The sequence below is a fragment of the Durio zibethinus genome, chromosome 12 (genome assembly GCF_047325235.1).
Source record: "Durio zibethinus cultivar Kanyao isolate XHJ-2024 chromosome 12, ASM4732523v1, whole genome shotgun sequence".
Lineage (NCBI taxonomy): Eukaryota > Viridiplantae > Streptophyta > Magnoliopsida > Malvales > Malvaceae > Durio > Durio zibethinus.
In genome coordinates this window covers 20,386,973-20,454,386 of record NC_143173.1, presented here as the reverse complement: position 1 = coordinate 20,454,386, position 67,414 = coordinate 20,386,973, and the positions used below count along the sequence as shown (strand labels likewise).

Sequence of the window (67,414 nt, the reverse complement as noted above, 5' to 3'; positions counted from 1 at the left end):
CTCTTCATTTTGTAGATAAATATGGTTGAATGTTTATTAATTGCTGGTCAGATGATGCAAATGTGATAGAAGAGGAACTGAATCAAGAGAGCCTAGGCACTTTACGTTTCCTCCTTCCATCCTCTTGTTCATTGTAGGTATGCCTCCTAAACCATCTTCTCCATTATTATAATTAATCAGTTCTAAGATTCAACCTTTCTCAAAGAAGTGGAATCCTGCACCCTCTATGAGCCCTTTGAGCAATGACTCTGCTCAAACACCTTCCATTGATGACTTTCAAATAGTGATGTTGCATGTTTGGATGTAATCTTTTCTACACGAGATAGGTATAATGCTGCCCAACTTTTGTTCACCTGTTTTTGAAAGTTATGGTTTCTTCAATTTGTTGCTAAATATTGATGACTGTCCCCTGCGATCAATTGATCAGGAATCAGATAGCTTGGTCCACTTGTGTGAACATTGATGACAGATTCATTTGTTACCCCTACAAAAAGGAGCATGAATTTTCAATTGGAAGCCAGGTATCTAGATATTGACATCTTGCTTCGTAGAAATTTTAATTAAAATAAAGATCACCATAATAATAATCATGTATTCATTGAACTAAAACAGGCAATTGCAGAATTTCTCTGTTATGGAGCTGGCGATTGATGGCATGCTACTGTGTGTAATAAGTCAGGTATTTCAGTTTTAATTATTTTCTTTTAAGGAAATTTAAAGATTGCTGGACCTTTGGACTCTTACTACTATGGTACTTACTTGCCTGATTTTAAAGTCAACTGCATACTAAATGAGGTGAAAGTGAAAAGAAAGAAATAAACATAGTATGTTTTTACAAAGCTAGTTGTATTTCATTGTTAATCATTCTCTTTGGTTGCCAGTGCTGCTTATTTTTTATAATTGACTTCTACATCTAATTTCAGATTATGGATTTGAATAGATTTTTTTTACAATACTAATTTATAACATTGCAGCTTTTATTTACATCAGTTCTTTTCTCACCAATCTCCAATTTTACTTTTTCTTTGCAAGCAACCAGATGCAGTGAAGCTTAATACAAGAATTAAACCAAACATCGATCCCAGTGCACAAGAAGACATAAGGTTCTCGGCATTAGAGCATGAGCAGGCTCGAAATCCATCCCTTTTCTTATTTGTAAAACGGTCATTGCTTTCACTTGACTATACGTGTCCTTTAAACTACTGTAGGTGAGAACATTTAGAGTTTTCTGGTTTGTTTCTGTTGTTTATATAGATAATCAGTGCTCATTTCGTATCACCAACTATTTTGGCTCTTCAGGAGGTATTTGTTTCTGCCATCATTGATTGGATATGGACCAAGAGCAGTATGGCAGTCTTTTGTCTCTGTTGTTGCCTAACTCCTTATGCCGTGTAAGCATCAAAGATTTTTAGAGAATTTACTATGTTCAGTTTTCGATAGTTACTCCCACACAGTTAACAGAATGCTCTTGACCTATTATGACAGGATGAGTGAAACCCACTCGTTATAATGCTCTCAAGATTCAGTGGTGGGAAGTTGTCTAGGCTGCATTTCCTCTTCTAAAAAGGATACTTCCCAACTGGTTTCATGGTGAAGACTCATAGGAGTGTACTCGAATCTTACACGGAAGAAAAAGAATAAGCTTTTGGGTTCAATCATAATTCTAAATTGCATGATTGGCATTGTTGGATCTCTTAATCCTTTCTTCCAAAACGAGTGATATTAGAGACTAGAGAGCACCTTGGAAAACATGGGTGATGTTGATTCAAGAAAGTCCAGTTCTGAATACTTGATGATGGCTACACAGCTATATAGCTTGAAAATTTGTATCTCACCAAAAGGAAAATTTGGTGTTTGTAAGTGGATGCACAAATTAAAAGAAAGGATGAGAAAGAGAACATCTTCAATGAACACAATCAGATATGTTGTGGTGTCTCCACAAACAGTCCACTTTTGGTGAGATTGCTCTTGTTATCCAAGAAATTTACCTGTTTTGATGATATCTTCTTGTAACATCTTGTGGTTAAACTAGAGAAAACTCATATTATAATCCCATTATTTTGAGTAGCGAAAGATTGAGTGGATTTGGTCCCGTGGTTTATTCCCCTTATCAAAGGGTTTTCCACGTAAAATTTGGTGTCCTGCTTTTGATGAGCTGATTATCATTTCTTTTCATTCCTTTGATATCTAAATGATTAATTACTTGTCTTTCCACTTCCTGCTGTGTTTCCAACCCCCATTATTTTGGTTAGTAGCGTTGCCTAGCTGTGAACGATGAACTTTCCATCATGTATGAGGCAAAATCAAATTTTTAAAAGGAACTATCCATTATCTCGTAGTTAACGCCTCAATTTGATAATCAAGTAGAAAAACTTTAATAAATTATCTGTTTCACTTGTATTCATTCCAATTCTTACTACATTCAAACTCAATTTCAAACTTTATCGCTAGTGTCTTTGGTATAATTTTTCAAAGTCACAAACATATTAGCTTTGTTAATTGAATGTTAAGTGAAAACCACCAAAAAATTTATGATTTTGTTTCACAAAAAATATTTTATAAAATATGAATTTAAATCTTTATATATATATATCATTATAAATTCTCATAATAATCTATTATAGAATTGAAGCATGCACATTAAGAATCATGTCTTGTATAATTTAATTTTTAATGAAATTTCAAGTACAAGCAGAAAATACTATTATAATTATACTAAATTACCCACATTTTAATTTGGTCATATTTTAACCTAAAATTTCGCATGATCACCTCGCAGGATTCTTTACCATATTAACTATACATGATCACTTTGATAGCAAAAAATTAGACCTTGGCTTACAAGTAAGGACTAATATTTCCTTATTAAAATACCTTTTCTATAAAGACAATAGCGACAACAAGTTACCAAGTTTTAAGCTAACAATATTTGGTAACAGGTGCAATTGAAAAAAAATCCTTGCATCAACAGAAGGAAAGCTAGAACAAAAAGGCCTAATCTCTGTTCCTATAACCCTCCCAATTAAAATCCTAGTGAAAGAAGGGTTTAATCCAATAAAACATTTGTTTGAATTATATTGGTTGCTTATCCATTTATATGGTTATTTATTTGAGAATAGAAATGGTTGTTTCAAATTTTCATACAAATTTTTTCCTTAATATATCTAAAATTAAGCATATAGTGTTGCACTAGGGAAGTCTTATTTTAGTGGCTATATATATATATATATATATATTATATTATATTACAAGATACAAAATTACATTATAAAATATGCTAACATAGACGCTACATGGATAATCTCTTTTTAACACGTAGGATAATATTTATATTATATTATTTATCAATTAACTCTATTTAATAAATTATTTAAATTTAATATGCTTGGATAATTATGTAAATTTAATATGTTTAGATAATTATTTAAATTCAAATCCAAATCTATAAAATAATGAAAATTTTATATAAATTTTAAATTCAAATATATTAAATTATAAATTATCTTTCTTTTTTAATTTAATCATTATTCCAAATATATATTGGCTTAATAAATTTTTATTTGTTGTCAAATAATTTTATTTAATAAATTACATAATTTAATATTTTTGGGCAACTATTTAAATTCAAATCAAACTCTATCACAAATTATAAATTTTACATGAATTTTGAATTTAAATATATTAAATCATAATTTATCTTTTCTTATCAAATTTAATCATAACTTTACACATATACATATATATATATGTGTATACGTGTATGTATAAACTTAATAAATTTTTATTTGTTGAAATCAAAATCTCAAAATAAAAATAAAAAAATCCATAAAATGAGAGCATTACTCTCTAACTAATGTTATTTTATGTGTTATTATTAGAATTATAAATTGAAGAATACGATTTTTTTATTTAACGATTATGGTTTATGAGTTTTAATAGAAATGGATAAAAGTTAGAAAGAATAATAAATACATCATACTCATGTATAAGTAAATTCATTTTATAATTTTATTATTCTTTTATTTCTTTTATTTTTATCTTTTAGTTTTGAAAATATGTTTGTGATGGTGTTAGATTTTTTTTTATAATATTGATTTTTTTTTATATTTCAATAATGAAAGGAAAACGCACATTTGGATTATTTTCAACTAGGTAATAGGTATAGTTTATTACTTTTTTCATATTATATTTCTTTTTTTTTTCCTCTATTTGTTTGTTTGTTCAAACCTTTTATTTGGTTTTATTTGCATTATATTATATATACATTTAGATTTGATTTATTCTAAAAAAAATTTGGTTCATATGTTTATATATATATATAATTAAATTGGATATTTACTATGCATAAATACAAGAGATCTAAATTATATATATGTTTTCAATTTGTATATTTATTCAAATCAAAATTTATAAAATATTAAAAATTTTACGTAAAATTTAAATTTAAATATATTAAATTATAAATTACCTTTGCTTTTTAATTTAATCATAATTCCAAATATATATAGATTTAATAAATTTTTATCTACTATCAAATAATTTTATTTAATAAATTATATAAATTTAATATTTTTAGGTAACTATTTAACTTCAAATCAAACTTTATAAAAACTTGGAAATTTTACATAAATTTTATACTGTATAAGAACAAATGTTAAATGGGAAGGCGGCTCTGCTGAGTCTAGATATTGTTGTTGATTTTTTATGACTGTATATTTGTATAACATTTACATTACTTTATTATTAGTTATTTCTTACATATATAGTATACATTAAATTTTGAGAAAAAAATTGGAAAATAGAAACATTTTAATTGTGAATGTTTTCCATTTTTCTCTTTGCTTTCTTCCTTTATTAGTACTTGTGTATTTTTTTTTATTTCTTCTTAATGTTGGTTATTTATAAAAAAAAAAAAAATTATAATGAGAGTTTTAAGAGCTTTTTTTTTAATTAGTTAAAATTTTAATTATAGTAATGTTAAATGAAGTGATTAGCATTTAATATTATGAATTTTCATGCATAGAAAAATAAATTAATTAATAAAGTAATTTTAAAAAAAATATATTCTTAGAACACTCCTTAACAAAATTTTTAACAAATATAAAAGAAAAATGAGAAACATCGGAGAAATTAAAACTCCTCGGAGGGGTTGTAGATTTCACAATATGTATATTTTTTGTAAAAGGGAGGATGAAGCCTAAAGAGATAGAAGATGAAAAATTACAAATATTGAGAATCAAACTATAATTTTATCGGAATCCAAATTCTTAATACAATTGAATGAATAATCTTGATTATATCTCAAACTCGATTGCAAGACTTTTAATTCAAGTTCAAAATGGTTACACTTTAATTTTCTAAACATGATGCCCTCATGCTTTAAAATTAGAGTAGCATTTCAATTTGAAAAAGTTGAGCCGCAACTACAGTGATTTTGAAAGGCAATTCGACCTCTTTGGATTATGACCATATCACAAAAAGATTGCAAGTGAAATGGGACCCTATATATATATTTCCAACATCCTAGTTAAATTCTTTGTATCTATCAATTAAATGGACTAAGATTTTCAATTGGATTTTACTTCCAAGTGGTTAGTTCCAAGGCATAATTAAACTGTTACCATTGATAATGATGTTCGATTTAATAAATTGTAAAGAATTGAGATCAAAGATTCAATTTTTTTCTAATTTTGTCGTAAAATATTTATATTATTAAAATAAATAGTTAAAAATGCATTAACTTTTATTGGATTGTAAATATAATATTATAATATCACGTTTAGTATATCAAATTATGATAAGATAAGATAAAATAATATTATAAATAGGATTAAATTAAATAGTATCATCTTATATTATGTTTGATGTGTATAAAAATTAAAATAGGATAATTTATTATTGATCAAAATTATTTTTCTTCAAAGTTGATATAATTTTTAAGGATATAATAAAACATATAAATTTAATCTCATGGATTAAAAATAATCTTCTACTTTTTCAAAAGATAGAGTTATTCTATTGGCATATAATGTTTAATCCTTTCAATAATCCAGTCATTTTATTTAAATGCATAATAACATGTGATAGGATGATTAATTTCTTATCCTTCAACTAATTCTATATGCCAAACCTAGCCCAAACGATTTATATTTGATATATTATCAATATATAAATCTTATATATCCTTATTAAATTAAATGATGTCACTTTATTAATGAAGTAAACAAATAATATTATTTCATTAATTAATAAGTTTTTAAAAAAATATATTAATTTTTTATATTTATTGTAAAGATTGATATTTATTCATTAATAATATAATATCATATGATTCACTAACAATGTATAAAATTTATATATTAATAGTGTATCAGAAATAAACTCTATTATAAATTATAATTTTCAATTGAATCCTGATCCAAAGTTTTTTTTTATAATTTAAATGAATTAAAACAAAAAATATTTTTTTTTTAAATGAAAAAAATTATAACTCTTAATTTCTTAGAAACTTAATGGAAAATCCATTGAGAGGCCCATTATCTTTTTCGACATTGGTACTTTGACCGTCAATTTTTGTAACTTTTTTTTGTTTCAATCAATTCCTTCTTATTTCCTAAGAGACTTTTCAAAGAATTTCAGGTTAAATCCACATGCTTAGAACTCAATTTCTAGATTGGATTGTCCTGATGCACTTATGAAAAAATTGAGCTGGTTAACTTTTTTTTTTTTTTTACGTAAATAAGGAAACATCATATGAATTTATAAATCATAAAAATGATATTAACATGGCAGAAATATAAAAAAGGCTTAAACCCACTTATTGCCTGGTCATGGTATGCATGATGCATGGTTCGGGTCTAGGATACCTACGCATGTTACGCAGCCCAACATATAGTGGTGGTGTTCAAAGCAACTGCTTGCACCAAAAGCCATCAAATACCGATAGTGGTTGAGACAAGTGTCAAGACCAAAGGCTAACATGTGTTGATGATAGTCGAAGCATGACTGAGTTATTTGGTGCCAATGATAGTTGAAACATGTGCAAGCACTGAGAATCATTTGATGCCGATGACGATCGAGGGTAGACAAGTGCCTTGAGAGGGACAGAAGAGTGGGGGGAAGGCTTCACCTCTAACCTACCAAATGTCATCCAAATATAACATACGAGGCAAGTGACAGTTGAATCATCTTCCCCTTGTGGACTTTGTGGATTTGGTTTATAGAACCTAACAGATAGCAACTTTAGTTTTCATCAATTTAGCAAGTATTTTTCATATCGGTTCAATAAAAATTTTGACAAAAAATTTGAAATTTTTTGTTAGTTTCATTGACAGTTGTCACATGAATTTTTCAATGCATTTCCTTTTATACTAGCTTAGAATCCTTTGAAAAAGAAAGGGTCCTTGCCATGCCGTCTATACACAAAAAAAATTTGTTTAAATACATTCAAAATTGGGTACAAAATTATAAAACTTCTTGAACTACATTTTGCATCAAATCGGCACCAAGAAAATATGTATTAACACTTTGAAGCAAAACTCAGTAACTTAACTCCTTTTAGCAGCAAATAATCAGTCTTGTCCTTCTAATATCTGACTATCTAGGATATCCCGCATCATTTGTATTGGAATGAGGCCTTCAGTGCGGATTGCCTCTTTGTTAGGATCAAGGCTGATGAAGAATAAAGTAGGCAACCCTCTAACCTGGTACAACAGAGTGATTTCTAATCAATTTGATCTAAAATGAAAGGCAGCTACTTTGATTAGGCGATTGATTGATGCCATTTAGTAGTGATGGATCCAGGATTTTTTTTCCGGGAGTATCCACTTATAATATATAAACAAACAGTTAAAAGGAGTAAAATCAGAACTTAAGAAATAAATCACTTGCAAATTACCTGCATATCGTGTGCAAATTCATGCTCATCATCGGTATCAACTTTGACAATAATTGCATTTTTCTCATACTCCACTGCTAGCTGTGATTAAAAAAATAGATTGAGATATAATACTTGAATTAATCTCCAAACTGGATCAAACAAATCAAGCTGGTCCTACATGTTCATCTAACCAACTACTCATTTTTTTCAACATTATTTAATGAGAATAAATTTCAGTGAATTATTGCAAAACAAAATCTAGTTGACTCCAAAAAGATTTAAAACTATGCAATCAAATATAAAAAGTAAAGCCTGGTTTAATGCAAACAAATGTCTGAATTTAATTTGAGAAGAGATGGATTAATGTGTTACTTAAGCTCTGCATGGTGATTTAAGTGACTTTGTTCTAAGACATAACATAGTTAAGTGCAGTGTTGTTGCCACTTTGCAGAAAGAGGCATCTCAAAATTTACTATATAGAAGCTATCTTCATCACTGTGATGAAATTGAGAATTTTCAGCAATTTTCTTACTTGTGCATTAAATGCAAAACTGCAGTATTTTCCAATGCCATTTCTAGAACCTACTTTCCCAAAAAATTAAGTTGATACTATGTTAAAGATGATAAATTCAGAAAATGTGCGTGGAAAAATCATGATAACATCATTTGTTTAGCAAAAAATTCTGTAGTACAAATATCAGAAGGTTTGTTGTACCAAAAGAAAATGTCAGGTCTCTTCTCCTTTAATTCTACTATAGAAGCTACCATCCAGGAGAGAAATGGGTGTCCCATATGTTCCAGGAACTCTGGAAGAGAAACAGAAGTTCCAAATGCACTCATCTTAATTTACGGAACTACTTCAATAACATAGAGTGCACCTGTATATCTAAACCTCTTTGGTTATGGAGTTGCTCCACACTGTCCATCATTTTCCTTTTTAGGTTAGCTATAGTCTAGTGCCACTGGCTTATTTTAGTCCTCTTAAGCCCTCCTAAGATCCATCAAAAGGAAAACTACAATGCAATCTCAAATATTCCTTGCTGACAATTTGTACTACGAATTTTACCTATTTCTGCACGTCCTGCAGTCAGACCAGATCTTGGCTGATACAATCTCGGCGGAAATCTTGAAATCATGGTTTCATATTCTACTAGGTTGATGAAGTAGGATTTAATTCTTTTTGACCCTACATTCAAAGCCAGATCCTAATATGATCTTTCTTTTAATAATGCAGCATGTCAGTCAGGTTATTTTGGGATATTTTAATGCAAAATTTAAAACTCAAGCTTTCTTTTTTTTGCTTTCTGCAGGGTTATATGCTGCAAAATAAATTGAAACTCAAAAGATTCAATTTTTTTTACTTGCATTCTACCAACAGACCATGCGGCTTTTAGTGAAACTCCAAAGATTCTCACCTCAACCAACTGGGGACAAAACTCATTTTCATTACAATCCACAGTTATCAAATACAACATCATAGGAGAAACTGATTAAATAAAGTTTACCATTTCAAGTTCCTGAGCCATCAAAATACAGGGTCCACACCATGTTGCATAGAAATCAATAATTATGGGAACACTTCTCTCTCCCCTTACTAGCTCCTCAACTTCCCGAGCTGACATCTTTTTCTGCCCATCCAAAATGACAAATCAACTCATCAAATTCAAAAGTCCAAGGAAAAAAAATTGCCATATGAACAAAACAAAAAGCATCCCCTCCCCCATTAATAATTTATATCCTCAATTCCAAGCAAAACAGCTCTTCTATTTCCCTACCCCATTAAAACTCTTCAAATTCCTTTCTTTTCTCAAATTTTCAGCAACCCAATAAGAGCAATTAGGTAAACAAAATAACCCACAAAGCCAAAATAGTGACAAATTTTAATTTAAAAATGTATTTTTCTCCTGTTTGTCTTGGAAGAAAACTAATGGGAGACAAAAACACAAAAGAAAATAGAATAAAGCTAAAAGTATCTAGAATTCCAACTCAGCAATCTTCTATTTCACTTCCTTAATCTTTCCAATAATGAACAATCTAAAAAGATTAAAAATTCACAAAAACACTTCACTAAGTGAACGAAAGTTTTTCGTATCGAAGGGTGGTGCAGTGGTGGTGGTGGGTCAGCATCATGGGCCTGTCACCCACTCTCTCCTGGTATCCCATCCCATCACCCAAATTTCTACTACCTTATTCTCTACCGTTCGCTAGCCAAAGTGCTTTAGCCTTTAGTCAGTAGGGATATTTGACCTTCAGCAGCCTTCTTCATCTCTCTTTCGGTTTTCCTTTTACGCTCTGCCTCTTTTGCAAAAACCTTTGATGGATTCATTGCTATTCGAGTATGCCGTACAAAATTTGGTTTACTTGCTCCGATGGAGCTTTTCTCTGTTAAAAACGAGATTTTTTTATTTAAGATTTTAATTTCAAGATTTTAAAATAAAATTTAAGATAAAATATATTATTAATCACTTAATTATAGTAGCATTTTTAAAACAATTTCTTAATTATTATTATTATTTCTTAATTTAGTTATTTATATTCTGTCAATTTTTAATGATTAATGTGATAATGTTATGTGACATGTTCAGAGACAAAGTCAATATTATGATATTGAGAGGAGCAAGTATTAAGGAAATAGTAAATTAAATTGGAAGAGGATCAAGAAAGAAAATAACAATACCAAAATAGTAATTTAAGGTTATCAAAAATTTTTTTGAAACCATGACCCATGCTTGCCCCTCCTAGATTCGTCTCTGCACTTGTCAAACGGCATGTGATACTATTACGTCATTCGAAATGCCACGCTATATGCTGAGAAGGCAATGGCATGTCATTTGCCAAATATCATGCGGCCATTCATATGTGATCCATGCCGTGGGAGTTGGGAATTTAGACGATTTGGCTTACAACTTCTAATATTTACTTTGGTTTTTGACTTTTGATCTGTGTGTTTTGATTGATAAGAGAGAAGTAAAAAAGAAAGGAAATAATCGAATAGAAATTAAAAAAAAATAAAGAAGTGATTTTAAAAGAAATTAGATGTAAAATGAGAAGTGGAAAAGTTGTCCTGAAGAAAGTTTTCAAGTGACGATTTCTCTCCCAGTTAACTCCGCAATTTGATATTTAAATAGGAAAATTTTAATAAATTCTGTAGTCTGTTTCACTTGATTCTTTCCAATTCTTGCAACATTCAAATTCAACTTCAAACTTTATAGTTAGTGTTTTTGGTATAGTTTTTCAAAATCACAAAAGATATTGCTAACTGAATGTTAGGTGAAATTGGTTGAAAAAATTATGATTTTGTTTTATCAAAAATGTTTTATAAGTATGATTCTAAATATATATATTATAATGAATCTTCGTAATAATTTGATGAAAAATTGAAGTGTTACATGTTAAAGATCGAAACATGCATATTTAATTTTTAATGAAATTACAAATACAAGCAAAAACTATAATTATAATTAGACTAAACCCATATTTTAATTTGTTCGGACTTTATACCAAAACTTTAGATGATCACCTTCCATGATTTTTTACCACATTAACTGTACTTGATCACTTTGATAGCAAAAAATCAGACCTTGGCTTTCAAGGACTAATATTTCCTTATTAAAATATCTTTTTTCAAAAGACAAAAGGGCAACAACAAGTTACCAAGTTTTAAGCCAACAATACGCAATTAAAAAAATCTTTGCATCAACAAAAGGAAAGCTAGAACAAAAAGGGCTAGTCTTTGCTCCTATAATCCTCCAAATAAAATAAAACATTTGATTCAATTATTATCAGTTACTTATTCATTTATATGGTTATTTATTCGAGAATAAAAGTTGTTATTTTAAATTTTCATAGAAAATTTTTCTTTAATATATCTATATTAAGTATATAATGTTAAATTAATGAAATCTTACCTTAGTGTTAAGAAAAAGATCTTAAAACCATAAGATTTTAAGTTCAAATCTCATTACATGTAAGTTTGATTCAATTTTATATTGAATTTATTTAGTTATATTCTAATTTGCTTATTTGGTTAACCAATAATTTTTTATATATAAATATAATACTTAATGATAATTATAACTTATACTTATAATTTCATCAAAAAGAAATTGATCCAATAATATATAATCGTACACCCAATATCTTCTTCTTCTTACAAACTTAGAGGAAAAAGAAAAAAACACACAGAAGCTATGAGATTTATCAAATTTAAGATTTCATGGCCAATGCCCTTACTCTTCCACGTAGAAAAACTATTTGAATAAAAACTTTGCGGCTGCAAAGCAAACAGCTGGAATAGCTCAGTTGGTTAGAGCGTGTGGCTGTTAACCACAAGGTCGGAGGTTCAAGCCCTCCTTCTAGCGTTTCAACCTTTTTCCGTGTTTTTTTCCCCCAACAACAATAATTAACCAAACCCAATTTCAAAATGTTGGTCGGCCCGTTAATCAAACCCAATTTCTAAATTGACCCAATCCATTTTTGTTTTTTACTAATAGCATAACCCAATTTTACATGAAACTTTTTTTTAATACAAAAATAATAGCATTCCTAATATATCAAATCCTTACAAATTTAATAATTTAATGAAATAAAAAAATTATATATTCTCTCATTTTCTTTGTCCATTTTTTTTGGAATGTTTCAAAATTATGCCTTATTTTTTTAACATTTAAAATTCTTATTTTTTATATTTTAAAATTATTATTTATGATTTTTTTATTTTTTTACATTAAAAATCGTGAAATTTTAATTTTATAAAAAATAAATTTTAACATTAAAAATATTAAAATCAAAATTTTTTTTTAAACTCCATGAAAGTCAATATATGAAAAATATTTTAAGATGAAGGGACTATCAATTTTTTAAACATACTAATATATTTTGGAGTTTTAATCAATGAATAAAAACTCAGATCGATTGTTAAGTCGACGGGAATTTCAATCACCAATTCAATCAACTTAATCGATTCAATAAACTATTTAACATTCTTTCAAAATTAAAATTTATAAAAAATTTAAAAAATAGAAAAGAAAATTTAAAAAATTGAGAAAAATAAGGAAAATCAAGAAAAAAATTTCAGAAAAATTAAACAACACATAATCAAATAATACAAGTAGCAAACAAATCCATCACAACTACAAGGCTAAAAATATGACTAAAATCCAAAGTTCAAATATTAAAGAAGTCTAAAATCCAAAGTTCCAAAATCCAAACTTCAACAAGAGATAGAAAAAATTTTTTAAAAAAATTTCACATTGCTAATATAATGGGATGTTTCAAGAGTTCACTTTAATTTGGGTTTAAAAAGCCCTAAAAATTAGAAAAACATCACCAATTTTCGGTTTGAGCGGATTTAAGTGGAGGCAGCTGCACAATTGCCCCCACCTCTGAATTCTTCCCTATTTGTGCAAGTATTTTTATAGAATCAATTTTGACTAGTGCCAGCATTTTAATAATAACATATAAAAATAAATTATTCTTATCCAAACAGAATGTATTATTGCTTACAATATTAAAATTTAAAACAATTTAACCTTAATTGAGGGTATTGATTAGTTTAATAATTATTTGAATAAATTAAAGTCAGAACCGAAGTTTTTATATTAGAAATTTTGTATCAATATGAATAGTTCTAAAACTTAATAATAAAAAATTACAATAATTGACCTATTTGGATGTATAATTAATTATTTGAAGAAATTTGCATGAATAGTTTTGAAGCTTTTAATAAAATAACATGTCCTTGATTACATTGCTTGAAAATGGCAGATAAATATGTATACTTTGGTACAGGTCAAATTGAAAAGAAGGGATATTTTAAAAATGATAGACAACCGTTTCTTTGTCTTTTACTCATTGATTCCCACTTTAATATAAATGAGCCTTTTTCACACCGTCTTGAATTTAAATTTTTTTGACGACGGTCTTATTTAATTGTGTAAATCTCTCAATGTCACATGTGGCTTTTGTCCTTACCATCTTTTCATTTTTTTCTGACGGCTTTTGTGCGGTAAAAATTGACATGAGTTACTGTTGTCTTACTCACGGACAAAGCTACACATAAAGATCAAGAAAGGATCAAACAGTGAAGTTGATGAAAAAAAATTAATGTTAAGTGGACTGAGTTACTGTATTATAATGTGTAAAAAAATTTGAGGGGTCATGGCCCTGCCTACCTTCCATTGGGACTTGCGTCTGGTCTTACTTTTCCTTCTCTCGCCTCCTTTTTCTTTTGCATTTTTGTTAGCATCGTACTTCCGCCCCTGATGGCAACTCTTTTAGCGCGGCATTGACGGGGTTTATTTTTTCCAGCTTCAAACCAGTGGTAAGCCCAGGAGGTATGAAATTGACAACACAAATGGCCTTCAACTGTCATTTCAATTTGAATAAAATTGATAATGTTGCATAAAATGTCTGTTAAGGGACCGACATACTTACATTTAATATTAAGTATATTGATTAATTCAATTATTAATTAATAAGTTTTCAAGAAATATTCAACCGATTTAATTAATAAAATATTTAAATACATTTCATCCCAAAAAAATATATAAATACTATTAATTCATTCAGTTTTTAAAATTCAGCTTTTACTCATCTCGAGTTATGTACCATTTTCGTTCATTGTTTCATATATCTGTCAAGACAAGCTTTACGTGCAGTCATTTTATTTCTCTTTACAATAAAAAATTAAAATTTTTTTGATAAAATTATCTTTACAGTGATTTAATTAACTATTTTTATTGAAATTATTTTTGAATCATTCAATAACATACTTAATCTTTTTACAATTCTGATAAAAATTACACATTTAAATATGCATTTTCGGATATTTAAGCAACTTATGAGAACGAAATTTTATATATGTAAATAATTTTCGAAAATGCATATGCATATTCATAGTTTTTGTTAATTTGGCATAGAAAAATATATACCTGAAAAGTTTTAATTTTTTCAAAAATTTTTTATTTTTTTAAATGTATATTAAAAGATGTTTAAGTTTTTCAAAAAAGCGTATATGAAAAAGTTAAAATTTTTTAGATATATATCTCCGAAATCAAAAATGTAAATGTTGATATGATTCAATTGATTTTCTTAAATAATTTAAAAATGTGTTTGAAATTTGATTGTATTTAGCATTTTTTAAATAGGTTGTATTTAACATTTGATTCTAAAGAGGAAAAATTGGTTGTAAATAGAAATTTTCATCGATTAATCAATTTATTTAATATTATAATAATATATTAGGGGATTAAGGTAGAACGCAGGCAGCATCTTTTTCCCGAGCACGTGGTTAGTCTTTTTGCCAATAATATATATGTTAATTAAATTTTTGCAATAAATCAGTTTTATCTTTTTCTTCTTTTCCAATAAATTAGTTAAAAGAAAAAATAAAATAAGAGAATTTACCAATTAGTTTTATTTTTTGCAAGTATTAATTATTTTTTAAAAAATAAATTAGTATTAATAAAACATATGATATAAAAATTAGTATATTATAATATGAAAATTTAGCATATTTATATATATATATGTTCCTTGTATATATTATTTAGTATTTAAAAAAAATAAAAAAATTAACCATGCACATCATGAGTCAAAAGTTCTAGTTATACTTTAACACTTATAACACATCAAAATTTCTCAATTATTTTCATAGAATCAAGTCTATTACTCAAATATGTTTGAGAAAAAATTTTGAGAAAATATACTTAAATTTGATTTATTTTATAAATTATGAGAATAAAATACGTACAGTAAATACAAATTTGTTATTCAAAATACACATATATTTGAACAAATATAAAAAAGGTAAAGTTCAAATTCACAAATATATACTTATAGATATTTTAAATTTATCACTTAATAGAGATTCAATAAATTTATGAATTTAAACATAATTCATAAAATCATATTTACATATAGTTTATCATACAATTTATACTGAATTTAAATTTAAAATTCTTTCTTTTAAATTCAAGTTACCAAGGCAATCTAAGTATATATACAAATAATTGAAAGGTAATAAAACAAACATTAAATAATTATTAATAATTTTTTATTCTTTCTTTGACAAGAATAGGAATATTCGTTTGATCAATTTCATTAATTTAAAATCGAATCACTTAAAACTGAAATATTTTATTTTAATTTTATTAATCAAATTAAAATTTTCCTTTTTGAAAATTAACGGCCAAATTAATTTTGGTTTGTTAAGATAAATTTTGATTAACCAAAATTTTTTTTGTTATTGCTTTTAGACTATTCAGAATATATCATAATGAGAAAGAAAGTTACATTCCGATATTGAAAATTATGTAGTTAAACAATTGCAATTGATTACTATTATTACCAAGTGTACTGGTAGTCTCCAATAACCAATATACTAGGTGTTAGACTTAGTTTCCAAGAGCTCAAGTTTGGCTTTACTAGTAAGCATATTGGTAGAGATATAAGGGTCACAGAGAAATTGTAAAAGAAAATTACAATAATCTCTTTTGGATATATCTTCATCACTCGGGACTATAAAGTATTACAAAATTCGAGTTTAGTTTGATATAAAATATTACAGAATTCATGGGGAGCTTAGAAACTTATTTTTTACTTGAATAATATACGAGAATTTTGGTTAATTGTTCAGCCAATTTGATTAATTCGATTTTTAAATTGAATTAATTTAAAATTGAATTTTTAAAAAATTAATTAAAAATTAAATTTTATCTAAAATTATTTCAAAAATCAAACCAATTTAATTTAGTGACCAATTAATTAATTAAATTAAATTAATTTAATCAATTAATTTGATTAAAACCAAAATTTGAACGCCCCTATCCAAGAGATTTTTATTTTCTTTTGTTAAAAAATTCTCCACATCATCTCTTTATATGCAATTATACCTTCAATATATTCTCAGCCCACCTAATTATTTTATTCCTTTCAAACCATAGCTTATAAAAGATTTGGACTATCTTCATGTATGCTTTAGTTTGCAATAGAGAATATGATATATTTTTATTACTCAAAACCAAAGAAACGAATATTAATATATAACTTTTTCTTGAAGGCTTTCCTTTTAATTTCACTTAAGTTATATTTAATAATTTAAAATATAATATAATAATATAACATAAATATTATTAAAAAAAATAAAAATGATACGAATCAAAATTTTAAAATAATATATGATATAATAAAAATAAAAAATATATACTTCAAATTTTTTATTTTTATACAAAATTTAACACGTGGTTTAAAGACAAAAATTATAAATATTTTATATAAATATATTAGTTAATTAAATTTATTGTTTATTATTTTGGAAGGAGGAAAGGAGAAAGAATAAAAGAAAAGAATAATATAAAATGGAGAATAAAAAAAGCAAACCAAAATTCCTAATTGTGGACATAATAATTCTCTTTTACTAAAGCTGACTGGAGGATGTTTCTTTTCTCAAAATTCCTTTCTTGAACAGTATAATACCTTTCTCTAATTTTCTTTTGTAATTAACTGTGATTGCCGAACACCGAAAAACCAAAAAAGTTTTGCCGGCCCAAAAAACCTGCAAATTCTTCATCTTTCACAAATCAAACTTCATCCCTTTTCCTACTCTGGGTTTTCTATTTACCTCAACGTTTCACAATTCCTTTGTTGATCATGGCTTTCATTGGAGAGGCTGCTCTATCTGCTTTCTTTGAGACGTTGTTTGGCAATTTTACCTCTTCGGAGTTCGAGTTTGTCACTGAGAAGCGGGTTCGCAAGGAGATTAAGAAGTGGGAAAATACGCTGAGGAACATCCGTGGAGTGCTTGCTGATGCAGAGGGGAAGCAACTGCAGAACCAGGATGTGAAGCTTTGGTTAGCTGACCTCCAAGACTTGGCTTACGACGTGGATGACATCTTGGACGAGTTTGCGACTCAAGCTTTGGGGCGTAAGTTGATGAAAGAACATCAAGCCACCTTAAGTAAGGCACCAAAAGTTAAGCCTACTTGCTGCACTGGTTTACATCCAAGTTCTATGATGTTTAACTATAAGATGATGTCCAAGATTAAAGAGATTACGGGAAGACTGGAAGATTTAGCTACTCAAAAGAGCAACTTACAGCTAAGGGAGATCACGAATGAGGTTGGAAGGCCCATGACAATCCCACGAAGGCCGCCCAGTACTTCTTTGGTGAATGAAGCTAATGTACTCGGCAGAGACAAAGACAAGAGGGTGATACTTGATTTGCTTTTGAGGAACGATGGCGATGATGCTGGTGTTTATTCTGTGATTCCCATCGTTGGCATGGGAGGGATTGGAAAAACAACCCTTGCTCAACTTGTTTACAATGATGACAGCATAAAAGATCATTTTGATCTTAGAGCATGGGTTTGTGTTTCTGATGAATTTGATATCATCAGGATAACAAAGACAATTCTGCTGTCAGTCTCCTCCGAGCCATGTGATATGAATGATTTGAATTTGCTTCAAGTCAAATTAAAGGAGAAGCTATCGAGAAAGAAATTCTTGCTTGTTTTGGATGACGTTTGGAACGACAACTACAATTATTGGTTGGCGCTTCGATCTCCTTTTGATGCTGCGGAACCGGGAAGCAAAATAATTGTCACAACACGTAGTTCCAAAGTTTCATCAATTATGACAACTGCTGCAGACTACTCGTTGCAATGCTTATCAGAAGAAGATTCTCTCAGAATGCTTGCTCATGACGCATTAGAAAGACAGGATTTTACAGGGAATCCAGACTTGAAAGAGATCGGCTTGGAGATCCTGAAGAAGTGTGATGGTTTGCCTTTGGCAACAAAAACCATTGGAGGACTATTGCGCACAAAGGTGAATCGTGATGCATGGAAAGTTATATTAGAGAGTGATATTTGGAATCTGCCTCAACATGGAAGTGACGTAATTCCAGCTCTATGGTTGAGTTACTATTATCTTCCTTCGCAATTAAAGCAATGTTTTGCTTATTGCTCTCTGGTCCCTAAAGATTATGAATTTGGTGAGGAAGAAATAGTTCGGTTATGGATGGCTGAAGGTTTTCTCAATGGACCAGAAACTAAAAGGCAAATTGAAGATTTGGGCAGCCAGTGTTTTGAAGAACTGGTATCAAGGTCATTCTTTCAAGCATCTAGCATGGATGAATCTCTGTTTGTAATGCATGACCTGATTAATGATCTAGCTCAGTTCGTTGGAGGAGAAAAATATTTTAAAATGGAGAGACATAAGGAAATGAAGCGTCCAAGTCACGCTCGCCACTCCTCTTATATGATAGGCGAGTATGACAATATCAAAAAGTTTGAGTCCCTTTTTGAAGCGAAGTCACTACGGACGTTCTTACCCTTTGAGATGCTGGGGATGTATTTGTGCTTCTTAAGCAATAACGTTCCTACTGATTTACTGCCGAGATTGAAATGCTTGAGGGTGCTCTCTTTGAAAAGGTACCGCATCACTGAAATACCAGATTTCATTGGAAATTTGAGACATTTGCGCTATCTAGATTTCTCTTTTACTCACATAAAAGGTCTTCCAGATTCAATATGCACCCTTGATAATTTAGAGACTCTTTTATTAAGGCATTGTCGGTGGATTGAGAAGTTACCCACAAAAATAGGAATGTTAGCCAACCTTTGCCATCTAGATATTACCGGTGCAGATTCAATGAAGGAAATGCAAAGTGGAATTGGTAAATTAACAAATCTTCGGGCATTGTCTAATTTTATTGTGGGCCAAGGCGATGCACTGAATATAAGAGAGATGCAGAATTTATCAAATCTCAAAGGTCAGCTTTCTATTTCGGAGTTGCAAAATGTGAATGAAGCTCAGCATGCATGGGAAGCTAAGCTATCAAGTAAGTCTGACCTCGATGATTTAGAGCTGGAGTGGTGTAAAGACTTTGATGAAAATTTAAGACAGAAAGAAGTCGAGACAGAGGTTTTGAACTTGCTTCGACCACATGAAGAGCTTAAAGCGCTTGCCATCAGGTATTATGCTGGAATAGCTTTCCCAATTTGGATAGAAGATCCTTCATTTAAAAATTTGCAATCATTAAAGTTTGTAAATTGTCCAAATTGCACATTATTACCTGCAGTTGGAAAACTACCACTTTTAAAGGATCTTTATATCAGGGAAATGAAGAGCGTAACTAGTGTTGGCAATGAGTTCTATGGAGAGAATTGGCCAAATGTGTTTCCATCATTAGAGACATTGCATTTTGAGGATATGCCAGAATGGAAAGAGTGGAAGGCATGTGAAGTTGATGAGCAAGGAAGAAAATTCCGTTGCCTCCGAGATCTCCTTATTGTGGGTTGTCCCAAATTTATAGGGCCATTACCGGAGCACTTTCCTTCTTTGGGAAAACTTGAGATTCGTAATTGCCAAAATTTGGTAGTTTCAATTTCAAATCTTCCAAAGCTATGTGAATTAGAAATTGATGGGTGTGAAAAAGTAGTGGTTGGGAGTTGTATGGATCTTTGGTTGGTAAAAAAAATCAACCTTTCCAACATTTCAAAGTTTGCATGTGTAACAAGGGAAAGGATGTGGACGGTCGAGTGGATGAAAGTAGAAGATCTCAATGTTAAAGGTTGTGAAGAATTGGTTTCTATGTGGCAAACAGAGTGGGGTTGGTTGGTGCCTTTGAGATCTCTTCGTAATTTAGGGCTCCAAAATTGTCCGCAGGTTGCTTCTATAAGTGCAACGGAGGAGGAGGAAAAGGCAGAGATTTTGCAATTAGACATACACTACAACATTGAACATTTGGGAATAAAATATTGTGAAGGCTTCCAGAAGTTATCGAAAAACCTCACGTGTCTTAGAGAGTTAGAGATTGGAGGGTGCCCAAAATTGGTTTCACTTTTGGCGGATAACTTGCCCTCAACTCTTGAAAGTTTGGTGATTACGGAATGTGAGAATTTAGAGTGCTTATTGGAAGATGGGGAGAACATCAATTTCAGCAGCACATCTCTCCTTGAATTTCTTCATATTTATGACTGTAAAGCTCTCAAATCATTATCATCAAGCAGTAAGTTACCCGTGGGGCTTAAAACGCTGCAGATCAATCACTGTCCAAAGCTAGAATTTGTAGCACAGGAAATTGGGGATAATACTTGTCTTGAATCTATTCAAATCACGTCTTGTGAAAATATTCAGTATTTACCCCAAGGAATGGACAAGCTTAAATCTCTGGAGCTTCGTTGGTGTGAAAAACTTAAATCTCTGCCTAGCCTCAACTCTCTTCAATACTTGACCATATGGAGTTGTCCAAGGGTGACATCCATCCCAGAAGGGGGTTTGCCTACCGACCTAACAAGCCTTTACATCAATGAACCCAATTTTGTTAAGTCAGTAATGGAGTGGGGATTGCATAGACTCACCTCTATTAAAGATCTCCTAATTGATGGTGGTAATTCTGATGCGGTAATATTTCCAGAAAGGGGTTTGCCTACCAACCTAACAATGCTTAGCATCTCTGGACCCAATATTGTTAAGGCAGTAATGGAGTCGGGGTTGCATAGACTCACCTCTCTTACAATGCTCCGCATTGATGGTAGTAATTGTGTGTCATTTCCACAAGAGGAGATCAAGCTGCCCCCTTCTCTCAACTCTATTTCTATCTCACACTTCAAAAATCTAAGGAAGCTATCCTCCAAAGGCTTTCAGCATCTTTCCTCTCTTCAACATTTGCGGATAGGGAATTGTCCGAAGCTCAAATCCCTTCTCAAAAAGCAAGTGCTTCCCTCGCTTTGGGATCTACAAATTCTTGATTGTCCAGTGTTGAAGAAAAGGTGCAAAAGGGATAAAGGAAAATATTGGCCCAACATCGCTCACATACCACGTGTTCAAATTGATCAGAGAAACATCTACTACGAATTATAAAGAGCAATGTAAGACCCACAGGTATTTTAATTTAAAACTAATATTACTATTTCAACTGATTTTTATTTAAATGTACAAATATATCCACACAAGTAAAAACAACAGTGACTTGAACGAGCATCGAATTCACTTGCATTTAATTTTTAAGTATTTTTAGTTTTACTTTTTTAGTAATAAATCGAAATGATAAAGCCATTTCCTTATTAAGCAGAAGAATTAGATCATGTATGACTCATGCATTTTAATCTAGAATTAATTACTATTTTAAGTTTTGATTTTAAGAAAATATTTCGTTGTTAAGTACTGATTTTAATATCTATTAAATGAATTACTATTTTAAGTACTGATTTTAATATCAACTCAAGTATTTTATTTCTTTGGTTTTATGTTGTTTTCTATGTTTTTGAAGTGATCATTTATTTGGTTTTGTTTTCTTTCATCCAATTTTGTATGGTACTAAATGAGTTGTAAATTTCTAGGTTTTGACCGGAGCTCCTATCTTAGAAGAGAATTTCGCATTTTGTGTTGATGGATGTTTGGATGCGGCCTTGACTTGTTTCCACAAGAGGAGATAGGAGTTTCTGTCCGAAGGCTTTCAGAATCTATCTGTTGAAAAAATTTAAATTCTCAGACATTAATCTTTTTCATCTCTTTTCAAAACGACTAGCCTCTTCATTTTGTAGATAAATATGGTTGAATGTTGCTTAATTGCTGGTCAGATGATTCAAACGTGATAGAAGAGGAACTGAATCAAGCTTGATTGCTGAATGTTGCTTAATTGCTGGATGTAATCTTTTCTACACGAAATAGGTATAATGCAACCCACCTTTTGTTCATCTCTTTTTGAGAGTTATGATTTCTTCAATTTGTAGCTAAATATTGATGACTGTCCCCTGCGATCGATTGATCAAGAATCGAATAGCTTGGGCTCCTTGTGTGAATATTGATTGATGGAGCTTTGGACTTTTACTGCTATGGTACTTGCCTGATTTTAAAGTCAATTGTATACTAATTGGGGTGAAAGTGAAAAGAAAGAAATAAACATATTCTGTTTTTACAAAGCTAGTTGTATTTCAGTATTAATCATTCTCTTTGGTTGCCAATGCTGCTTATTTTTTATAATTGACTTCTACACCTAACTTTCAGATTATGGATTTGAATAGATTTTTTTACAATACTAATGGAGATTACCAGATGTATGGCAATTTAAGCTAAACAGCATTGCAGCTTTTATTTATATCAGTTCTTTTTGTCACCGATCTCCAATTTTACTTTTTCTTTGCAAGCAACCAGATGCAGTGAAGCTTAATACAAGAATTAAACCAAGCATCGATCCTAGTGGACATGAAAACATAAGTTTCTTGGCAGTAGAGCATGAACAGGCTTGAAATCCATCGCTTTTCTTCTTTGAAAAATGGTCATTGTTTTCACTTGACTCTGCATGTACTTCAAACTCCTGCAGGTCAGAACATTTAGAATTTTTCTGGTTTGTTTCTGTTGTGTATATGCATAATCAGTGCTCACTTCGTATCACCAACAATTTTGGCTCTTCAGGAGGTATTTGTTTCTGCCATCATTGATTGGATATGGTAGCAAAAGCAGTATGACAGTAGCTATGCCACAAGAAGTTCTACCAATTAGTCTTTTGTTTCTGTTGTTGCCAAACTCCTCATGTCAAGTAAGCATCAAAGAGTGTTACACAATTTATTGTGTTCAGTTTTTGATAGTTACTCCTACACAGTTAACAGAATGCTTTTGAGCAATTATGACAGGATGAGTGAAACTTACTTGATATAATGCTCTCAAGATTCAGTGGTTGGAACTTGTCTATTCTGCATTTCCTCTTCTAAAAGGATACTTCCTATCTGGTTTCATGGTTAAGATTCATAGAAGTGTACTTGAATCCCGCATCAGAATTTCACACGAAAAAGAATAAGCTTTTGGGTTCAACCATAATTCTAAATTGTATGTTTTGGCTGGCATTGTTGGATCTCTTAATCCTTTCTTCCAAAACAAGTGATATTAGAGAGACTAGAGAGCACCTTGGCAAACATGGCTGGTGATGTTGATTCAAGAAACTCCAATTCTGAATAGTTGATGGTGCCTACAAAGCTATATAGCTTGAGAACTTGTATCCTACCAAAAGGAAAAATAGGTGTCTTTAAGTGGATGCAAAAGGAATAAAGGGGATGAGAAAAAGACACCATCCTTCAATGAACAACCAGACATGGTTATGATGTCTCCACAAACAGTCCACTTTTGGTAAGATTGCTCTTGTTATCCAAGAAATTTACCTTTTTTTATGATAACTTGTTGTAATATCATGTGGTTAAACTAACAAAGACTCATGTTGTAATCCCATTATTTTGAGTAGTAAAAGATTGAGTGGACTTGGTCCCGTGGTTTTTTCCCCTTTCCAAGGGGTTTTCCACGTAAAATTCGGTGTCCTGCTTTTTATGAGTTGATGATCATTTCCTTTTATTCCTTTTATATCTAATGATTAATTACTTGTCTTTCCGCATCCTGCTGTGTTGCCAGCCCCCATTATTTTGGTTAGTATCGTTGCCTAGCTGTGAATGATGAATTTCCATCATGTATCAGGCAAAATCAAAATTTTAAAAGGAATTTATTTGGGATAGGGGTGGGCTTTGATAACCATTTGATTGGTTGGCTCTCGGGGTGGTAATTGAATTGTTGATTGCTCTAGGTTTTTTGCTGGGTTTTATGGATGTCTTATGCAAAGAACTATTGAAATTAATATCAATTGATATATTTGAATGTTTTTATTTCCAATTTGCAAATTAATGAAGATTTAGGGTTTTGATTTTACATATTTGGGTGTTTTGATATTTGGTTCAAATTATTTGGGGTGATATAAATTTGGGTTTCAGATTTTCTTTTTTTTTTTTTTTAATTTGGGATTTTATATTATGAGATTGTAATAAACAGCCGGTTGAGGATGCAATGTTGATGAACATTGCTATGATGAATGAACGAAGGGGATGGTGGATGAGTTAAAGCAAAGGCATGACCATTAACGTCAAACATGGTTTGTCAAGTGAATATTTAGTTAGAAAACAATAATTGGATGAAAAAAAATACTTATTCAAATGTTAATGATTAAATAAAAAATTTTAATAATTACATAATTGAGCAAGGTATTTTACAAAAAAAAAAAAAAATTTCACAACGAAACCAATGTCCTTGAGACTAAGAAGTAATAGTCGATTCATCTACGGTATAGTGTTTTGCTAATTGAAAATTTATCAGATTGTATGAATATAACGCTGCAATGCCCATTTCACAAGATCAGTAATGCCCAAGGCCACTGTACAAATACCTCCAAACCCAGAATCAAACATAAAGCAATAATAAATAGATATTATTAAAGGCAAATTATGGCATTTTCTTCCTAACCAATTAAAACAACAACACTAACAATAACAATGTCTGTTTCGTACATTAGACCCAATGGGTCCAATCCTTCTGCGACCCCTACATAGTGAGAGCTTGAGCTTCACACGTGGGGCTACCTTAAGCTCAACCGAAGTCCATTCTCAGCTTGAAAATTCACATCCAGACATAACACCGGACAGAACTCGTGATTAAATTAAATATAGCACTCTCACCAAAATAATCAATCTTAGTGAAAAAAAAAAAGCTTCAATTTAATTCAAGACAGAAAACAAAATCTAAACACCATGTTAACACCATCTTAATTCCCATAATTTTATCGTAACAAAATTTTAAAAAAATAAAGAAAACGTAATAAAATGAATACCATTTTAAACCAACCAAAATTACTAGAACAAAAGTTTCACGCACTAATCATGTCACAAAATTTTCTAACTAAAAAAATTACTCGGGCAAAAGATTCAATTCAAGATAGAGAAAAACCGAAATCAAGCCCAAAATTCCATTTATATATAATCTTAACTTCTCAGAAATTTTGTCAAAGGATATTTGTCAAATACAATGAAGAAAGCCCATCATTAATAATTAAAATGCCATTCCAAAAATAATAACCAAACATGCTAGAAAGACCCAGACAAGCAAAATAAGTTATGAATGAAAGCTTTGTAAATGTAAAAATCACTACCATCTTTTCAACCAAATGAAATCATGAAAACTACAGTGTGGAGCATCAAAATCATAGACAAACGACAAATTTAGAGTAAAAGAAATTTTGGGTTTTACCTGAATCGAGATCTTAAGACCCAAGTGAGACTGAGGAAGAAAGGAATGAAGTTTTCATGAACATATCAACGGTTTTAAGTTAATAGATTCAAATCGACGGTCCAGATTGCTTTAAAACTTTTAGGGTTTTTCTTTTTCCAATAAAACAATGTTTTGGGTCTTTGCTTTTGGGTTAATATTTTGCCTTAAAAAAATATTACTTTCGGTTTATTTTTCTTTGTTAGAAAAGAAAAAAATAAGTTTTGATTTTTCAAAAAATTTTTAAATAATTTTCTTAATGGTTTAATTTCTCCTGTAAAAATTTAAAAATTAATATAAAAAATATAAAAGAATTAGATAATTAAAAATGTTTTCGGCTTTGGGCCTTTGGACTAATATTTTGCCTTAAGAAAAAAACTAATTTCGATTTTTATCTTTATGTTAGAAAAGAAAAAAATGTTTTGAATTTTCAGAAAATTTAAATAATTTTTTAATGTTTTAATTTCCCAAGTAAAATTTTAAAAATAATATAAAATAATTAGATAATTAAAAATGCTTTTAATGTAAAAAATGTAGTATCAGGCACCGTTAACATCATTTTTTTTTCCTAGCAATACTAACACAGGAATTCTTTCAAAATGAAGTGATGATAATGAGAAAGAAACTATATCGACCATAGAGTCACAAAGGAGAAACATTATCAATATGTACTCAAATCAAAACAACTAAAATGATGGTTATCCAAGCATGAATTGGTTTATAAAATAATTTAAACAAGCCGCTTTTTAGTTTATGTGATCAAAGTAAAGTTTCAAATGCAAATCATTTCAAACTAGGACACCTTTGTGTGCATATAAATAAGAGAATTTGACTGCACATGCTTCAAAATATAGGATTAAGAAAAGAAAAAAATCGTCAAACTAATGAGATATTATTTGAAAAATTGTCATTGAAATTTTTTAATTTTATAAGCGAAATTAAATAATTTATATGTTTCTTTTTTTTTTTTAAATACACCATAAGGGATAGGTATTAGTTATCTTTTAAAAACTCAGGTGTTTCTTATGCTTATCAAGATTATTGGAAAAGATAAATATATCATCAATATACACGCAGCAAAATTAGTTATGTTTGCTGAAAATAGTATCAATCTAACGTTGAAATATTTGTGGTGCATTGCATAGACCAAAAGGCATAACAGTCCATTGGTAATGATTTGTTGGAGCACTAAAAGTAGTTAATAATTTTGATTTAGGTTTAAGCATGATTTGCCAAAAACCAGATTTACAATCAAATTTAGAAAAATGTTTAGCATTTTTTGCTAAATTTATCAACACATCTTTTGCGAGGAATAAATTAGCCATCAAAAACAAGATTTTGATTTTATTTCTTATAATTAATAACCATATGGGCTTTACCTTGTTTGATTTCTGAATGGTTTCTTACCATGAATGCATGACTTTAATGTGGACTAGTCGTTGGTTCAATAAGACCTTTATCCAATAGTTATGTAATTTGAATCTTGAATTCATCTATATCTTATCTAGTATAGATCATGGGTTTTACTCTAACAATCTTTTTTGGAGAATGAAGACTAAGTTTGCAGTATCTTGGACTTCTTTTCCAAAGCTTCAATGGGTATTCACTGAAGTTTTCCTACAAAATCTTATAAGCCAATGTTTTTCATTGATTGCTTTAATGTTATGTGATATTCTTTCAGGTTGAAAGTTTTTATCATAAATATGCTTATGTTTTTGTAATAATGGAATGTCAACTGATTGTTTATCAATTGTAAGTGTAACATGAGTATTAGAAACAGAAAATGGAACATAAGTTCGTAAAAAATTATTCCCTAATAGTATATCACCATGCATGTTAGGAAAACATAATATTTTTGGTATTATGAATCTAATATTATTAAAATAAACAAGAATATTTTTTGCTTTGAAACCAACAATAGTTTCCTTACCATCTATACCTACTATGATGATAGGATGCTTCATTGGTTGTCATTTGTTTGTAGGCAAAGCATTGTTGCGACAACTTGAGATTGTTGCTCTAGTGTCAAGCAATATATATAGACTATATGGTTTATAGTCCTGAAATTTGAAATCACCTTTTACAAAAGTGTAATATCTATCCTTATTAGAAAACATAATTGTATCAGGTGTAGATAAACGAAAATTATTTATAAAATGTTGCATTTTTATTTCTTCTTGTCTATGAGGTCTAGATGAAGAGGTTCGTGAATTTAGAACAGAGTTAACAGAATGATAATAAGAGTCATTATCACCTATATTTTGTTGAGATGGATTATCACCTGTAAAAATAGGAATTTGAGCATTACTTGTATGGTTTATGCTGTTTGATCTTTGAAGATTTTCTACACTGGTTGTACTTTGAAATCTTAAAAAAAAACTTCTATAAGGAGTATAAAAAGATTGATTTGCTACTAACCCAATAGTAAAGGATGAACAAGTCTCATTAGATGAAACCACATCAGATGATTCTTTTAGTTCTGAAGATCAACCAGATCCAGAACCTCAAAATACTATACTTCAAACAGAGGATAGAGGAAAAAGAAAAGCATCTGAAATATCTAACCCAGATATTGATGATACTTTGAGATTACCAGATTTGCTAAACCTAGATATTATGGATAAACATTTACCCCATCTGAAAGAAAAATATTCTCACATAAAAAAGGATGAGATAAAACAAACTTCAAAATCTGGCCAAACTAGTCAGATTAAACCAGAAGTCCCTATAATTGATTCGTTAAACAAGAGAACGGTTTCACAAGTTGGCACATATTTAGATCTAACTCGTGTTCCTATCAAAGAATATAGAAAAACCATTAATGATTGGACACAATCCATGTTTGTTGTTGTCACAGGTTATAAAGAGCAATGGAATAAAGAAAGATTCTTCAACTATTTTTGTGGCACATGACAAGGTGATGTCTTACAATTTCTCAAAAAATGAGAAAAAACTACTTTGAGAAATACTAAAAAAAGTACACTTCTTGTAGCAGATAACATACCTCAATTATTAAAAGATCTAACCCAGATTTTAAAAATGAATTTTATGGGAGTATCGAATCTTTGGATCCTAATCAAGAAGCTCAATATTTTCTTTCAAAATTAAAATTATGTGATATTCGAAATCTTAACTATTTCTCTAAAAGATATATCTCTGAATATCAAAAATTAGATGAAGAACATTCAAAATTTTGATTACAATAATTTTTCTTAAAACTTCCCTCATCACGGGATGAACTTTGTTCTCAAAACTATAATTCCTATTTAGAACTTAAAATCAAAACCGCTAATGCTACAAACCCTAGTATCAAACTCTACGATACACTTGGCTGTAGAATACACTACGTACAAAGCCAAATTATAAAGCATTGCCTTAAGTAAAAAGTTGCCAAACAGGTAAAATTTAAACTTAATTACAAACAATGCACTAAGATTTTAGAAAATGATCTAGAATTTGGTTGTAATACCTAACCTATTCAAAGAAAAACTCATTTTAAGAAAAACGAAAATATTTCTAGAAAAAATGGAAACAAAAAAAAAACTGATAAATCTAGCAAGCCTAAAAAAGGTAAATTTGTTGTTAAAAAGAAGAAAAAATCTTCTAAACAAACTTGTAAATGTTTTATTTGTGATCAAAAAGGTCATTATGCAGACAACTACCCCAATAAAGGGAAAAGTGCTTGAAAAATGATTAAATAACTTGAAGAAAAATATCTTCAAATTTCTTTTGCAGTTGAATTATCAGATGAAAAAATATATTATGAAGTTCTTTCTGAAACTGATTATAGTTCTTCTGATAATGAATCTGATTATATTTTTATGATGAATATTAAATCTAACCAAGATAATGTTTCAGTTACTTCTTCTACAGGTACAACAACTACAACAGGAGAAAGTCTGGTTAAACTAAAAAATGTGATGCAAAAAACTCATAATATTTTTTAAGATAAACTCAAAGAACTCCAACTCATCCAACTATATGAGATTTACAAAATAAGTTGGTTTAAAAAATTTCAACCTTGGTATAAACGCCATATAGAAAAACTATCTGGTGATACTATTGTTAATGATTCTAAACAAGGATCAGTAGAAATACCTCTTTTTACTAAAGAAAAAATAAACCATTTTCTAAAAAAAATCCTAAAGTTAAATATATTCATATTGGTATGATTTTAATTACCATTAAATTGCTATTTTTATCTACCAAAGATATTCTTATTATAGCTGTCTTAATGGATAATTGTTTTTAAAATCCCACTAATGCTATAATTGAAGGAATCTAATCCAATTTAGTAGTTGTTGTTTTATTTAAAGTTAAACCAAACTATTTTATTTATATCTTTGATGAAAACATTGAAAAATGTTTATGTCTTCGTGGTACTTTCTATTTTTCAGAAGTATTTGATATATCTTTAAGACACCATCCTTGTGGGACAGATAAATCTTCGAGTTTGATTAATTTTGGTTTGATTTTATAATCAAAACTATTTGGTTCAAAAAGTTCAGTAATATTAGAATCTATCGGTTTGATAGAGGTATTTGTAGTATTTGTAAATTCATAGATTGCATACCAGTTGATTGAAAGATCATGCGATTTTTTTTCAATATCAAAATTTGTTATTTTGACACAAAGACATAAATATTTTTCAATGTTTTCATCAAAGATAAAAATAAAATAGTTTGATTTAACTTTAAATAAAACAACACCAGCTGCTAAATTGGATTGGATTCCTCCAATTATAGCATTAGTAGGATTTTGAAAACGATTATCCATTAAGACAGCTATAATAGGAATATCTTTGGTAGATAAAAATAACAATTTAATGGTAATTAAAATCATACCAATATGAATATATTTAACTTTAGGATATTTTTTCAAAAAATGGTTTATTTTCTGTTTCGTAAAAAAAGGTATTTCTACTAATCCTTATTTAGAATCATTAGCAATAGTATCACTGGATAGTTTTTCTATATGGCATTTATACCAAGGTTGAAATTTTTTAAACCAACTTGTTTTGTAAATCTCATCTGGTTGGATGAGTTGGAGTTCTTTGAGTTTATCTTCATAAATATGATGAGTTTTTTGCATCACATTTTTTAGTTTAACCAGACCTTATCCTGTTGTAGTTGTTGTACCTATAAAAGAAGTAATTGAAACATTATCTTGGTTAGATTCAGTATTCATCATAAAAATATAATCAGATTCATTATCAGAAGAACTATAATCAGTTTTAGAAAAAACTTCATAATATATTTCTTCATCTGATAATTCATCTGTAAAAGAAATTTGAAGATATTTTTGTTCAAGTTGTTTAAACATTTTTTGAGCACTTTTTCCTTTATTGGGGCAGCTATCTGCATAATGACCTTTTTTATCACAAATAAAACATTTACAAGTTTGTTTAGAAGATTTTTTCTTCTTTTTAACAACAAATTTACCTTTTTTAGGCTTGCTAAATTTATCGGTTTTTTCTGGTTTCCATTTTTTTTAGAAATATTTTCATTTTTTCTTAAAATGAGTTTTTCTTTGAATAGGCTGGGTATTACAACCAAATTTTAGATCATTTTCTAAAATTTTAGTGCACTGTTTGTAACTAAGTTTAGATTTTACCTGTTTGGCAGCTTTTTGTTTGAGGTAATGCTCTATAATTTGGCTTTGTACTAGTGTATTCTACAGCCAAGAGTATCATAGAGTTTGATATTGGGGTTTGTAGCATTAGTGATTTTGATTTTAAGTTCTAAATAGGTATTATAGTTTTGAGAACAAAGTTTATCCTATGGTGAGGGAAGTTTTAAAAAAATTTGTTGTAACCAAAATTTTGAATGTTCTTCATCCAATTTTTGATATTCAGAGATATATCTTTTAGAGAAATCATTAAGATTTTGAATATCATATAATTTTAATTTTGAAAGAAAATATTGAGCTTCTTGATTAGGATCCAAAGATTCAGTATTCCCACAAACTCATTTTCTAAAATTTGAGTTAGATCTTTTAATAATTGAGGTATGTTATCTGTTGCAAGAAGTGTACTTTTTTGAGTATTTTTCATAGTAGTTTTTTCTTATTTTTTGAGAAATTGTAAAACATCATCTTGCCAAGTACCACAAAAATAGTTGAGGAATCTTTCTTTATTCCATTGCTTTTTATAACCTGTGACAATAATAGACATAGATTGTGCCCAATCATCAATGGTTTTTTCATATTCTTTGATAAGAATACGAGTTAGATCTAAATATGTATCACCTTGTGAAACCGTTCGTTTGTTTAACGAATCAATTATAGAGGCTTTTGGTTTAATCTGACTAGTTTGGCCAGATTCTGAAGTTTATTTTATCTCATTCTTTTTTAGGTTTGATCCATAATATTTGGGTTTAGCAGATCTGGGAATCTCAAAGTATCATCAAAATTTTGGTTAGATATTTCAGATACTTTTCTTTTTCCTTTATCATCTGTTTAAGGTATAGTATTTTGAGGTTTTGGATCTGGTTGATCTTCGAACTAAAAGAATCATCTGATGTGGTTTCATTTGATGAGACTTGCATTATCAATCAAGGGTGAAATTCTGTAGTACCCGATGGAAGCTTGAGCCCCCTCGGAGACAAAAAAAAAAATGAAATCATGTATTCTAGTCATAGTTAAGCTAAAAATAATTTTACTGCTCCAATTTATTTGTTGTTGATACTATCATTGATTCTACTCATTGTCATTGTTACAATAAAAATAGCATTTTTAGTGATGCACATTTTGAAAACTGATATGCATAATCAAATGCAAAATCAATGGTTGAATTATAGTTTAATTTTATACATTGAAAAATGTTGTATTGACAACAAAACTATTGTATAACTTTTTCAAAATATAAAATCACACGGATAATTGTAAAATTTTTAATAATTATGACAGGATGTGGAAACTTTTAGTTTTTTTTTTTTACTATTATCATTATTATTGTTATTGATATTTTTGTAATTCAGTATATTTGAATTAAGCTTCCATGAAATAAAATTCTTGATTCCATCATTACTGTCGTGTATTTGATAATTTTTTTATAAGTAAACATTGGTAAAGTAACATCATCTGTCTTAGACAAGCTCTTATGTTTAGCCACGAAGATGTAACCAATAGAAAACATAGAAACAAAGTCAGTCACAACAATTTTTTCCAAAGTTTCTACAACTACCAATCGCAGCAAGCAATTGTCAGAATTTATATGATCATGCTATCCATGCATTAACATATATATTTGCAAGATTGTTAGATATTCAGGGTCTTAAAGAAAAGGAAAATGGTAAGTCTCTCGTAAGCGTTTAGGATCGCGTGGAAGATAACTGAGCGCAGAAAATTGCTTTATATCAAACTCATAGACATTAAAGAAAAGGAATGATTATTTCAAGTTCAGCAAGCTCATCTCTGAGACCAAAACTACGGTGTCTCCATTATAAATCTTTGATATGTTTGGAATATTTCAGTAAATCAAACAAAAAACGTTATATATATTGGGCTCCTTTTAATTGCTGTTTTGCTAATTTTGCTTTATGAAACAAACGAAAAAGGCATCTGAACGTAAAAGCTAACAAGTTTCCTAGGAATTAAAAAAATGGTCCTTTTAAAAAAACTGATAACACAAAAATGATTTTCCTTGAATATCAAACAATTATGTTTGAACTAGAGTTACTTTTAGCCCACGTAATTAAAAATGACATGATGACATCGTATGATTTTGTTATTAAATTACTTATATAAGTCAGGTATTTCAATGTTAATTATTTTCTTTTATCTTGAATTTAAGGTGATTTAAGATTGTTGTGTTATATGTGGGGATGGCAACTTATGCAATCTTTATATACTTCTTAAATTGTTATGCGTGGGAGTGACTACCATGTAAATTTGTTAAAGTAAAATTAGGGTAAGACACTTTTAGGAAGCTTTCTTAAGTGTAATATTTTTCTCACAAGGTGCAAATAGTTATTAGTAATATTGTCATTAAGATACAATGCCCAACATAGAAGAAAATAATTGCACTTCAAGTTCTTTTTGAACACATTAGAACCATAAACCAAAAAAGTGAGTATAGGAAAAGAAATCTGTTTTTGAGTTTTAAAGAATGAAAAGTTGTAAGGTTGTATATAAAATGAGTGTTTAGGAAGTATATATAAGTCCTAAAAGATATTTTTAATCGTAATTTAATGAATAGACATCATTTAAATGAAGTAATACCTTATTTGGAATCCAAGACCATGTCCAATGGATTTGTTTTATACTTTTCAAGGCTAGCAATTGATTACTCAACAAGGGCAATCAACTACCTTAGGGTTTTTCTTCAACCAGAATGTGGGCATTCGAATGCTTGACATAAAGCATTCAAAATTTTTTTAATTTTTAATTTTTGTCATTTTGAGATAAGACAATCAATTACTTTTAAAGACAATTGAACAACATTATTTACTGTATGTACAACTAAAGAAGATTACTCATGTTAATAAAAACAGTAGTATCCTACCATGAAAAGTAGAAGGCATAGTATATAAATTGGATTCAAACAAAAAAAGCTAATAGAATGTCTTGCTTCACTTTTCAATTTAGAAAACTTTTATAGATTATCTTCTTGTACCTAATTTACAATAGAAGTAGCACACATTTTAAAATTTCTCTGATTTCAGAGCTTAGAGGCATTTGTAATACCAAATGGGAAGTGAGTTTAACAAAAAAAATTTTCTTAAATGACTTTTAATGGAATCTTTTTAAATGATGTTCCATTTAACAATACTGTTGACACTATCATCTAGAGGGTAGAATTGCTTGCTTATAATATTTCTTTCTCTTAAATGATTATAGTACTCATTATATTTAAATCCCATGCTTCCTTTTGGATTTCACACTATCACCCCTAAAAGAAAGTGATTTAAAAAACTATTATAGAAGGAATGGTCCTTTATTTCAATGTGATCATTTGTGCTCACAAAAACTATCTATGCCATCTAATATGATAGTGGTGAATGGCCACGTCATGAAAAATAATGCCAGGACAACATAATCAATGGCTATGACAGCTATTTAACATAGATTAAGTAACAGTGTTATCAATTGGACTAACTTTGTTAAATTAAATTAGTATAAGGATCTAATTTTTGTAAATTATTGTATAAAAACTAAAGTTTAAATTTCATATAATTACAAAGGCTAATTAAATAATTTGACCATACGAATAATACTAATCGTAATTAATTATTAACTCATTTTTTTATTAATTAACAATAAATTACTATTTTATCCTTTAATTAAAACTAATTTTTTAATAAAATATCAATAAATTTCATTATTTATTTTTTAAATAAATAAATTATAATTTATTAATCATTATTACAAAAATAATGTTTTTATTTTATTTTTTACCATCCACTTTTTTCTTTCTCTTTTTCTTCCTTTTTTTTTCCCTTCCTCTCCACTACACGATGACTAGATCCAGAGTTTAAGGCGACCAATCCATTCGTAAGGTTGCTGATTTGGCTTCCTAGATGGACAAATCTGTTGACAAAGGGAGATCCAACAATAAAGGGTTTTTATTTTTATTTTCGATTGTTCATGCCAAAAACATACTCTTCTCTTTATATTCCTTTTACTTAAAACCTTGAATTACTACAAACATTCATCCCTTTTGGCTATTGGTTTGACATTCTGTAGGTGTTGGAAAATGAAAAAGGAGGGAGAGGGAGAGGTTGAAAAACCATTGAAAAGGAGGCTGGTAAATAATCTATGATACTCAAGACAACAAAGGCCGATAATAGACTATGGGAAAAGGTTAGTATTCTAATAGTCTCCGTTTTAAAAATAATATCAATTAATCATATATTATTTTATAATTTTGATAGAAATGTCTCAATTTTTATATTTAAAATTAATTTTCTTGATTCTTTTTATTTATCATAATTTTAGTTTTTTTTTGTATTTTCTTATATTACATTTTCTTCACAAAATTCTTTTTTCTTTTTTTAATTAAAAAATATTATTTCATTTTTATTTTAAAAAGAAAATTTAGAACCTTGTTATTAAAGAATTTCAAAATATTCTAATATATTGATAATATTAAAATAATTTTTCTCACTTAAAAATTTTTTAAAAATCTTTACTTGGATTTCATTAAAATCTCATCCGTGGAGATTTGCAACTATTTTTTTATGATTAAGTGATATAGATGCAATGCAAATAATGAAATACAATATTCATGCAAAAGTATGCACCTTTTATTTGTGTATTTACTTTTTATTTTATTTTATTTATTTATTTATTTATATTTTTATAAATTATTTGTCTCTTTTTAAAGAAAAATTCGTTTATTAATTTTCATTTTTTATTAATTTTTTTATATTTTTCACTTTTTTAATAGAAGAAAAAAATTTTGCATTGAAAATTTTTTATAAATATTTTAATATATTAATAGTATTTACAAAATTTTTTTAAAAATCTTATCATCAAATAAAAATTTTTTTCCTCCATTTTTATTTATTAGTAATATTTTTTTAAACAAATACATTAAACTTTATCTAAATTTTATTTTTATTAGCACAATTTTATTTAATTAAATATCTATTATAGGGATATAAGATTTTAAATATGCATAAATAAGAAGATAAATAATTTTAAAAAATTGAAAAATAATATATAAAAAATAAAAGAATAAATAAAAATACTTGAACCGGCCGGTCTGGCATCGGCTGAGGCTTGAAGTAGGAGGAGAGTAAGGTGGCTGCCAAGGTATGAGGGGGCTCGCTAGTGGTGGGTCACGGCACTTGCCGCCGTTTCAGTTTTGTTTTGTTTTTGTTTTTGTTTTGTTTTTAATTTTCTTTAACAAGATAATTAGTTTTAATTATGGGCCTTAAATGAATTCTGGGCTTTCAAACCCAATTATTTGGGCACTAGTCTTTTAAGTCCCATTGACTCATGCCAATCGCACTGGATTTTAGCCGAATATTTTAGACTTAATTAAAATTTTGGACCTTTCTAATTTTATTGTATTTCGAAGTTAATCTCGAAGTTTATTGATAATTTATAATTCAAAAATTAATACTAAATCAATTTGGTGGAAATTTAAATATAAATCCAAAAGTTGAAATAATTTAGAACACAAAATCATTAACCTGGACAAAAATTAAAATTTTTATATTACTTTCTTAATTAAATATTCTTTGCGTTAAATTCTAAGCTCTCAACTACTAATTTCCTTACCAACTTTCAAGTAGTAATTTAGTGGAACACTTGGCACGAGATGGTCCTAATTTTTCCTTCCTATCTTTTTTTCTTTTTTTAAATTATATCACGAAATAGTATTTATTGTAATTTAAAAATTTTACAAATTTAAATTTACACTTCTATATTATATTTTAAAATTAAGGTGTTATATATATATATATATATATGTATATATATTTTCTGACAGCATTAGTCCCATTCAAGTCCTTTTATTTTTATAGTTAATTTTTTTGCCATTAACGCCATTTGAAATGTTTAACAGGACTGATGGTCAGGATCTGCCTCCTACATTCAGTGGTAATTTAAATCAGGATTAAGTTATTTCATAGTTCTATAATAGCAGTAATCAAAATAAGTACTAGATGTTTACTTAAAACTGACATAATTTGAATTTTGATAATTCATATATTAATAGATTACATGACATTCGACATTAAAATAATTAGTTTACTATAGTAGAATATCATGACTATGATGAATGTCTTAAGTAATTACTTCATTTTATTTTTTTTTGTGTAACATTACAATTTTCTTATATTGTCTGATCTGAACGTGATCCACATTTGGTTAGATGTCCACCTCTTTTCGTATAGCAAAAAAAAAAAAAAAAAAGTAAAATGATCAAAAGATTTTTGAACCAAAATTTGATAATCATTTAAATTTTAATTTTTTAATCAATTAAATCCTCATTTTTTTATTTTGGATTAGTTTAATAATTAAATATCTATTTTCATCTAACTAAATTTTTAAATATTTATTTTTACCTCAATTAAACTTTCGAATTAACAAAATAGGTATTGACGGTTAATCAAATTTGATCTAACAAGGATTCAATTAATGAAAATAAATATTTAAAGGCTTAATTAATTGTAATGAAATAATATAAATTTATATAAGTATTAAATTTTTGTTCCAAAATTTTTTTTTTACCTATTAACTAAAAAATAATTCACAATAATAAAACCAATTGTCTAATATAAAAGAAATAATATATTGGATCACGAAATGAAGAATTTTGTAAACCACATCATCTAGAGTGAATAGTTAGCCTAATTTTTTTCTAAGAAAGCCTAAAAACTTTTAAATTCTTTGTTATCTTGATTCTAGGTGAATTTCACTTTGTTGGTAAAAGGAGATTATAACTAATAATCTTTTAATGGGTTTTTTTATTTGTTAATTATAACATCATTGATTCTTTTACATAAAATATTTCTCACGAAAAATATTATCCAAAAAATATGAATTTTAAAATAAAACTAAAATTAATAATAATTTGAGAGAAATTATTTTTGATACTTTGTTTAGAAGTTAAAGAGTCATCGGTAATTATCATTTACAAATAATATTATTTTCATTTTAAATGAATATCATGGTGGATCTTAAGCAAAAAAGTTATCTTCAAATTCGATCTAGATATTGAAAAGTTTTAAGATAATTTTTTAATCTAAATATTTTCACAATATTTTTAAACAAGATTTTCTTTTAATCAAATATATTTTTGATAAACCTTAAACTCAATTTTGATTTTATTAAAAAAATAAACTTTTTAGGTGATCAATCACACCTAACAAAAAAATTGACGATGACTCTTTATTATTTTCATTTACAAAATTTTGCGTCATACTGTAAAGTTCATAGACCAACACATTGCTACAATACCAATTGTTATATATGATTAAAACCTCATTAAGTCACTAACATAATTTATAACTAAAACAAAACTAATCTAAATGTGGATGAGAGCTCAACCTCGCTTAACCGAGGTTCACGGAAGTGTTGCAACTGTCACGAGCTCTCCAATGGCACTTTCTGGGGTCCAAATAAAGGCCTGCATGTGAAAAGAGAAAGAATTGCTCTCTACTTTTAGAAACTAAAGTTATGAAACTTAAAATGATGGACCTTTTTAACATCTTAGTTAAAATTTACTCATCCTATCATGGGTTCAAATGCAAAATTAAACCGATATCATGTTTAATGATAATAATACTACTAATTTAGATATATTTTAATATAAAACATAACAATTACTTATTAATTGATATTAATTAATATAATTAGATATATAATGAATTTATTAATCCACTAATTAAGATAATTACAACATATCATTCCAATAGTAACTCGCTCATTTTCTATTGGAGAACATTGCTCAATCTTTTTTTAGGTCCATATGCTGTCTATTATTTTATTGTTCTTTGTCCTTGGTTAGTGCAAGTTTGGGGGATAGCAAAAGATAATGCTCGAAGGGTGCATTGATGAAGGTTAGAAATTAGGATAGGATAAAAATTTCTTGTTTTGTGTTTGGTGTTCACTTTAAGAGGATGAAAGTGTAAGGATCACGACAGATATAATATCATTTATTAGGTTAAAAAATTCAATCTAATCAAATTGAACATTTATGTCAGTAAAAGTAAAATTAAACAATAAATTAATTACATAAGATACAATAATTTAATATTATTCGATCCAATTAATCTATATACATAGATGAAAAAAAAAATCTACTAATTGTATATAATCTAAATCAATCATTCAATAATTAATACTCATAGAGCATTTCAATCTCTTCTATTGCTATAAGTTATTTTTAATCTAAAATATATATCTATATGCACCCATATACCATATTAATATAAACCCATTTAGCCTTCTCTAATCTATTTATAAATATTCAAATATATATACTCATAAGATATAAATTTTTAATAATTTTATGAGACTAAAGAGTAATAAAGAGTAAATTCCCATGGCATTTTCGAGCAATATGTTACGGTCATACCTTCCATTGTATAATTTTTGTTATATTGGAACAAATTCTCCATTAAAAAAATGGCTAGTGAAAAATCACAACCTAGAAGAAGACTAATAAGGCAATTCACGTCAAATGTAAAAAGCAGTAGATATTTGGGAGCAAGTATCCCCACCACTCCCGCAAGGGATAGAAAGTAGGTAAGAAAAACCGTGTGGACCTTAGCAAAAGGAGACTAAAAAATAATTGACCCATCTGATATGAAAGTTGCATGTCTTCTCCTTGAAATTTTTTTTAATAGAAACGAAAGCATATTTTGGTTTTGATTTTTAAATTTTAATTTAAAATTAAGTATAAAATAATACTTTATTTTTTTTCTAATAATTATAAAATTTTTATTGCCTTTTGCTATTATCTCAAACTATATTAATTAAAGAGATATAAAATTTTTGTAATTATTATAAAAAATAAATTATTATTTTTGCCTTAATTTTAAATTAAAATTTAAAATCAAGAAGTTCTGTTTTCATTCTTAATTTTTTTATTTTTAATAAATATATTTTAACATGATAACAAAGAATAATAGTTTTTAATTTATTATTTTAAGTTGTATTTTTTTTTTCAAAATTTGATCAAGAATCATATTAATATTATTTTAAAAAGTTTAGTATTACCATGAAATAATTTAAAATTTAAAAATTAAAATGATGCTCAAATAAAAAATTTAAAATTATAAATATATTTTATCAAAATTTTATATTTTATTAAGGTTAATATAAAATAAAAAAATATAAATATCCCTGAGTAGAACTAATGCTGAACCCAAATTCAAATCCTCCTTTTTAGAATTTTACAATCTCGAGCAGTGGCAGGACACCCATGAAACCGTGTGGAACCATCTTTATTGTATTCATTTGTGATATGTCATGTCTTCTCTTAAACTACTTTTTCCAACAAAAGTTCCAAACCAAAATAATACACCTGTAAATGAGAATCCAATATGAACATACACAAAATATTTATGATCAACTGCCCCCAATTATTATTTGACCCAAAAAACAAAGACTTTCACGAACACTACTTAAAAACTCATTAGTTTTTGCACAACAGACTGCAATTCTTTTCCTCTACTTCAAATTCCTACTCTTTGATTTTCCATCGACTTCCATTCTTCTTACAATTCCTTCCTGAAATTTATTTATTTCATCATGTCTTTCATTGGAGAGGCCGCTCTATCTGCGTTCTTTGAGGTGTTGTTTGCCAAGTTTGCCTCTTCCGAGGTCCAGTTTGTCACTGAGGAGTGGGTTCGAAAGGAGATTATGAACTGGGAAACTATGCTGAGGAACATCCATGCGGCGCTTGCTGATGCAGAGGGGAAGCAACTGCAGAGCCAGGCTGTGAAGATTGGTTTGGCTGACCTCCAAGACTTGGCTTACGACGTGGATGATATCTTGGACGAGTTTGCGACTCAAGCTTTGGGGCGTAAGTTGATGAAACAACATCAAGCCACTACAAGTAAGCCTAAAAAATTTAACCCTGCTTGCTTCATTGGTTCACATCTAAGTTCAATCAAGTTTAATCAAAAGATGATGTCCAAGATTAAAGAGATTACCGGAAGATTGGAAGGTTTAGCCACTAGAAAGAGTAACTTGGAGCTAAGGGAGATCACTTATCATGTTGGAAGGCCCATGACAATCCCAAGAAGGCCGCCCAGTACTTCTTTGGTGAACGAAGCTAATGTTCTTGGCAGAGACAAAGACAAGAGGGCAATACTTGATTTGCTGTTGAGGAACGATGGCAGTGATGCTGGAGTTTATTCTGTGATTCCCATCGTTGGCATGGGAGGGATTGGAAAAACAACCCTTGCTCAACTTGTTTACAATGATGACAGCATAAAAGATCATTTTGATCTTAGGGCATGGGTTTGTGTTTCTGATGAATTTGATATCATCAGGATAACAAAGACAATTCTCCTCTCAGTCACCTCCGAGACATGTGATATGAATGATTTGAATTTGCTTCAAGTCAAATTAAAGGAGAAGCTATGGAGAAAGAAATTCTTGATTGTTTTGGATGATGTTTGGAACGACAACTACAACGATTGGTTGGCGCTTCGATCTCCTTTTGATGCAGGGGAACCAGGAAGCAAAATAATTGTCACAACACGTAGTTCCAAAGTTTCATCAATTATGACAACTGCTGCAGACTACTCTTTACAATGCTTATCAGAAGAAGATTCTCTCAGAATGCTTGCTCATGACGCATTAGAAAGAGAGGATTTTACGAGGCATCCAGAGTTGAAAAAGATCGGCTTGGAGATCTTGAAGAAGTGCGATGGTTTGCCTTTGGCAACAAAAACCATTGGAGGACTATTGTGCACAAGGGTGAATCGTGATGCATGGAAAGATATATTAGAAAGTGATACATGGAATCTACCTCAACAGGGAAGTGACATAATTCCAGCTCTATGGTTGAGTTACTATTATCTTCCTTCACAATTAAAGCAATGTTTTGCTTATTGCTCTCTGGTCCCTAAAGGTTATGAATTTGGTGAGGAAGAAATAGTTCGATTATGGATGGCAGAAGGTTTTCTCAATGGACCAAACACTAAAAGGCAAATTGAAGATTTGGGCAGAAAGTATTTTGAAGAACTGGTATCAAGATCATTCTTTCAAGCATCTAGTAGGGATGAATCTCGGTTTGTAATGCATGACCTGATTAATGATCTAGCCCAGTTCGTTGGAGGAGAAAAATATTTTAAGATGGAGAGAAATGAGGAAATGAAGCGCCCAAGTCACACTCGCCATTCCTCTTATATGATAGGCGACTATGACAATATCAAAAAGTTTGAGACCTTTTTTGAAGCAAAGTCTCTACGGACCTTCATTCCCTTTGATATTCTGATGCGGGATCCATACTACATAAGCATTAACATTCTCAATGATTTACTGCCGAGATTGAAACGGTTGAGGGTGCTCTCTTTGAAAAGCTACTACATCACTGAAATACCAGATTTCATTGGAAATTTGAGACATTTACGCTATCTAGATTTCTCTGATACATGCATAAAAGGTCTCCCTGATTCAATATGCACCCTTTATAATTTAGAGAGTCTTTTATTAAGGTGTTGTGAGAAAATTGAGAATTTGCCTTCAGAAATAGGAATTTTAGCCAACCTATGTCATCTAGATATTGTTGGTGCATGGAGAATAAAGGAAATGCCAAGTGGAATTGGTAAATTAACAAATCTTCGGGCATTGTCTAATTTTATTATGGGCCAAGGCGATGCATTGAATATAAGAGAAATGCAGAATTTATCAAATCTCAAAGGTCGGCTTTCTATTTCAGAGTTGCAGAATGTGAATGAAGCTCAGTATGCAGGGGAAGCTAAGCTATCATGTAAGACTGAGCTTGATGATTTAGAGCTGAAGTGGTGTGAAGACTTCAATGAAAATTTAAGGAAGAAAGAAGTGGAGACAGAGGTGTTGAACTTGCTTCGACCTCATGAAGTGCTTAAAGCGCTTGCCATCAGGTATTATGGTGGAATAACATTCCCAATTTGGATAGAAGACCCTTCATTTAAAAATTTGCAATCATTAAAGTTTGTAAATTGTCCAAATTGCACATTATTTCCTGCAGTTGGAAAACTACCACTTTTAAAGGATCTTTATATCAAGGGAATGAGTAGCGTAACTACTGTTGGCAATGAGTTCTATGGAGAGAATTGGCCAAATGCGTTTCCATCATTAGAGACATTGCATTTTGAGGATATGCCAGAATGGAAAGAGTGGAAGACATGTGAAGTTGATGAGCAAAGAAGAAAATTCCGTTGCCTCCGAGATCTCCGTATTGTGAGTTGTCCCAATTTGATAGGCCCATTGCCGGAATACCTTCCTTCATTGGAAAAACTTGAGATTCGTAATTGCCAAAATTTGGTAGTTTCAATTTCAAACCTTCCAAAGCTATCTGAATTAAAAATTGATGGGTGTGAAAAAGTAGTGCTTGGGAGTTGTATGGATCTTTGGTCGGTGAAAAAAATCACCCTTTCCAACATTTCAAAGTTTGCATGTATAACAAATGAAAGGATGTCGATGTCAGAGAAGATGAAAGCAGAAGATCTCCATGTTAAAGGTTGTGAGGAATTGGTTTCTTTGTGGCAAACAGAGTGGGGTTGGTTGGTGCCTTTGAGATCTCTTCGTAATTTAAAGCTTGAAAATTGTCCGCAGGTTGTTTCTATAGGTGCAACGGAGGTGGAGGAAAAGGCAGAGATTTTGCAATTAGACATACACTGCAATATTGAACATCTGAGAATAGAATATTGTGAAGGCTTCCAGAAGTTATCAGAAAAACTCAAGTGTCTTAGAAAGTTGGAGATTGTAAAGTGCCCAAATTTAGTTTCAGTTTTGGCGGATAACTTGCCCTCCACTCTTAAAAGTTTGGTCATGGGGGAATGTGAGAATTTGGTTTGCTTATTGGAAGATGGGGAGGACATCAATTTCAGCAACACATCTCTCCTTGAATGTCTTGAAATTTTTGAATGTAAAGCTCTCAAATCATTATCATCAAGCAGTAAGTTACCCGTGGGGCTTAAAACGCTGCAGATCTGGAACTGTGCAGAGCTAGAATTTGTAGCTCAGGAAATTGGGGATAATACTTGTCTTGAATCTATTCAAATCACGTCTTGTGAAAATATTCAGTATTTACCCCAAGGAATGGACAATCTTAAATCTCTATATCTCGATGAGTGTGAAAAACTTGAAGCTCTGCCCAACCTCAACTCTCTTCAGGACTTGACCCTGCTGAGTTGTCCAAGGGTGACATCCATCTCAGAAGGGAGTTTGCCTACCAACCTAGCAAGGCTTGAGATCTCTGGACCCAATATTGTTAAGGCAGTAATGGAGGGGGGATTGCATAGCCTCACCACTCTTAAAAAACTCGTAATTTATGGTGGTAATTGTGATGCTGTGACATTTCCAGAAAGCGGTTTGCCTACCAACTTAACAATGCTTTACATCTCTGGCCCCCGTATTGTTAATGCAGTAATGGAGTGGGGATTGCATAGGCTCACCTCTCTTACAAGACTCTTCATTGGTGGTAGTAATTGTATAGATACGGTGTCATTTCCACAAGAGGAGATCAAGCTGCCCCCTTCTCTCAACCTTATTTCTATCGCACACTTCAAAAATCTAAGGAAGCTATCCTCAAAAGGCTTTCAGCATCTTTTCTCTCTTCAACAATTGTCGATTCTTAATTGCCCGAAGTTCAAATCCCTTCCCAAAAAGGAAGCGCTTCCCTCGCTTTTGGATCTACAAATTATTGATTCTCCAAAGTTGAAGAAAAGGTGCAAAAGGGATAAAAGAAAATATTGGCCCAACATTGCTCACATACCACGTGTTCGAATTGATTTTGAATCCATCTACGAATTATAAAGAGCAATGTAAGACCCACAGGTATTTTGATTTGAAACTAATACTACTATTTCAATTGATTTTTTATTTAAATGTACAAACATATCCACACAAGTAAAACAGACATGGCTTGAACGAGCATCGAATTCACTTGCATTTTATTTTTAAATATTTTTAGTTTTACTTTTTATTAATAAATCAAAATGATAAAGCCATTTTCTTATCAAGCAGAAGAATTAGATCATGTATGACTCATGTATTTTAATCTAGAATTAATAACTATTTTAAGTTCAGATTTTAAGAAAATATTTTGTTATTAAGTACTGATTTTAATATCTACTCAGTTAATTTCTATTTTAAGCACTGATTTTAATATCAACTCAAGTATTTTATTTCTTTGGTTTCATGTTGTTTTCTATATTTTGAAGTGATCATTTATTTGGTTTGTTTCATCCAATTATATATGGTACTAAATGAGCTGTAAATTTCTAGCTTTTGTCCAGATGTCCAATCTTATAAGACAATTTTCCATTTTGAATTGATGTACGTTTGGATGTGACCTTGTCTTGTTTCTACAAGAGGGAGATATGTATAGCATTGATGTAAGAAGAGGGATTTCTGTCCAAAGGCTTTCAGAATCTCTGTTGAAAAATGTGAATTCTTGAACATTAATCTTTTGCAGCTCTTTTCAAAACCACTAGCCTCTTCATTTTGTAGATAATATGGTTGAATGTTGCTTAATTGCTGGTCAGATGGTGCAAACATGATAGAAGAGGAACTGAATCAAGGGAGCCTGGGCACTTTATGTTTCCTCCTTCCATCCTCTTGTTCATTGTAGGTATGCCTCCTAAAACATCTTCTCTATTATTATTATTATTATTATTAATCAGTTCTAAAATTCAACACTTCTCCCAGGAGTGGAATTCTGCACCATTTATGAGCCCTTTGGGCAATGACTCTTCTCAACCACCTTCCTTTGATGATTTTCAAATAGTGATGTTGAATGTTTGGATGTAACCTTTTCTACACGAAATAGGTATAATGCAGCCTACATTTTGTTCATCTCTTTTTGAGAGTTATGATTTCTTCAATTTGTGGCTAAATATTGATGACTGTCCTCTGCGATCAATTGATCAAGAATCAGATAGCTTGGGCTCCTTGTGTGAATATCGATGACAGGTTCATCTGTTACCAACAAAAAGAAGCATGAATTTTCAACTGGAAGCCGGGTAACTAGATACTGACATCTTGTTTCGTACAAATTTTAATTAAAACGAAGATTACCATAATAAGTATCATGTATTCATTGTACTAAATAAGGCAATTGCAGAATTTCTCTATTATGGAGCTGGCGATTGATAGCATGCTACTGTGTGTAATAAGTTAGGTATTTCGGTTTATATTATTTTCTTTTGCCTTTGAATTTAAGGTGATTTACAGATTGATGGACCTGTGGACTTTTACTACCATGAAGACTTAAGCTTCTTGGCATTGGAGCATGAGCATGCTTGAAATCCATCTGTTTTCTTCTATGTAAAATAGTCATTGCAGGTGAGAATAATAAGAATATTCTGGTTTCTTTCTTGTGTATATGCATAATGAATGCTCATTTTATATCACCAATAATTTTGGCTCTTCAAGAGGTATTTATTTCTACCACCTTTGATTGGATGAGACCAAATGCAGTATGACGGTAGCTATTCCATAAGATGTTCTACCAATTACTCTTTTGTCTGTGTTATTGCCTACCTCATTATGCCATGTAAGTAACAAAGAGTTTTAGAGAATTTACTGTGTTCAGTGTTTGTTACTTACTCCCACACAACTAACAGAATGGTTTTGCCTTTTTATGACAGGATAAATGAAACTCACACATTCTAATGCTCTCAAGATTCAGTTGTGGGAAGTTGTCTAGGCTGCATCTCCTCTTCTAAAAAGAATTTAGGGGTTTGTAAGTGGATGCACAAGGAAAAAAAAAGGGTAAGAAAGAGACACTATCCTTCAATGAACAACTAGACATGGTTATGGCGTCTCCACAAACAGTTGCACTTTTGGTGAGATTGCTTTTGTTATCCAAGAAATTTACCTTTTCTGATGATAACTTACTGTAATAACATATGATGAAACTAGAGAAGACTCGTATTGTAATCCAATTATTTTGAGTAGTGGAAGATTAAGTGGACTTGGTCCCGTGGTTTTTTCTCCTTGTTCAAGGGGTTTTCCATGTAAAATTTGGTGTCCTGCTTTTTATGAGCTATGATCATTTCCTTTTATTGTTTTGATATCTAATTATTAATTAATTGTCTTTCCGCTTCTTGCTGTGTTGCCACTTGCCAGCCCCCATTATTTTGGTTAGTATCGTTGCCTAGCAGTGAATGATGAACTTTCCCTTATTTATCAGGCAAAATCAAAATTTTAAAAGGAATTTGTTTGGGATGGAGGTGGGCTTTGATAACCATTTGATTGATTGGCTTTTGGGTAATAATTGAATTGTTCATTGCTATAGGTTTTTCGCTGGGTTTTGTGGATGTCTTATGCAAAGAATTATTGAAATTTCAATTGATATATTTGAATGTTTTTATTTCCAATTTGCAGATTATCGAGGATTTAGGGTTTTGATTTTACATATTTGGGCGTTTTGATATTTGGTTGAAATTATTTTGGGCTATATAAATATGGGTTTCAGATTTTCTTTTTAATTTGGGATTTTATATTATGAGCTTGTGATAAACAGCCGGTTAAAGATGCAATGTTGATGAAAATTGATATGATGAATGAACGAAGGGGATGGTAGATGAATTTAAGAAAAGCGTTTGCCTTAGGATCTTACGTGGCTGTTTTTCTTTTTTCTTTTTTTTTTTTTCTTTTCATGATGTGTTTTGCACCACTTTGTTCTAGTTTAGCTTAAATTCCATTTTAAGTTGTTTTATGATCAGAAAAAATAAAATTAAGAAATTATTTTTGTTTTTAAAATTTTTAATGTCATGTCATCTTAATCACATGAATGTGACATTTTTTATGACATGAGCATTCCATGTAATCATTAACATTATATATGTCATGTTTAGATAATATTTTGTTAGAAAATAACGATTAAGTGAAAAAAAAAAAAAAAAAACCTTAAACATTATCAACTAAATTAAAAAATTTAATAATTATTAGTTGAACGACTGATGAGGTATTTTTCCAAAAAAAAAAAAAAGTAATTGACAATGAAACCAATGTTGTTAGGTCAAAAAGTATTAATCCAATTATGTTAATAGAAGTGAAATTAAATAATCAATTAATTACATAAAAGATAATAATTTAACTTGATTTAATCTAATTGACCTATGTTAACAGGTAAAAATAAAATCCACTAATTGTAGAGAATTACAAACATACATAAAATCAAATCATCAACCATTAAATAATCATAGACTCTCTCAATCTTCTCTAGTCCTATAGAGTATTCTCAACCCAAACAAACATATACTCATGTGCACCATTTCAACAAACCAAATACATACCCATATGCACCCATACATCACATCTACGTGAATTCTCTCAGTCTCCTCTAGTCCACTCACAAACAAACATACACACTTCAGTCCTCTCAGTCTCCTTTAGTCCACTCACAAACAAACATACACACTTCAGTACTCCTATGAAGTGTCTATTTCACAAAACCCTACAACTCTCTTATATCTTTTTCTCATACCTAACTTTGTAGAGACTTCACATATTTATAACCATACAAACTTACCTATTAAAAATCTCTTTCCTCTTAGAATTCTTCTCCTACAAGTCAAATTTGCCTAGTAAAAATCTCATTTCCTTTAGAATTCTTCTTTTGTAAGTCTTCTTGTCCATCAAGCAATATCTTATCAATCTTAAAAAAATTTCTAGCAAATCTCAAATAGATCTCCTATGGGATTTAAGTCATTATTCCTAACAATCTCCGCCTTGACTCAAATTTCATCAATCATTTGTTTTCATGCTAGACATGCTTGGCTCCACCTGTAATGAAAGTCTTACAATCATCTTTTTTTGTGTGTCTTCATGCTTCATGCAAACTAATCTTCAAAACATGAACTAGAATTTCTTTCTTGAATCGAACTCCTTTAAGCTTGTCTCTTCCTACGTCTTAAACCTTCAACTCTTCCTACATCTCAAACCTTTGGCCTAATACCACTTGTTAGACCAAAAAGCCTTAATCCAATTACATCAATAAAAGCAAAATCAAATAATTAATCAATCACACAATAGATAACAATTTAACGTGATTTAGTCCAACTAACCTATGTCCACGAATGAGAAACAAGATCCACTAGTTGTAAAAAATTACAAACATGCATAAAATCAAATCATCAACCATTCAATACCCATAGACCCTCTCAATCTCATCTAGTCGTATAAAGTATTCTCAATCCAAACAAACACATACTCATGTGTACATTTCAGCACAACTAAACGTATACCCATATGCACCCATACATCACATCTATGTAGACCGTCTCAGTCTTCTTTAGTCCACTCAAACAAACATACATACTTATAAGACGTAAAGAGGTGTCTATTTCATAAAATCTTACAACTCTCTTACATCTTTTTCTCATACCTAATCTTGTAGAGACTTCACCTATTTATAACCATACAAACTTGCCTATTAAGAATCCCTTTCCTCTTAGAATTCTTCTCTTGCAAGTGAAACTTGCCCATTAAGAATCCTCTTTTCCTTAGAATTCTTCTTTTGTAAGTTTTCTTGTCTATCAAGTAATATCTGGCCAATCTTAAAAAAATCTCTAATAAATCCCAAATAAATCTCCTATGAAATTTGAGTCATTATTCCTAATAATTGTCCTCAAGAGTAAGAAGAAATAGTCAAAAAGGTTCATCTACAGTTTATTGTTTTGCCAATTGAAAATTTACCAGATCAGTAATGCCCAATTCCACTATACAAATAGCACCAAACCCGGAATCGAACATAAAGCGATAATACACAGATAGTATCAAAGGAAAATTATTGCATTTCCTCCACAATGAATTGAAATTTTCTTAAACAAAAACATGGCGAGCACATTCAGTAGGCTGAATGAGCCACAACTCATATCTAAACTAAATTTTCATACAGGCATTGACATCGAAACCCAAAGGCATGCCATTTCCTTCACGAACAACGGGACTCTTTTTTAAAACAAAGCATTCCCGAACATATTTAGTATGATTAACAACCCCCATATCTATAACAATACATAAAAGTTATCCCCATTGTATTGCCATAGAACATATAAGCAATGTCTTAAAAAAAATTCATGGGTAATTGAAATAATCTGTCTACAGCTGTCACACAATTCACCACTCCAGCGGTCACCATAATCCTGTCTTTTTTCTATCTTTCCTAAAACCTTTTCCATTTCTCTTCGATTCCTTGCAGAGAAGGAGATGACAAAACCAGTAGATTGCTCTTATGAAAATATTATCGTCACTGTTTTTCAATTAATTTTCTTTATATTTTTCATTCTTTAACTGATTACATTCATAATTTTGTCTTGTTTTCAAAGATAAGTTATCATACGTGCAAAGAAGAGATTTCCTTTTATCTTCGTGGTAAGTACCCATTGCTATTGTTTTTTATTTTAATGAATGAATTTAAAATCACACTGTTAACTATCCATTGTTACTGGTGTTTTGTGTTGATTCCTTCGCGATATTGAATAATTGAATTTCTTCAGTTTGATTTGTATGAGCTTTTCTGTTTAATTTTTTTTATCCTTTTTATTTGATGATTTATTGTCTACTTTGATGAGAAGACAAGGAAAAGAAAACCGAAAGGAAGGCTAAGAAGGGAGAGAAATGGAAAAAAAGGTATGATTACTATGATCATACCCTTCTCATAGATTTGGCCTAGCTGGGGAGAGGTTTGCGAGATGCATGCACATTGATTGGTAAAACTTTTGTGCGTACGGACATCTTCGCGTAATTGGAAATGATAGGAAGATTTTTTAAGATTTTTATGGGATTAATTAATGTGTGTGCATCCCGCAAATATGTCCAATTGATAGTTAACGAGAATATAACAGTTACAGAGTAACCATGACTTATTTATAATTTTTTTCGAATTTTTTATTCTATTCTTTGATTTTTTTATTGTTATTTGATATATTTTTGAAATTTTGATTAGCTTTGAACGTGGTGGATTGTTCTAACCAAGAAGGCAAAATAAAATTAGAACAGTTCAAATATTGGGATTACGTGGATCAAGGTCATTGGACAGTTCAAATATAGAGATTGATTAGTATTCTTTTTGTTTATATCACTAATTTAGTTGTCTGAGTTTAATGATTTAATTTTTTAAATAAAGTTCCTTTTGTTTAATTTCGTAATAAATATTGTTGTTTTGTCTTATTTGTTGATTTTATGTTTTATAATTTCTTTCTTCATTCTATTTCCAGAAGAATTGTTATTGATTTTATAACCTTAAACATATGTTAGCACTTTTTTGTCGATCTATGCCTTTCCGTGTAATGGATTATTTTGATCAAGTGAGTCAAAAATAGAATTGACGATTCAACATTGAATAGATTAAGGTTAGTCAAATATGATATGCAATATTACTTCTTCATATGCTGTAATGTTGAGAGATAATCCTAAGATATATGAATATAATGCGCATGAAAAGGGCTATGATTGGTAGGTATATAAGGTAAACCCTTTTATCATAATGCACTTAGCTTTTGCCTATAGCTTAAAGTGTTAATCCACATAAGTATCAACATTTGAACTTACATAAGCTATATATTTACAAAATTAACTTATGTAATTCCTTTATATATATATATATATATATTAGCTTTTGTGGGTTTTACTTTCTTCTCATGCTTGATAGATTAGATTGTTAATCATATAATTAGAACATTATTGTTGAAAGCAAGAAGATGAAGACATTGAGTGATTGGTTATTTTTGCTTGGTATGAGAATTTATATTTCTACTATTAATTCTATTTTTTAGATTCTTTTGGCTTGAAGATAATGTTTGATTGTCTTTGCTATTTTTAGGCTTCTATTTTGTAGTGGCTTTATTCCTTAGATATATTTTTGTTTGTCTTAAAAGTTGATGACTAAGAAGTGTTTGTTAAAATGCTTAATTGAATATCAGCACATTTTAAGGTTTTAGTTCTTTCTAAGACAAGTGATGTATATAAAAGGATTGTTGTGATGCTATGATTAATGGTGTAGATGTACAATATTGATGTTTAAGTTAAATACTTATAGTGTAGGTTATTTCCTTGCTGTTGAACCAAAGTACTCATTTCCAAATGTCTTTTAACTCACTCTTTAAAAAAATTATTATAATAAAAAGGCGTTACTTTTTTAATGTATCAGATATGGTTTTTTCAATTCTTGAAGATAGAAAATCCCAAGGCTTATGGTTTACACTAAAAGAAGGTTGCCATTATCGCTTGAAATTCTCCTTCCAAGTTGGCAACAACATTGTATCAAGCCTTGGAAGTTAGCTTGACCAGGTAAGTTTTTTCTTTTATAAATTTTTATGAAGTTAGCTTGATTGCGTTATGGCAACACTTGGATTAGTTATTTTAAGATTTTTTTCTCATTTAAGTTACAAATATTCGGGAGTAATTATTTGATTCTAGTTTTATCACACCCTAAAACCAAGACACAATACAATCATATTATCTTGAAGTAAAACTTCAAAATAATACGAAGCATTTTTTCTTAATCATTCTAAAATTCTTCAATAAAATAATATGTTAAGTAAATCCATATCTTTAATCCAACTAAAAATAAATATCTATATATCCAAATGCAAACTAATAAAAATATAAAACCATTTCGTGAAATATCATTAGCCAATAATGTCTCTAATACCTAATTAATCTTTTTAATTTGATCCTCTAGCTTCTCTCAAGACTAAGCAAACTTAACATTTTAATCATCTGTAAAGAAAAAGTAAAAAGGGATAAGTAAACTACAACTTGGCAAGTATAGGATCATATACCTTACCAGATCAAGCATCATTTTCATACATATCATATAGATCATTCAAAATATTTGTCAAATCAAAATATCAAAAAATTTCAAAGATCATTGTTCTGTCAAACATTTTGTAGATCATTAATCAATATCAAACATATCAATTCATAAATCATTTAAAAGTATGCTATCATTCAAATTTTGTAATCAAACGAAATCATGGGTCAATATTTAAAATCATCATGAATCATTATATCATTAGTTTATCATTAGTTACAGTCACTACTATAACCTGTGACATTGGCTATATCGACAATTTCATTCTCATGATCATTGCTAACTATTATAACCTACTAGCCAATAGCTTATGCTAACTATTCTAGCCCATTAACTAGGGCCATAGAACTAATTTTAGTGTCAATGATCCCACTTTCTAAGGATATAAATACTAGCTATCATAAAATCATTATTTAAACATAATTCAATTTCTCATTTCATTCATAACATGATCCATTGTTTATATAGAGAAACACAAAATAATCATAAAGTTGATCCTATTTTTATATATTGAAAATAAGAAATAAAACTTTCATTCATTTAGAAACATATATATATATTCAAAAACAAATAAAGTGTGTGAGATTCTACTTATCTCCTTTCGATTCCTCCACTTAATTTTTCCCCTAAAATAATTAATAGCCTATTCAAGATACTTTCAACATAAAAGAAATTAATCAATCCATTTTGAGACCATGAATACTAAAAACAACTAAGTTACACAAGGGTTAATTCAACTAATTAATTCTACCTGCCTACACTACTTTCACTAAAATGATCATATCTCAAGATATACAACTTAGAATTACTATCTTTATAGTGTATTAGAAACTAGATTTGATAAACTTTCTAACCATATATGGTCCACCTCTTAATTCCTTATAGATTATTTGTAATAAATTTTGCAATCGATGTCATATGCTACTGCTAGATAACATATGTATCTTCTAATAAAAATTACATATTTATTCATAGCAAAGTCAAAATTTGATTCCACTTATTTTGTTGGAAAATAGATTCAATAAGCTTTCCAAACATATATGGCTTAATCCATAATTTTTTTTATAAAATTTAAGACAATTTTATAATTTATCACTGATGCTACTATCATACAGCTTGTATATCCTTCAGTAAAAAATTAGACTACTCTTCATAGAATACTCGAAATTGACTTCTATTTATTTCGTTAGAAAATAGATGCAACAAGCTTTCTAATAATATATAATACTTATATTAATAATCTATCCATTAATACAGAATTTCATTTTCATTCACTATTGTAGATAATAACATCTCATCCAAAAACAAAATTTCTCTTTCAATCTTTAAAAAAAACTCAAATCTCTACTTTCAACCTTTAAAATCCACTCAATAATCATCATTAAATCTTAATAACATGAAGTAAACAAAACCCAATAATTTACCCAAATCGATCATGAAGATTAATGAAAGATTTCATAATTTTTCTTGATTTTGTTTCTCATAACTTCAACTCCAAATAATAGTAACCAACATGGTATTTTTTTAAAATAAAAAAATTGCATATACTCACTTTCGGGAGATTAACTTGATTATAGTCTCTGCTTTTTGGATCCTCAACTTGATTTTTCAAGTTCCTTAACCCTAAGCAAGATGAGAAAAAAGAGCTCTACTTTTTTTTTTGTTTCACGATAGCTAGGTTTTCTCTGGTAAAACACCTCAGCCATTTTTCTCTAGTAATTAACCTCTTAACTAAATTAATGAGTTTTAGTAATAGTCTAGCCTAATTATCACTTCGGCTAGGGTATTACAAGTTTGATAGAGCATAGTCCTAATTCTAGAGGAATCAAAGACACATGAAAAGGATTTGTGAGGCATTAGTTAGGGTCAATGTTTTTTCAATAGAGAATTTGATGAGTGGCTTATTAGTTTCAAGTTTTCAACAAGAGATTTTGCAATCATTTAATATTCAAGTATGCCTTTAAAGGCATTCATTGGATATTTTCAATGAAAATAATTAAAGTGATTAAATTTAGTTTAAAAAATAATTATCAATTATATTTGTTATTTTTAAGATGCGAACATGATAAAATCTTTTAGAGATCTGAAAGATAAGTTTAAAAGTTTAGTCCCATGAATGAGAGTCTATAGCTGGCAAAGATTTTAGTTAATAATTCAAAATTTTCTTTTTATGAACTAAATAAAATTTTCATTTTTTTAGAATAATTGTTCTTTCAATTTTTTAAATTGTTATGGCATATTTTAAGAAATCGATGAGGAGACATTATAAAGAATGTAAGTTTTTTGAACTCTTTTGTTGGCATTAACCATATATAATTTGTTTTTAATGTCTAATTTGTTCTTTTGTCTTTAACTACAATGTTAGTGTTTGTCAATCCCTCATTGCATACTTATGAAAAGCTTTACCATTATTTAATTTACTTATCATTTCTTTTATTTTCATTTTTAATCTTTTAGAATTTTGTCTAACTATTTGAGATAAATATTTTCATAATATGTTAGAGGTGTGATATGGTTAGAAAATATATCAATAACTTGGAAAGAAATGTAAGTTATGAGTTTAAAACCTAAAAGATTTTAGCATAACAATATTAAAAGATTTCAAAAAAAAATCCGAAACCAAAAGTTTATTGATATAACTTCTTATTTGAAACAAATAGAAACTTTCATATTATAAATTTGAATAATGTAGAGTTTTTGAATGGAAAGATCTGGAGTTGTGTAATCTCAAATCTAGATATATCTAGAATTTGTAGAGTAATGTAAGTGAATGGTTGGATCTAGATTTTGTAAAATTCTTGAATGAATAAATCTAGAGTTGTATAGTCTCAAATCTTGAATTATCTTGATTTTAAGTATTAACATGTGGAGACTCACACCTAACCTACGAGTTATTATCTATTTTGACCCAAAGGTCTCATAATTTTATCCTACAAAAGGTATCTCACAAGTTTGGGATTAAGTTTTAACTTATATATCATAGCAAATCTTCATAATATTCTGATATGAGATTTGAGCATCACAAACTCTCCCTGTTAAAACTTAATGTCCTTGCCAACCCAACCCAAAAGCACACAAATTCATTGAATCACACTAAACGTTGAGCAAGCCTAACATAAAGTACACACAGATCATAAGATCACACCAGATGTTGGGATTCTAAAAATGGCTCCCACCAGTAGCACTTAGCTCTTACAAGATTCTAGAGGTAGCTCCTATGGTGTAGTACTTAACTCTCATCTGACTGGTAACCATTTTGATATCATTTGTAAAGACCCGCACCCAATTTGTAAGGTATTATCCATTTTAACCTAAAGATCTCACAGTTTTATCTGTAAAAGGTATCTTACAGGTTTGTGATTCTAAAGCTTTTGAGTTACTTTGTTTGATAAATATGAAGATATTAAAGAAAAAAATTTTGGATTAGTTTGAGAAAGAATATTGGTGGTTGTAAGTGAAAAAATTTTGACGTGAATTTGGTGATAAGGATATCTTAAGCATAACGATTATTATGGAGAATGGTTTTAATCTGTCAAAATTTTATAAGTTTAAGACAAATTTGATTTTTGATCCATGGAGATTTTGATATTTTATGATTTTTGTGGATTTTAGATTTCCTAATCCTATTGATTTTTAGACATCAATTTTGGAATTATGATGAGGGGAAATTTTGGTGAAGTTGATTATGAGTAATGATAAGTTGTAAGTGATTTTTGTATGAAGGTTTGATAAGATAGTTACCTTAAGCTCAAGTTGATAGTGGATTTTTATCTTTGGAGATCCCATAGAATTAAGGTTGAAATTTTCTATTTTTGGTGGTTTGCTTTGTGTTTGCCTATGAGTTTTGATGAATCTTTAATCATGATATTTATTGTACCATTTAGAGCCAAAGTATGAAATATTAGATATGCAATAAAGTGATATGCCTTTAAATGAAGTGACTTTCATGGGATTTTTATATAAATGGGATACTTTAAACTTAAGAGTTATTATAGAGAATGATTTGAACCTTTTGAGGTGTTATGATATTGAAGTTAGATTTTTGATCAATTAAGATTTTAGAGTTTTGTGATGGATTTTTATTGAATTTTTTTTATTATGGATACGAAATATTTTTGTTGAGATAAAGTATAAAAATTTAGATTGATAAAAATTGATATGAGGCTTTGAGATATTTATTATTATTAATTGTAAATTATCTTTATGGATTATGATTTTTAAACTTACTACTAGAGCCAGTAAAAATTATAATGCAAATAAGGATTTCAATAATATTAGTGTGATTTTGATTTCAATGAGTAATATATAACTTGATGGTAGGAATTGACGTTTTAAGAATTTACTAGAATTTGATTATTATATGTTATGGTATTATGATTTTATAATTTATCTTAATAGATTTTGTTTATTATATTATATTAGTGGTTAAATAAGAACATTATCTATATTGATATATTTTATTTTATTGAAAATTATTTATCCTTGATGATAAGAGTTAAAATCTTATGTGATTATCCTAAAGTGTGAAAAATTACAATTGTACTTGGAAAACAAAGAATTTATTAATGGTCATGTGATAAAATAGTGATTATGATTTTTTACTAAGATAGAATATGAGTTTGTTTGAGTCATGTTAACAGAGAATATCACATATTATGATGTAAGACATATGTTATGATTCCTGCACGGAAACTAAGGTTGCAATCATTGAAAAATATCATTTAAAAAAATGGATTTTGATTGAGTATTAAGAATTTTGGATTTATGTTTTGCTAAGACTAAATCATTGTGAAATAAACATAGAGGACATATTGGACTACCAGGAAATTTTGGAACATTATGATGCTATAAGCTTATAAGTTTGGTGAAGATTTTGATTGTTATTTGATAATTGGCTTATAGAAATTGAAAGCTATTTAGATATGAATTTGGAGTTATATTGGGTATTTAATAGACTACGTTTGAATTTGCGTGCCAAGCAACTTAAGATATGATTTATAGCATTGTCTTGATCCTCGTTACAATTTACTATGATTATATTGATAAGAAATATTCTGCCAATCAAAAGAAGAAATTGCAAGCTTGATTATGTGACTTAATGTTCTATGAAATTGTTTGAAGTTGATCTTTCTATTTTTACTTTGGAGTGGTTGGAATTTGAAATGATCAATGTGATTAGGTTGTGATTTTAATTTTAAATTGAAGGGCGATATGAAAATTGATGAATAATGTTTTATAGAGATAATTGGTGATGTTGAATATGAGAATTGATGAATAATATTTTATGATGATTAGGTTGTCATATACCACTAATCAGTATATGATGTCATTGAGGTAGCTAATTGTTAATGTTGTTACTAGGATTTAAGGATATATGTGGACATGTTTATGAGAATGAATTAAAAACTTCATTGTAAAAGGTGTGATGGACAAGTGGTATTACTACTATAAAGTCAATTCGATGTTTTTGAGTTATATTTGAGTGAAACATTAGAGTAGAGCAACGAAAGCATGGTGAGCCTATAACCCATATGTCCCAATAACTAAACCTACCTTTGATACTATCTATGGAGATTCACATCCAACTTGTGAGGTATTATCTACTTTAATTTAAAAGTCTCATAGTTTTATCTCACAAAAGGCATCTCACAAGTTTGAGATTAAGTCTCAACTTATATATCATAATAGATCTTTAGAATATCCCAATGTGGTATTGGGGCATCACATAACATTTCATTATATTTTATTATTTTTTGAATTTGACATTAAAATATATGTTTTTATAAATCTTCATTGACTTCCATAACGTAGCACATGTTTACATTCTAGTAAAGAAAAAACATTCCCCAACTAATATCTAAATTATCATTAATTCATTACATACCCCATTAAACAACAACAACAACAACAACAACAACAATAATAATAATAATGCCTGTATTAAAATACATTAAACTTGTATCAATAAGAGTGGTTCACTCTTAAGTCAATTTCAATTATTAATAAATTTTGATTTAGCAAAAAAAAAATAATGCTTGTACAAAAATACATTAGACCCTCATGACCATTATTCGAACCTCACACATAGCAGAAGCTTTATGCATCGATCTACCCTTAAACTCAATCGAAGTCAATTTTCAGCTTGAAATTCACATCCAAACATACTATTGGAAAAAAAACTCGTGATTAAATTCTTCAAAATATAATTCTAATAAATTTTGTCATGCCTTGAAAAATTCATATAAAATTATTAATCTTACTTCACTTGACAATTTTTTACTTAAAATAATTCACATTAGGTCATTCAATCACCTAGATGACAACAAAATGAGTAATTTAATACAACTGAGAAAGATCAAATAATCTTGGGATAAAAGATAGTCAAGGTGAATAATTATCTAATTTTATAGGTAAAAAGTCCAATTGAAGTGTTTAAAATGTTAAATAAATCACTTAGTGGTAACCACAAAGCCAAAATAGAGACAAATTTTCATATAAAAATGTATTTTTCTCTTATTTGTCTTCGAAGAAAACTAATGGGAGACAAAAACACAAAAGAAAATAGAATAAAGCTAAAAGCATCTAGAATTCCAACTCAAAAGTTTTCAATTTCATTTCTTTAATCTTTCCAATAATGAATAATCTAAAAAGATTAAAAATTCACAAAACACTTCATTTTATCTTCATTTTCCCAATTTTGACAGCAACACAAGAAGGACAATGAAAAAAAAAAAATAAACCCAAGCAAAAAGAAAAAAAATTACCACAAGATAATCTTCTCTCACATATTTGCCAAATGGAGGTTTGCAAAGTAGCTTTCTTGGTTGTGTTGAAAGTTAGAATGGTCTGATCTTTGTGGTAGGAAAGAATAGTGAGTTTTGACAATGGATTCTTGATGAAGAAAATATGGGTGGAAATGAAGAAATTGGGTGAGAAAGTGTTTGGGTTTGAAGGATAGCCATTTTTGAGAAGAGGAGAGAGGTTATGGTTTTGCTGTTAAAAGTGCAGTAGAGAAATTTATGGTTATTATAACGGATGTGTTTGGCTACTTGGATATACTCATCCATTTGTTGGTAACTAGGATTTCCTTGTGCTTGGGTTTGGATGGGATTTTTTTTTTTTATATTAGTAGATAAAGTGATTTGAATTTAATTTTGAGTAGAACAAATACATAAAATTTTTATATGATGAAAAAATTTTTTTGTTTGGGTGTTTAGATAGGAAATTTGAATCATTACTTTATTTGAAATTGTTGTTAATGGTTAATAATTTTAATTAGGTAAACGTTTTTTACATGAAGGAAAAAAGATATTCAAAGATTTATATAAATTAAATAAAAAAAGTTTTCACATTAATATGATACTTGTTATCGTAACGATTTTGAGACCACTAAATGAATTTAAAAATAAAAGAGAGACATCATTAATCTTTTTTGATTAGGTGTGATTGATCATTTATTACAACATACATTTTTAACAAAATCTTAAAATTAATTAAAATTTTTTAAAAAGAAAATTTTTAGGTCTACAAAAATAGTTTGGATTCGGGAATCGGTTATGTATAAAAAATAATTAGCACCCCCACAACGCCCATTAAAAAATAGTACCAAGTAATTATATGTTGTTCTTTAATTTTGACAAAAAAAATCTTGTTTTTGGTATTTAGAGTTAATTTTTGTAAAACATATTTTCATTTTTAGTTGTTTGCTTGAAAAATAAATAAGAATCTTACCTATTGAAAAATTCTTAAAAATATTCCAATACTTTGATAATATTAAGAGGAGTTTTCTCAACTAAGGATTTCTTAAAAATTACTACTTGAACTTTTCAAAAATCCCATCCTCGACAAGTCATATTTATCTTCAATATTCGTATTTATCATGCATATAGTAAAATATAATCTCTATAATTTAATCCAACTAAAATTTTTAAAAAATTCATTTCTTATTATATTTATTAAAAAAAGATAAGATATCTTTATTGAAAATTATTTCAAATGCCCTAATAAATTGGGGCATTTTAAATAAATTTTCTTATTTAGAGATTCTTAAAAAATCACTACTCAAACTTTTTTATGATTTTATCCTCAGAGATTTCATTTACTCTTTTAATATGATGTACATAGATTAACTTGTGATGTTATTATAGTGCATAAAAGTTCCTTTTTAGAAATGAAAAGTAAATGGGAGTTTTTAGTATTGAAAATCATTCTAAATATTTTAATATTTTAATAATATTTTTTTTAAAAATTTTTTCACCTAAAGATTTTTTGAGAATCACTATTCAAACTTATTAAGAATCTTATCATCGGAAACCGCATTACTTTTAAGATTATGTAAAGCAAATAATAAGTACAATATGCATACGAAAGTTTTTTTAATTATTTTTTTCATTATACATTTTATTATTATTATTATTATTATTATTATTATTATTATTATTATTATTATTATTTAAAAAAAGACATACTATTTATTTTCCTTATGTTATATTTTTTCATTATTCATTTTATTTTCTCTTAATCACTTAATTATTTCATAATTATTGTTATTGAAACTTTTTAAGGAAACAAAGTAAAAAAAGTATTTTTATTACAAAATTTTCTAGATATCACAATACTTTGATGGTATTTGTAGATGAATTTTCTCATTTAGAAATTTCTTAAAAATTTCTGTTCGAACTTACTTAAAATCTCATTATCAGAGATTTTCATTTTCATTTTTTCATTTTTGTTTTTATTTTATTTGTATTTTTATTCTATTTTTTAATAATAATAATAATAATAATAATTATTATTATTATTATTATTATTATTATTATTATTCTTTTTAATTTTGTTTTGAAAGACAAAAATAGTTAATTATAATATTTATGTATCATTATATTAATTTCATTATTAAGGAAAGTCATTTTTCCTTGCTATTATTTCCTTTCTTTTATAAAACATTATTTAATTGTAAATATAATTTTAGGAAAATAAATTAATGAAAAACTTTTTATATTGAATATTTTCCTAAATACTCCATTACTTTAGTAATATTTTTTAGAAAAGTATGCTTACCTAGAAATTTTAAAGAATCGCTGTTCGGACTTTTTTAAAATCTCATTTTTAAAAATTTTCATTATTATTATTATTGTTGTTGTTGTTGTTATTGTTGTTGTTATTTAAAAGGGAATCATAATAGTAAAATTCCAAAAACTAAATATCAATGAGAGATTAAATTGCTTAAATTTAAAGGGAATGATAAGTAAAGAGCATTGAATTAAATTATAAATAAATGTAAAGAGCATAAAAGTAAGAAAGCATAAAAAATTAATTGATCTTGAATATTAAATTATCAGTAAACAAACCAGCATACATATTAAAAATGCATAATAAGTTGAATTGTGGGAGAATGTCAAATGCATGTAAGTGAATTACAAAGTAGATTAAAGCACATAAACTTAAATAAAAGGTGAGAATAAAACCACTAAATTTAGTTTTTGAAAATACAATTTTCACATGGGATACATAGGAATTATATCAACCTAAAACGACACACAATCAAGTAGCAATGGAAATGAAACAAATAGGACTCTCAGTAAGCAAGATTAAGACTAAGCCTAAGGGTATTAGTTTCTTGTAGCTGCTCTATTCAACAAATGAAATAACTTGCTGACAATGAATAATTTAAACAAACAGGTTGTAAAGTAAACAAAATATTGCATAAAATTATGAATAAAATATTCTCTAAATGCATATCTAAAATAAATCACAAGAGAGAGAGTAAAAGCATAAACTTAAAGCAAGGCAAGCAACTAAGAAAAGAGGAATAAGATTCCATGGTAGAGCTCAACTCATGACTGTTTGTGGGGAGTAAACAACACAGTTTAGCCCTTTTCCAAGTTTATTTGGTAGGTTCAACTACTCAACCCTTCATCTAAAATTAGATACTAGATAAAGAAATAAAATAGGACAAGATCAAAACAAAATACAAGGAAAAATCTAAAATGAAGGTGATAAAATAATGGCCAAACTATTGTTGCTCTCTTGAGACAAAATAGAGTAAGAAATGGCATTCTTCTTAATGCGGCTTCCCTATAGGTCAATTCTATGTAGTGAACCCCATGAATATATGAAACCTTAAGACTTAATAAATAATAAGTATCAAGACTAATGAAGCATTGGGTCCCTACCCATAAACCTCATACACAAGAAGGACATAAAAAAAAATTAAAAGGTGGGAATTTTGAGACTTCTGCAAGTCATCCATATGTGAAAACACCAAGTGGGAAAAGAAAAAAACTTGAACCTTATACCTTTTCCCTTGCACAGCCTATCACCCATGTTTTATGATACTATTTGTGGTAAAAAAATAACTTTTTTTTCTTTTCTTTTTGTTAGAAAAATAAATAAGAAAAGAGAAATAATAGAAAAGAATTTTGGCTTTGAAGCATGAAGAATACTTTCTTAAAGGCAATTATACCTTTAGGATACAACAAAGTCTCAAACTCTTCAATCAGAAGTAATGAAAATGATTATACTGAAAAATTTATTTATAGTGAATGACCAGACATAAACTTTTATTTAAATGGTTATAACCTTCTATATAATCATGACCTTTATGAACAATACTCTATTTATATTCAAATAGTTATAACTAAAGATAATTGTTTCTATTCAAAATAATTATTTAAAATATAAATAAAATTAATACAAAAATTAATTTTATTCATCAATAATTAAATCTTTCTATCCAATATGGTGTATACCATGTTCTAAACTACCAATAATCTCCCATTAGTTTGGAATATTGATGGTATTCGCAAATTAAACCTCAACTCCTAGTATTAGAATTGAAAATATAAAACACATAATACTTATTTAATTTTTTATTAGAGGTTTATAATTGCTTTAACACTATTATGGTCATATGCTTATCCTATTCATAAACATTTATAAGAGATACTACAATTCTTTTTATTGAAGCGACACCACTTCTAAATTTATATAGGTAGAGTTTTCATTATGTTTCCATTGCTTTAGACATTTAAAACTCTATTAAGAGTATAAAAACTCATCTTTTTCACACAATGGATCACACTAGTTTTTAAAATTTGAATGGATTTTACTAGTGCTTAACAGACACATAATAATAATTTATTTTTACCTATTAAACTTTATAATTAGAGGTTACTAATTCAAAGTTGGGTTCCCATTATTGGTGTCTAACAGTAAGGGTTTAAATCTATTTTACTTATAGTATTACAAACCAAACATCTTGGATTTCAATTTTATTTTATGGTAATTACCTCCACTTGAGATTAAACCTTTAATATAATCACTTAAGGCTAATATGTCCAAAATTTTCATTTTACATGTCATTTATATGCTCCAAACATTTTTACCTTATTCTTATCATTTTAAGAAATAGATGGTATTGGCTGTGGCCACAACTCTATACTCATAAATTTCAACTATTCTATTTTTATAGTTTTATTACATCTTTAATACAATTATACTTCTAGTACAATTGGATAAATTCAATGAATAAACCAAACCATTTTAGTCATTTTAAGATTTTTAAGGATCTTTTTATGATTTTACTTTATTAAGTATACTAAACTTATTAGTTTGTATAATTTGCTAATAAAATGATACTGAAATCTTACAATACTATAGTGGTAAATTTTATTTCTTTTGATTCTTATCACCTCTACCATGTATAAGTATGTATTCTTTTATTCAAGAATGCCTCATTCAATTATCAAGATATCATATATATTAATCAAGTTGCCATTTCATTAATTCTTCATTATTTATTTTTTTTTTAAGTAGGAAGCCTGCAAATCCACCCTTAATGAAAGATAACTAACAAATATTCTATATCTTAATATTTCTTTTCATAAAAGTTTCAAAATTTTTATATTTTAATTTAATATAAAAGTTTACATTAATAAACAGATTTCAAATATACTAATGCTTCTATAGTCTCATTTTAAGACTTTTTATATCAATTCATAAATACTTATATGAATCTATTTCATCATGGACACTATTAATAATTTTTATTACCATGAAAAAAATCATTCCTTTACTGAAATGGATCAAATAGCATTCCTTTTAACATTATAAAAGTTTTCATATTTACAATATCATTGAATCACTCATGGCTTCCAAAGTAAATATACTTTTAAAATTTTCACTGTATTTCAAAACTTTTAATAAAATCATAGATGATAATAATTTATATAATTCATGAATTAGACTATGTACATAATCAAAAATTACCATAACGTGATCAAGATTGTGGCTTCAATTTTTGCTTATGGCTATTCTAAGCCAACCATAATAATCTACATCATACCTACAAATCATGTAGATTTGACTATTGAAGTTATCTGATTTATAGTGATAGCTTTTAGTAAAAACCAACTATCTCAAATGTTATCATAAGTTTCCAATGCATATATTAATTGCCCAATGGCCAATTCCAAGTTCATGAGTATTGAAACTTCTAAAATTGATTTCAAAATTTTATAAGAACTTTATTTCTCCACCACTGTTTAGCCTAAGTATATATCTATATTATTTACCAGTTTTAATTGGTCATAACATTTTTGGATATATAATAAATTCAAAACTTTACTTATAAGACTAATATGTGATTTTGTGATCAATAAGAGTCCATATCATTTTGTGATCAATATATTCATATCTAGATCACCATATCATGCAAGTCATGAAAAATGAATCCAAAAAAATCATTTTCATAAAATAGCATAAAAATAATTATAATATGAATTCTACTTATATTTCTTGCAAAAACTCGTGATGAATTTACATTAGTTAAATCATTAATTGGCTAACTCCAAGGCTTACGGCTTTGACAAACCAATATTATTATATAAGCCCAAATGTTAATATGGTGTATAACCAACCACATCCTTGCTATTGTCATGAAATTATTGAAAACCTCAGAAACTTGCGCACTTTTCATTTTAACAACCTGCAAAAGGTTATTTTTCGTGGTACAAAAAGCAAAAATATCTTCATTGTATTTAACCAATAATGTATTAATTGGAATATGGTATTCTATCTTCATAGTCCATATATTTCTTATATGTATTAAAAAGAAAATTTCATTCCATTCAATTAATTTGCGTAATAATGGCAAACTCTACCAATATTCTCTAAGCCATCACAAAATGAAATTAAACAAATCTATGTGCTGATGTCTTTGAACATTGAATTTGCATGTTCTTTTCTAATTTATAAACATGGCTAATTAGACATTGATGTACATCCTTCAAATGCTACTAACCAACAAATGCTTCAATTTTTTTTTTAATAACATGTCTTTTCTTTCAATCAATCATTTAATTAGCCCAAATTGTTGTCCAAATTTTAGTTAGAAATACTATCATAAAATTTACAAAATATAGGGATGCCATAGATATACATAATATGTTTTTCATTACCATCAGCCACAATTCTTCATGAAATTATATATTCATTGCATATAGTAAACGTGCATTAACTTATTACATTATAAATTCAAACAATTTATAAATGCTATCATCAACGAGAATAATAGTTTAGAACCCAAACCTTTATAAACCTCATAGTTATAATAATTTGATATTTTCTTTTTAAACAACCATCTCTTTAATCTTCTACCTTTTGTAAGCCAATTTCATCAATCATAGTTATATAGCAGGAACATTTGTATTCCAAATTCTTAAGTTTATTGTCTTACTTATTTTGGCCATCAAACACAAATTGAGTTGTACCTAACTTTTTCTTCATGATTGTTCACAACAAAATTTTATTTTGTAAAATCACTTCTAGTGTAATATACCTAGTCAGCAAAATATAAGTCACATTGCCTATGTTTCTGATAATAACATTTATTTGGTTTTTATCCACTAATTAATCCATAAAACACTATATCTTAATAATAATTATTCACATAAATAAATTTAATTTTTATTGGTTTTCATGAAAATTGAATACCAGTCAAAATTTGAACCAAT

General features: G+C 28.8%; 3 protein-coding genes, 1 non-coding gene and 1 pseudogene across 54 annotated transcripts in view; 4 read left to right on the top strand and 1 right to left on the bottom strand.

The window, feature by feature from the left end:
* The window catches only part of LOC111297751 (putative disease resistance RPP13-like protein 1), a 7,328-nt gene extending 5,116 nt beyond the window's left edge, over positions 1 to 2,212 (top strand). Inside the window, exons 3-9 of one of the 9 annotated variants that reach the window (XM_089741138.1) lie at positions 52 to 133; positions 209 to 326; positions 428 to 521; positions 613 to 679; positions 1,040 to 1,208; positions 1,300 to 1,391; positions 1,486 to 2,212. The gene's annotated coding sequence lies outside the window, so the exon portion shown is untranslated. Of the gene's footprint in view, positions 1 to 51; positions 522 to 612; positions 680 to 1,032; positions 1,209 to 1,299; positions 1,392 to 1,485 lie in introns of those variants that run through there. The other 8 variants (XM_089741135.1, XM_089741134.1, XM_089741137.1 and 5 more) reach the window with 8 other exon arrangements.
* A 5,172-nt stretch (positions 2,213 to 7,384) lies between these two features.
* LOC111296468 (thioredoxin-like protein CITRX, chloroplastic) lies at positions 7,385 to 60,361 on the bottom strand (annotated as a pseudogene). The gene is made up of 4 exons (XR_016326284.1): positions 60,164 to 60,361; positions 9,385 to 9,507; positions 7,898 to 7,978; positions 7,385 to 7,703 (listed from the first exon to the last, which is right to left on the bottom strand). The product of XR_016326284.1 is annotated as a thioredoxin-like protein CITRX, chloroplastic (transcript).
* Positions 12,167 to 12,240, top strand: TRNAN-GUU (transfer RNA asparagine (anticodon GUU)). Its single transcript has one exon. It is a non-coding gene; the product is annotated as a tRNA-Asn (tRNA).
* On the top strand, positions 17,307 to 24,353 carry LOC111296479 (putative disease resistance RPP13-like protein 1). 7 transcript variants are annotated; one of them, XR_016326085.1, is made up of 5 exons: positions 17,307 to 21,753; positions 22,225 to 22,555; positions 23,039 to 23,207; positions 23,300 to 23,423; positions 23,518 to 24,352. XR_016326085.1 is itself a non-coding variant. In XM_089741131.1 (2 exons), the coding sequence occupies exon 1, from the start codon at positions 17,531 to 17,533 to the stop codon at positions 21,743 to 21,745; it is 4,215 nt and encodes a 1,404-aa protein (XP_089597257.1). In that variant the 5' UTR covers positions 17,308 to 17,530; the 3' UTR covers positions 21,746 to 21,766; positions 22,225 to 22,925. The 7 variants fall into 7 exon arrangements, 1 of the variants encoding a protein (XP_089597257.1); XR_016326082.1 differs by having other exon boundaries at positions 17,308 to 21,766; XR_016326084.1 differs by having other exon boundaries at positions 23,300 to 24,353.
* On the top strand, positions 40,911 to 47,649 carry LOC111297750 (putative disease resistance RPP13-like protein 1). 36 transcript variants are annotated; one of them, XM_089741130.1, is made up of 8 exons: positions 40,911 to 45,409; positions 45,860 to 46,020; positions 46,120 to 46,205; positions 46,283 to 46,403; positions 46,512 to 46,596; positions 46,808 to 46,918; positions 47,054 to 47,129; positions 47,224 to 47,649. In XM_089741130.1, exon 1 carries the CDS (start codon positions 41,168 to 41,170, stop codon positions 45,386 to 45,388), a length of 4,221 nt encoding a protein of 1,406 aa, XP_089597256.1. In that variant the 5' UTR covers positions 40,911 to 41,167; the 3' UTR covers positions 45,389 to 45,409; positions 45,860 to 46,020; positions 46,120 to 46,205; positions 46,283 to 46,403; positions 46,512 to 46,596; positions 46,808 to 46,918; positions 47,054 to 47,129; positions 47,224 to 47,649. The 36 variants fall into 36 exon arrangements, with proteins under 36 accessions (XP_089597256.1, XP_089597255.1, XP_089597252.1 ...); XM_089741129.1 differs by having other exon boundaries at positions 45,860 to 46,205; positions 46,506 to 46,596; positions 47,009 to 47,129; XM_089741126.1 differs by having other exon boundaries at positions 40,911 to 45,396; positions 46,808 to 47,649.
* Positions 60,362 to 67,414: the final 7,053 nt, after the last annotated feature.

Coding starts and splice junctions, on each gene's coding strand:
- LOC111296479 (XM_089741131.1), top strand. CDS start 17,531: ATGGCTTTCATTGGAGAGGCTGCTCTATCTGCTTTCTTTGAGACGTTG.
- LOC111297750 (XM_089741099.1), top strand. CDS start 41,168: ATGTCTTTCATTGGAGAGGCCGCTCTATCTGCGTTCTTTGAGGTGTTG.